The 70,782-nt window shown below is 41.3% G+C and overlaps 4 protein-coding genes across 4 annotated transcripts; 1 reads left to right on the forward strand and 3 right to left on the reverse strand.

Moving 5' to 3' along the window:
• Positions 1 to 335: 335 nt before the first annotated feature.
• Positions 336 to 44,228, reverse strand: SLC1A7 (solute carrier family 1 member 7). Its single transcript, XM_042873824.1, has 11 exons — positions 44,088 to 44,228; positions 42,997 to 43,076; positions 29,121 to 29,336; positions 19,307 to 19,349; positions 17,942 to 18,161; positions 16,464 to 16,563; positions 15,418 to 15,651; positions 9,693 to 9,887; positions 6,460 to 6,594; positions 2,454 to 2,553; positions 336 to 572 (listed from the first exon to the last, which is right to left on the reverse strand). Exons 1-11 carry the CDS (start codon positions 44,226 to 44,228, stop codon positions 336 to 338), a joined length of 1,701 nt encoding a protein of 566 aa, XP_042729758.1.
• Positions 44,229 to 45,674: 1,446 nt separating this feature from the next.
• CPT2 (carnitine palmitoyltransferase 2) lies at positions 45,675 to 52,582 on the forward strand. The gene is made up of 5 exons (XM_042873422.1): positions 45,675 to 45,813; positions 46,526 to 46,606; positions 46,722 to 46,828; positions 49,236 to 50,540; positions 51,600 to 52,582. The coding sequence occupies exons 1-5, from the start codon at positions 45,680 to 45,682 to the stop codon at positions 51,929 to 51,931; spliced, it is 1,959 nt and encodes a 652-aa protein (XP_042729356.1). The 5' UTR covers positions 45,675 to 45,679; the 3' UTR covers positions 51,932 to 52,582.
• A 1,477-nt stretch (positions 52,583 to 54,059) lies between these two features.
• Positions 54,060 to 62,641, reverse strand: CZIB (CXXC motif containing zinc binding protein). Its single transcript, XM_042873423.1, has 8 exons — positions 62,539 to 62,641; positions 62,376 to 62,459; positions 61,940 to 61,996; positions 61,159 to 61,240; positions 60,130 to 60,161; positions 59,592 to 59,669; positions 55,134 to 55,199; positions 54,060 to 54,302 (listed from the first exon to the last, which is right to left on the reverse strand). The coding sequence occupies exons 1-8, from the start codon at positions 62,542 to 62,544 to the stop codon at positions 54,225 to 54,227; spliced, it is 483 nt and encodes a 160-aa protein (XP_042729357.1). The 5' UTR covers positions 62,545 to 62,641; the 3' UTR covers positions 54,060 to 54,224.
• Positions 62,642 to 63,938: 1,297 nt separating this feature from the next.
• On the reverse strand, positions 63,939 to 65,634 carry MAGOH (mago homolog, exon junction complex subunit). Its single transcript, XM_042873718.1, has 5 exons — positions 65,491 to 65,634; positions 65,350 to 65,408; positions 65,175 to 65,285; positions 64,810 to 64,892; positions 63,939 to 64,213 (listed from the first exon to the last, which is right to left on the reverse strand). Exons 1-5 carry the CDS (start codon positions 65,576 to 65,578, stop codon positions 64,114 to 64,116), a joined length of 441 nt encoding a protein of 146 aa, XP_042729652.1. The 5' UTR covers positions 65,579 to 65,634; the 3' UTR covers positions 63,939 to 64,113.
• Between the last annotated feature and the right edge of the window lie 5,148 nt (positions 65,635 to 70,782).

Below are 70,782 nucleotides of genomic sequence, written 5' to 3' on the forward strand. Positions count from 1 at the left end.
TGGTTAGAAAACCAGAAAGGGACAAATAAAAAAAAAATAAAAAAACCGAAGCCAAAGGAGTGTCAAATACTATATTGGAGTCAAATGAGTGCAGAATAAAACAGCAGCCATCCGTTGGTTAGTTTTTCAGTATTGAAATCTTCCACCTAAGGAAGCCCATGTCTCTTGCAAGCTGTGTGCCTTTCCTGACGTTCACAGCTGGTCCCCTCGCTCCAGTACAAGCAGAGTGGCGAGAATTCCACATTTTTCTGTTCAAGGCAGAGTCCCTCTCCCAGCTGTGAGGTAGAGATTGGGTATCAGGTCACTGGGGTATGAGATACCACTGTGTGTAGCAGTTACACATTTGTTTCTAGTTCATTTATTTCAATAGTGCAGTGGTCTTTACTGTTGGATTTCTTAGTGTGGTTCTCCACTGGGCTTTCTTCTTGCTCCACTTGTACAGGTATGTGCTGCTCCAACTCTTTCACTGTTTCTGGTCCACGAGGTTCATTCATGGTCTTCACACAGCCGTTTCTCTGGTAAGCCACAATCGGGTGGATGTTAAGAGGTTTAGTCTCACAGATCAATGGCACCTATGTGAAAAGCAGTAAGATTTGGAATACAGCCACTCTTTGCTGTATGCAAAAGGAAGGGAATTTTTACTTTGGAAGCTTCTAGTCTGTTTTGCATTCACCAGCATTACCTGGGGCCTCCAGACTTTCAGGACCTGTTTCCTATATACACTAAAGTGTCTTTCCACCATCTGGATAAAGTTAAGGAGTCTCTAAGTATGGAAAAATACAAATTCTACTACAGCCCTAATTTAGCTTATACCCACAGTAACACCTTTTTGCATCGATGAGCAATATAAATAGTGTAAATGAAGACTAAAATTTCAGGTTTGAGAGATATGGGCTCAGTAAGCTGAGCTTTGAGCAGTGGTTGCTCATGAGTGCAATTATAGAAAACAGGAAATCATTTGACGTGGCTTTCTGCCTTTCTTCTGACCCAGTGCACCAATACCTGTCGTTTCAGTTTGTCCTATTTCAAAAAACATCACGAGAATTGCATTGAGTGATTCAGATGTTAAATATTTAAGAGTCCTTTAAATCAAACCAGAAGTTCTGATGGGGAAAACAAGACATAAATACTGGAAAAGACGTGGGCTTGCAGCTGACAAAATTTGGCCTTTGGGTATACTTTACTAAGTCCACAAATTACTCTGCCAAAACTTATGGCAGACTAACAGTATATTTTAATACAATTACGGAGTGAGATGCAAAGAAAAATCTCATCACAGATGACTAAATAATCCCCTAGGAGGGATTTTATATTCTTGAAACATCTCTTCTTGAGTTCCAACAGAGTTCTAAATACAGCAGTGAAATGTCAGGCCTGCATTATGCACTCCTGGCTCTGTGCCTCATGACACACCTTACCATTAAGTTGTTGTGTGTTCACTTTTTTGTAATGAGCTGCACGTGTAGCCCAAGTATTCAGGCCTAATCCTGTCATCAGCAATTACTGCAGGTGCTAAGCACCTCTGAGGACAAGACCTTTACAAAACTTGAAAGAGCTGGAATTTTAAACGCATGTTCCAGGAAGGCCTGAGAGTGGGATTTATCAGAAAGACTGTCTGGACAATAGCAGAAATAATGCTGTCAATAAAACTTTGCTATTAGTACTGCCGTTTTTAAGTTCTGTAGGTGAGTAGAATACCCCAGATGACACACACAGGTGAAACATGCCTTGTGAATAGCAGTCACTGCAAAGAACCTTTCCTATATAACCTGTCCTGGCCCTGCAAAAGAAAGCTTGCAAAGGTCTGCCATGAGCTGGAATGGTTGGGGATTGGCACCTCCCAGCACGGTGGGCTCAGGGATTTAGAAATCTCCTTTGCTGAGAACTGCAAGGAAGATTATGAGAAGGCATTCCAGGCATAAGAAAAGACTGAGTGATGCGTGCCAAGAAAGAAGGGAAAAAAAGCATGGGAGTGGAGGGAGGCAGGGACAGATGTGGTGGACAGGCTCAGGAAGGTAGATGTGGTGGCTGCTTTTGTTGTGAGCTTAATGTTTGTGCATATATAGCCCTATGCACATACCCAAGGGTTTGTCACCCCTTTCTGTTGCTGGTCCCACCTTCAGAAGCAGCACACCCTGTCAGGGCTTGAGATACTGAGCACAGAGCTCAGCTCCAGCATCGCATGTGTGTGCAGGACAGCACAGCTGCTCCTTCCTGCTCTGAGCCCCAGTGCTCCAGATACAGCCTGCCAAGAGTTGAACTTGAGTGGCTTTTTGCATGAACCCATGAAGAAAAACTCCTCCACTCTATCTGTCTAAGCAGCCTATTGCCCAATTCTGCCCTCTGTCTGAAACACCTTTGCATTTTGTTTGCAAACAAATGTGGGAAGCTGAGAGCTGGCAGGCTCTTTGCCGCACGCAGCCCAGCACACACTGTCACACCCTGGCTCTTACCTCATCACCGTCCTTGATGAACTCCTTCCGGCAGATGTGGGCCATAATCCCTGCAGCCAGGGCATCTCCCAGGACGTTGATCATTGTTCTAAACCGGTCTCTGGTAAATGACAAAGTTAGGGTAAGTCGTTGGCTCTTTGGGCACATGCCCATGCCTTCATCACTGCAGTATTTATAGCCAAAAGTCAGTTTGGCTGTTTTTACAAGACAGCAAGTTCAGAAGCTAAGCTATTTAGCTGCTCCATTGGGTTTTCCAATCTTTTCTGAGCTTTGTGCACTATGCCTCCACATGCTCTCTGACCAGCACCTTGAGAACTCACTGAGAACTGCAGCCACAGTCTGATGCAGCGGTTCCACAAAAACAAGGTCACATATCCCACTAGTTTTATGGTTGTGTTGCTCTCTTTTTTTGTGTTATAAAAAAAAAGAGATGGCAGCAGAAGGGCAGTCTGACAAAATAGCATCTGACATGGGAGCGTGTATGAAGCTAAGGGTGGAACTGAATTCCTCCATGGGGAAAATATGGCACTCACTGACATTCACTGACAATTGCTCAGTGTTGATGGAGACCAAACCGTGGCTGTGAGCACGGTGAGGCAGTGAGTGGTGTGGTTCAGCAGTGGTGACAATGGGTCACATTTACTGGTGCGGATTTTTACAGGCACAGCATGCAGCCTCATGTTCATCGGTGGTGAAAATGTAAAGCTAATGGTAATGACTATGTTGAAAAGTAGTGTTTTGTAGCTGAGAATTTACTCTATCAAGTAGTGTTATTATACTCTTTGTATCTGTCATAGTTTTCATGGAAATCAATAGCAGGCATTACTTTTGGGAGAACCCACATATATGCTGCCAAAGGCAACTCCTCTTCAGTCAGTGCTGCCCAGGCAAGCCAAAAGGTTGGACACCTATGTGCTATTGCTTCCCTTTGCATGCAACTGATTCAGCACTGGAAAGTCTTAGCACAGCAGATCAAGACTTCTGCTTTTTTATGTTGAGCTCCAGTGATATGGCCTCATTTGGAGGCTGCTGATGCAAATGTCTTCATTCAGTACAAGTAAAGGGCAGCCAGTCCAAACAGTACCTTGTACTAGGTATCAAGATCCCAGTCCTGCATTCTTAAGCAATCTTCTCAGCAAGAAGATAATTGTATAAATAGGAATTACAGAACACAATTAAAAGCTACTCAGAAGATTGCTAAATAACTAAACGCACAATCTATGCAGGGAGTGACCACTTACTAACTTAAATCCTGTTCATTTCTGAAAAAAAGCCACAGTTGCCATGGCACCTCTGGCTCCTAAGGATTCTTCATTTTCAGTTACCTTTTTTTCCAATTTCAATTTTCCATTTTTTATGTTTGACAGTATTGTGTATACATACAGTTTCACTGTTTTCCATTTGTTTATGGAATCAGTTCTTCCCTGTTTTACATCTTTCACCCACCAACATCTCAAAAATATTGACTGTAAATACACAAGAGTAAATGGTTGCCATAGACAAGTGCTTCGTTTGAAACTGCTTGGAATCTATTAGTTAAAACTGGTGAGATTTCAAATAGATGATATAGTTTTTAAGGCTGAAATATATCACAGTTTTCCAAGAAAAACATTCACATCTGAAAGCTGTGTCAAATTGGTAACTTAATTTATAAACGTGGGTTATAAAATGGAGGCTCAGAAATCTCCAGATGTTTGGCTTATTAAAGGTAGTGACAGTCCAACATCAACAATGCCCAGATTTCTGATCCTGTAACTTAATATACAAAAAAATGGAAACTGTGTGCTGATGTTTTTTTCTCCATATATTTTAGGCATGTAATCTATGCATGCAAATGTTTGTGCAGTTGCTTGCCTAACTAGAAGAAAGAGTTCTTGCATGAAATGTTATTTGCCTGTGCTGTTATCCAAATCATACATGCAATTGCAGGTAATTTCATCAGATTTCAGCACCTACACCTAGATGTGTTTGTTGAATTTAGGATCCAGTGCTGAAGTTGTTTGCTGACTCCATTTTTCTGCTACCTGTTGTTCTGAGTTTGGGTTTTGCCTTGAGGAAAGTTCCCACAGCCATGTTTAGTTAAGCAGGGAAAACTGTTACAGCACGAAGTGGGAGATGTTCCTGTTACATGTAGGCTTCCTCTTGGTTGACCATCAGATTTGGATTCGTGGAAGGCTGTTCTGAAATGTTAATTTTGCACTGTGCAAAGAGCTGTGATGGAGAAGAAGTTGTATGAGCAGAGCTCCAAATTTTATACTCTCTACTGGTCTCTGATTAGGATCTGCTGTGAAGACAGAATTTTTTTGAGGAAACAGAGCACCATACTGAAACTCTTAAGAAAATTGATTGCCTGGCACATTGTTGGACCAATCCTGCTCCATGTTCCTGTCTGCACACAGATGTCTGCACCACACGTAAGTAAAATCGCATCACACACCACTGAAATTTCTCTGCTAAGAGGCCAACCTGCTGCTCACAGCATTTCTTTCAGTGCAAAGACTTGCAACAAGTGTTGCAGTGATATCTGAGCTTTAGAGGATATTATAATTAAAGATGCAGAACTTTCATCTTGCATTCAATAAATAAGCTGAGAAACATTTTAATTTTCTTACTTTGTCTCCAGGCACCAGCAAAAGGTATGTAGTTCACACACATGTTATATCTACCTAAATGAATTGTAATACCTTCAATGCACTGTGATGGGTATTTCAGTCTTGTGAGATCACCTAATCAGCCTTCTTCAAGCATTCTTCATACTCTAGTGCTTCCAAAGCTAATACTGACAATATTCATCGCGTCAACCCTGTTGACATTTTGCACCTGCAGACTCTTGAAACCAAGTGCTGAAATACTGAAATATACTTTGCATATGAAAGTTCATCCACAAAAGACAGAAAATTGAGTCTGTTCCTTGTTCACTTTTTAATAGCCTCTGGAACTGTAGCCTGAGTGAGTTTTTTGTTGTTTTGAGATGCTTTGTAAAACAAAAAGCAGAATTCCTATATACACTGGAAGACTTACAGGAAAAACAATGAAGTGCTGATGTTGCAAAAGCTGGGTGAAAAACTAAGCAATATAAAGGGAAAAGGGTTTTGTGATACAGCTTAAAATACTTTGTGAGTTCTGTTGTCTGCTTCTAAACTATGGAGCTTCAATGACTAGTGGTAGAAAGGCTGCTTTATAACACCTGAACAGCCATTCCCACATTTAGGTGCTCCCAGCAGATGCTGTTTTTCCTTCACATGAGAATATTCCTGATATTTGTAAAATAAAGCCTGTCATAGAATATGCAAACAACACAATTCTCATGATTCCTATTAGCAATAGTAGTATTCAATTATGATGGACAGGAAAGTAAGCAATTCCTTCTCACAGTTCTTTGTAGAAGAATTCAGTGACTTGAAGTTGAACAAAATGGGCACCATAGCAGAATGGACTTGAGATACATTTTTACACAGAACTCTGACATACTTCAACTTCACTGCATTAAGATTGGTAATGGAGATATATTTCACACAAATGAATTTTTTTTAGAAAAGGATTGTTTCTTTGTAAATACATTTGCTAGTGATGTAATTATTTGAAATGCCAACTAGCTAGGGACCAGTATTTTGCCAATCAATCATCTTCCTAGACTATTCAAAATATGTTTTTTTGTTTATGGACATTGACATAACAAGGTGAGAGTCCAAATAAATCATCTATTATGAATTTTTAAGTTGCTTCTTCTCATGGGTAACAGGAATCCCTTCTAGTCTGAATACATCAAGTTTCAGCTTCCGTTTCTGCTGCAAAATCCCCAGTGATTAGGGATCCAGCAAAGTAACTTCTGCACTGAAACCAGCCCTGCCAAAACACACTTCCTAGGAGTGTTGGCTCCTCATCCTTGTCCAAAATATGTACTTCCCATGCCTTTTAGGTATACTCATATTAATACCTTTGGAGAACATTTGGCTTTTTAGCAGTGTTGCCACACAGGAAGCCTCAGATGCTTAATGTTACTTACAGCGCCCAGTCAACAGCAATGATCAGTGTGATGTCATCCGTTGGGAGTCCGACCGAGGTCAGGACAATGACCATTGTCACCAGGCCAGCCTGGGGGATACCAGCAGCTCCTATGCTGGCAGCTGTCGCTGTGATGCTTTAACAAAGAGAAAAAGGAGTAAGCTTTACCAGCGATGGATTGCTCTGCAAGAAGCAAAACCATGTTTCTACAGGAGCTTTCATAATCCAGTCATTATTATGCAAGTCACATGCTGGTGTTTGGTGTACAGAAGCCAGCTCAAAGAGCAAGGACAAGACAAACCTATTTAGCACTGCCCAGTGCTAAATTCTCCCCCTTTAGCTTTGCAGCCCTTCCTTTGGTAAGGAAGTTCTGTGTTCTCCCTTAGCCTCACAAGTGAGGAGAAAAGAGGCTGCCGGGCTGTGGCCTCTGAGTGATGTCAGCTCTGGTGGGTCATGTCACCACGAGCCTGACAGTGCTGCTCCCCATGGTTTCAGCCTCAGCAGCAGAGCTCTCTGCAGACTTCTCTGAGTCATCACTCATGGCTCCCGTGCCAGGCAAATCCTGTGCTGGCAGCAGTGAAGGCCTTTTACGTCAGTCCATCACACAGAAGCAAGGCCAAGGGTAAAGAGTCTGGGCCAAGGGTGAAGCTTGCATAGCACGTGGCTTTGTGTACTTGGATCTAAATGTGAAACAAGCACAAATGTGACTGTACCTCTTCAGTTTCAGGAAAGTATTTTTACTTGACCTTCACACCATTTTCTCATCCAGCCAAGCAGAAATGAATGGGAGACCAGAGCAAGAGTGGACCTGGCGGTTCTAACGTTTTCTTCATAACGCTATCTTTAGGGGGTAGATTTCATTCCTTTTTCCAGGAACAAAAGTGACTGTATATATATTCATTCCCTCCTATATGGCACTTCCAAGAACCAGGCCATCCAGCAGAGAGACAAAAAATGAATTTTGACTATTGTAAATGGATGACATAAAGTATATATGGTGATAACGCACTGCATTCATTGATCCAGAATTTCAGAACTTTTGGCAAGCACCTAAGTCTTGTCAGCCTTCTTTCTTGGAAAATGAGCATAGCAGTATTCACACGTATGGAAACTGAGACAGAGAGATATCCAGTATCTTGCTCACAGCCATACAGTGTACCAGTGTACCATAGGTATTTGTAACTAGAGCCCTTCCCTGAAATAAATACATGTGTGTGGGTGTGATGGGGGAAGAGAAAGATTTAAAACTGAATTTAAAAAAGTTAGCATCTTAACAGCATTTTAATAGGCATAGTATAGATAGGAAGGAAGGTACTGAAGCTCAGTAGCTGTATAAGAGATAAGTATAATGAATATGAATAATGTAAAGTGCTCTAAACTTGCTTGCTGTTTTAGAACTGCTTTAGAACTGCTTCTGCCCCCCAGGTTAGTTCAGGAAATAATGTCTTGTGCTAGGGAGCAAAAATAAGAATGTTTATGCAACACTGTACAGGCAAGCTCATCTGCTTCTCCACTATATTTTGACCTTAATGTAGATGTTTCTTCCACTAATTGGCTCAGCAGACAGGAATATGATCTTTATTCTCTTTTTCTGCCAGGTTTGTATAACCACACTGACATAAACTGCCAACCTGGATTTTATAAACTGTGAGCAGAATAGGCTGATTATTTTTCTAACTTTTAAAAAAATTATCCTGGCATCCAGTATTTGAATTTCAACTCTCCACCTCCTAGAATATCTGGATTTAGGGAAAGTTTTGCCCATAGTTAAAACTGGGCTTCGGATATTCTTTAGGTACTGAATCCACTGTCAATTCCTATTTTCCCTTCTTTTGTAATCCAGCTTTTTTTTTTTTTCTTTTCCTTTTTGGGGGGGATTTTTCTAATCTTAAGTTGCATTTTCCTTTTACTATCTCCACATTTTTTTGGTTGTTACACACTAGCACTTAATTTAGGCAGTGAAAATAAAAAGATAAAAGAGGGTTCTGCTAAGCAAGAGTTAGAACTTACCTTCTTGCCATTTACCATCACCCTCCTTCCTCCTTCCTAATTTTTAAAATCACCATTCTCTGCTTCAAGGTTCAGGTAATGTCTGCCCATAGTCTGAGCCATATTTTGGGACCACATTCTAAAAACATCCCCAAATTCAAAATCACAAAAGACTAATTGTTAGTACAGGAGCATTTCAATAATTTTTAGTGAGGGGGAGAGAAAGCACAAAGCAAGAGCTCACATGGGCACAATGTATTTCTTCTGCTAACTGTAAGCAGATCTTGCCAGAAGTCCATCAGCAAGCTCCAGCTGTCATCTGGGGCTAGTTTCAGGACTTCTTCCTTTTTGTCATGAAGCTTTTCAAGTCCAGCAGAGGATGGACAAGGCCCAGCAGAGAAAATAAGGCAGTGATGAGGTCACTGGGTGGGTAAGTAAGCCGATCTCAAACGTGTTGCACAAGGCTCTGACTATGAAGAGTGTTTTTCTAATCATCTGTTCCCTGCTGGAAACCTACAGGTTTCAGTCCCTGAGGCATTCTTTGGAAGTCACTGGAGTTATTATGGCAATAATTGTTCAGCTGGATCTCTTCTTTTGGATCCATTACTGACCTTTCAAGGACAGCAGTATGCAGCTATAGCACACTCCACCACTGACCGCATGGTTGTTCATGAAGGCTTCTGCTCTGACAAGCAGCAGAGAAGACATCTAAAAAATATCTGAGTGCTGTGATGTTTTGATGAAAACCTGCCCTGATAGCAGCATCCTTCTTCCTTCCCTGGCCTCTCTCCCAAGTCTTGACAGAGTTTCCTAACACCCATTATTCCCTGTATCTGATACAGGGCTTTTAGCTTCTTTTTTTTAACACCTTCTTCTTCTGCAAAGATACCAACTAAAGTGAAAACTATTCTGAAGTTTAAAATAATATTTTCAACACCAATAATAATAATAAAATGTGCCAATTTCAGTAAATGATGGGTGTGCCTAAAGGTAAAAACTAGATAAATATTCTCAAACCTGCTATTTGCTGATGTCAGTGTGCTTCTTTTAAATGGTACCAGTACAATTTCCCTGTCTACACTCCTGATCTCCATGTTACTTAAAAATAACTGTCCTATGAGAAATAAGTGCTTGAAAAATTGCGAACATGAGTTTTATCCTGAACATTTCTAGACACAAAAATCATAGGAACATCACACTCAACTAGACAAGCAAATCTGGGTGTGTGGAATTTGAGGTTTATACCTTATAGTAATAATTTGCCCAAAATCCAGCTCATAGTTGTTTACTTGTGCAATGAAGATGGCAGCCACTGCTTCGTAGAGTGCAGTCCCATCCATGTTGATGGTGGCTCCCACAGGCAGCACGAACCTTGCAATCCTCCTGTCTACGTGGTTGTTCTCCAGCAAGCACTTGAATGTGATAGGCAGCGTGGCTGAACTGCAACACAGTGACAGAAATACACTAAAATTATTATTCTTTCTGAGGAACAGAATGAATTGCAGAAAACCTTCTCCAGAAAGGGTAAATTCTGCACTGAGTACTGCTTTGTATTCCTTGGTCTGCACATGTGACTCACTTGCCCTGTAACTCATTTGCTTGAGTACTGGGGGGTGAATGCAGTTGCACATACACATGCTAGTTATCTGCTAATTCTTCAAAAAATTAAAATGTAATTCTCTTTTTCCCTCTTTCAGAAGAAAAGGGACAGAAATCCTGCAGAAGTAGCGTTGTACACTCAAATGCAAGATAGAGGAAACACCCCCACAGCTTAGTATTGAAATCTTTGGAAACTAATGTGCATTGTTTTTTAAAGAAGTTTCCTTCTAGGCCTTCTGAAATAGAAAGCCAATTTTGAGCAGCAAGAGTAGCCATAAGCTAAGGAAAGTACACACTAAGAAAGGCTCTTATCTCATGGCAAGGAAATGCTACGTAAATACTTTAAAGTTACTTCTTAAAAGAGAAAAATAATCTGGGGGCAAATTTTCTGCCCTCTTGTGACCTACTTGCCCTTGGCAGTGAAACAACGGTGTCTTCCCACTAATATGCCCAGTCTGAGTTGCTAAGTCACTGTGTTAAGAGCCTCACATCAGCAATTTACCTCTGCTGTCTTACAGTGGCCATTATCTGTTCTTCATGGAAAAAATAACAACACACATTTGATGGACAAATTTTTTCTCAGTCATTACATTTGACATACGAAGTCACGAGAGGTTCTGAAAGCCTTAGTATCGTAACTCCAGAGTTTCAGGAATGCATTAGCAAAATGTTTCCATGAGTAGGAGTTGTCATTTTGTATTTGTGCAAGCTGTTGTTTGAGGAAAAGCACAGTTAGTGTTTGGAAAGGAAAAGTAGCTTCCTGCAATAGAGAAATGTAGAAGGACCAAGAAAGGTCTATGACAGGATGCTTTCAATACAATCTTTCTGTTTTCCCTAGCCTTATCATGCCTGACTGCTGAATGATTTAATCATTGTGGTCCTTTTCAACCCAGGCTATTCTGTGATTCTACGATTTGCTGCCGTCACTGCCATGAATATCTAGGCAAAAGAAATTCATTAGATGTGTAAGTAAACAGAAAGGACAAGGAATTGAAAAAATCTGTTTACCCCAGGGAACAGGGTTATGTTCAACTTTTTCATACTGGCAGCCCCAATACTTAATCAATATTTACTTTGAAAATCAAACAGAGCAAAGCATAACACCTCAAACTACGCACTAGATGTCATTTCTCTCTTGGGCATGCATCTGCTTTTTTTTTTTTACACATTCATTTGTGAGTGGCTGAATTTCTCTATGTGTAGTTTATCATAAACTATTTATAAAATAAGCAGTAATGCAGAACAGAAAATCCTGGTGTCCTAGCACAGACAGCTATTCCATACAGTCTCACCCAAATTCAGATCTCAGAGGTAGCAGTGTCTGTCCTAACTGTTGCTACTGAAAGAATTCCCACATTTAAGGGTTTGGCTCTGGTTAATCATAAGTAGTAGCAAAGAAAAAACAAAAAGCTTTCTACTGTCATTTTTGAGTTACAGTCATACATGATTTCAATGGCTGAAGTAAGAATAAAAACATTTAATAGATATATATTAATTTGTCTATCCAGTTAAGTGAAGTGAAGTTTGTGTTCTTGAAAGCAATTTATCCAGTAGTAAACAGAGGGCAGAGCTATGAAGGCCTGACATGTAACATTTATTTGGAGGAAAAAATACTCTAAAGCACTGATCTTAACCTGCTAAGTCTTTTGAAACTTTCCTAAAGCTTTCAGCTCAGAGAGCTATCTTCTCCCCATGTTAACTCTAACAATTAAAAATACATTTTTAGAGTCTTATCTCAATTTTGTTTTGGATAAAATGCTGCAGCTGCAGGGACTGAACATAAGCTAATGCTGGATCAGGCCGAGCTCTTAGTGGTGTGAGGCACAAAGACAGCTAGTCACTGTGCAAGAACAGCTGTTCAGCCTGCTCTGTTTATCTTATCATTCAAATGCATTTTGATATTTGCTCCAAAAAATCAACAAACTGATCTCATCTCCCCCTTTTGCTAAATCTGCCTTTAATTTACACTGTGCAATAGCCAAGATCTGAGTGTTTCATAAGCAGCAAAACCCTTGAACGAGGCATGTTTTATTGCTTGTCTTCAGAGAAGATGAAAATTGCTTCTTTTGATGGGATGTACCACTGAGAAGATGCTGATTTAATTCATTAATGGTATGGAAAGATGACCTAGAAAAATAAAACTCCATCATACCATTGGAATGAGGAAAGCTAAAAAACAGGAGGAATTCTTGTCAGTGGGCCAAATACTGCTTTTTTAATGCAGAGGTGACAAGATAGGGTTAATGTGGGGGGAAGAAAGCAGCAAAATTCATGGCTATGCAGAAACTTTCACTGAGGGGAAAATGGGTTGAAATAATGTGCAGATCCAATGAAATCATTGCCATGAGATGACTGTTAAGTGGTTCTCAGGTTCCCTTGTGTTACATTCTTGGGTTTTGCACATGGTACTGTTTTTCCCTCTGCAGTTTGACTTTTAGCCTAGAAAGAAAGCTTTCCACAGGTGCAGACTAACTGGAATGAGTATCAGAACACTGATTTGTGGTTTTCTTTCTAACTTTAGATGTAGACATGAGCTGACAGAGAAACATCTGCAAGAAACCCATCAGTATACTTAAAACCAGCTCTTTGTTCTCCTCTTAGATGATCTGAAAATCCAATACCCACATGATGAGTGTTACATAATGCCCCCGTGGCAAGTATTATTTAACTGAATACAGATGTGTTGACTATTGGGAGAAGCAGCTCTCCTGTCCAGACCCAATTACTTGTGCATTTGTGCATGTTCTTTTGGCAAAAGCTCAGTTATGTGCAGTATCCATTCCTTTCAGTGTAACGAAGGTGAAAAGTTCAGCCATCTTTAGACAAGACAATGCTATTTGAGAAGCAAAACATTAAAACCCACGTTGGGCCTATATGGATTTACAGAACACACACTGGTAAGAAGAGGAAAACATTATATTAATCAAAAGTGTCTGAGCCTCAAACCTGGAATTTCAGAGTCATTCCTTGGGGCTCACTTTAACTTTGGTGGTAGCTTCTGCCAGTAAAGATAGTAAATCCCTTCTGGTAGCAAGTCCTGTTGGTGGCTGCTGACAGCCTGAGCTTCTGGCTGCTGCCAGAGCTTTTCCCATACTTTGAAGCTCTGTCTGGTGCCTGCTGAGTACTTCACACTGGCTTTTCTGGGGACTTCCCCTGGAGCCAAACTCTGCCCATGAGGAGCTGAGCTCCTAAATGGATATGGGGGGTTCTAAGTGTTGAACGCTGCCTAAATGTTAAGCTTTGATGATCACTGTGATATGGAAGTCTTTTAGAAGGGCCAGCTTATATTTGCTAGAGGGCATGCATGTTCTTTCCTTATACATGCAAACAATCAAGACAAAAAATAACTGATCTATAAATCACCAAACCAATTACGACTTTCTCCTAGTTGTGATATAGCTCTGGCACTCATGGAACAAAGGAATCAAAACCCTGCAAAGCTTTGTAGATTCAGTTGTGCATTTTGATTACTGTATCACATCTGACTTTTTGTTTTATCACTATTAGCATTGGAACTTTTCCAGCTTTGAAATATACCGTAACTAACCCGGACCTGAACATATTATAGACTGCAAAGAAAGCACTCTGTGTATGTCAAGGGACTTGACACTCAAAGCAAGAGGCACAACGTGGAGATGAGGTCCAATGAAGAAACAGTGACCTGCTTTGATAGGAGACAGCTATTTAAAAGAGCACAAGACCTAAAAGACCAGTAAGGGATTAGTTAATTGGTTATAAAATCAAATTGCAATGATGGTGCAAAATAAGGAAAATTAAGAAAAGGAATCCAGTTTTAACTAAACCATACTTGATAATGGAATGAAAAAGTGAGCTGACTAAACTAGGGAAAAAAAAAAAGAAACTCTTCTATAGCTGATAAAGGAGGAACAAAGTTTCTTCTTTTTGTTCTCAAAAAACAAAAAAATTCAGATTAGGTTTTTAAGGAAAACATATTTTTTCCTAGAAAAAATATCTCTATTTCCTTATTCCTTTCTAGAAAAAGAGAATTAATGAAATAGCACAAAGAAAAAGCCCGGGTTGCCAACAACAGAGCACCTTCAGAAACAGAACTCCAAGAATTCCTAGCAGAGTAGGGCAGATAGTCAAGTGTGTCAAATATGAGAGTAAGGAACCTTTTCCAACAATAATATCTTTGAATGTAAAACTAACATCTTACTTGAACATGGAGATGGATGTGACAACATCACAAACTTCAAGCTCTAATAAAACAGCCTGCCTTAATTATATAAGCCCAATTAGAGTTTAAAACACCACCCAGCACATAATTTATTCTTGACTTCGTGTTTCTCAGTATGCTTCTCTTTATAGGCCAGTTTGGAGCAAACTATTAAACATGAAAACACCCTGTAAAGTGACACATGCTGGAAAGCCAATACATTACAACTGTGCTGAAATAATCACTCCCTCCTCTCCTTTCTTTTAATGCCTATACATTCCTTCTGCTCTGCTTACTCTTGCCTTAATATAAGTATATTCACGAGAGAAACAACCATCTGCATATGTGCTTCCTCCCCCACATTACCTTATTGGACCTCATTGGAACTATAAGGAAATAACGAGCCCAGTGGAGTAGGGATGGATGTTTTAGCCTTTTTTCTCAAGTCTGGCACAGGTCTGGCACTACTTCAGTTTTCTCTTTTGCACTTCCCTTGAGTACCTTGTACTGCTACTAATAAAAGCCACTTGTACCATATATTGATAGGTACAGCTGCTCTTATTATTTCAGAGTAGCAAGCCTCTAGCCACAGATGTGACAATGCTGTATTTTTGTTATATCAGCTATATGGAAACATGATTTGTTTTGTCCTTCATGTCTTATGCTCCATGACAGTCAATTCCAGGCCTTTCAAGGACCCTTTAAACACAAGTTGGTGCTCTTTTTCTTAACCAGTTCATGAGCTGTTTCCCATTTCACTGTTCAGCTATGGTTAAAGTCCATTGTACGCTTTCCCTAAAAGGAATGTAAAAAATACTGTTCCTCGAGAACAGGTGAATATCTTTACACTGCTGGACATTAGCTTGCAACCACAGTCTTTTCTTAATGTACCCAAACCTAAAGATCAAGAAGAGTAGAAAGTGTAAAGTGTTTCCATACGACTGAACTAGGAGGTTCTCTACCAATTCTAAAAATGTATTCTGGACAAACTGTGTCCCTCAATATATTTTAATTTTGTAGAAACACACAATTTGTTTTTATAGAAAAACACCCTTATTAGTGTTTCTAGTCCTTTAAGAAAAATCATTTTTGTCCAATATTTTTTCAGGTGAGGGAAAATAATGTAACAAACGCCACTGTCAAATGGCTTCCACTCATATAAACACGTAAACACACACTGAAACTAGATAATACCTGGAGGAGGTGGCCAGAGCAATAAGCAAGGCTTGAAGAATCCCTCTGATAAAGACAATAGGATTCTTCTTGGTGATAAAGAAGTACATCATTGGCAGAATGAACAGGCCGTGCACAACCAGACCGCACACTACAGTGATGGCGTAAAACCCCAGTTTCTTCCCAATGGCTGAAGGGTCATCCATTTCTAAGATTTTACCAGCAATTAGAAACACGATTCCAAATGGAAAGTACCTGAGAAAAAGAAATACAGTCATTAGCAGGAGATAATTCACTTCCACCAAACAGCTTGAGGGAGAAAACTCCTGTATCCCACTTTCAGTGTAGTAAAAGCGCCCACCCATAAGTGACACAGCTGGACTCAGTTGTGTCAGACCAGATGTGCTTAGGCCCTGTCCCACACCTGAGGAGCAGGCTCAAAGCACTATTCCTACTGTTCCTTTAGCTGGGGTAATATTGCTGGTCAGGAATGAACTTAAAATATTTGGGTTCAGAAAAAGGCTCTGACTTTGTAGCTTAAGGTAGGTCATTTACTTGGCAGCTAGGGAATGAGTACCAGGCTCTGCTGGGCTGTTCATACTGATGGAACAGTTGAAAACTGTTAAGTAGATGCTTATGCAGAGAATTATCAATATGCATTAGACATGCTCTTGGACTGCCTGGGCAGAAGACTACCTAGTTTTTGAACTGTGGTGTTCATTGCAGAGACTGCTGAGCTAGCAGGAAGTACATTGGCTGCAGTACAGATCCTGAGGGACCATTAGCTTAACCAAGCTGAAACCAGGTGAGAATTTCTGTGGAGCTGTGCTATAAGGTATGGGAACACTAGCCTGAGGTGCTCCTGCACGTGGGCTGGATGTATTATAATCCACCCAGCTACACTGTGCTGAGTGATATATGGGGTGCCTCTGTTAAAGTGACAGGGCATTCCCACAAAACTAAGGGTTGTTCACTCTCATTTATTTCCCTTAAAATAGGTTTATGCCTTTTCTGTCAACATTTTTTCTACACTTTCTAAAACAAAGCTTACTAAATCTGTTACTTACCAAACAGCAACTGCCACTATCTTCATGACAGATTCATTTAAACATTGACAAAAGCTGACCAAAGGAACACCACTGTTTCCCATTCTTCCCAACATTATACCTGCAAACGTAGACATTTGTGTTTAAATTCTCCTGTGTCTTCATGCATACCCCCAGAGCTTTCCCTCCCTGTCATAACTCAAGGTAAACTAAATGGGACATAGCTGGCTGAATATAGATCTTTGTGCGGCAGGAATAGACAATATATCTGAAAATCTCACCTGACACAGACACAGAGCACTGGGGAGCCAAGGCACAACCTCTTTCTTTGGCTCCCTACAGGGCTCTGTCATCCACCTGACATGTTTGAGGTCTCAGTGTCTCAGGTTTGTTTGTAGCTACTACAGCCAGGGCTGACCCAGCAGCTGGGGCTGTCATGTACGTGGCAGTAGAGGCAGTACATTCTGTGCATCAGCCAGGAGGAAGCCAGCTCTCAGCTTCCATCTCTCAATTCCTGGGCCAGCAAGAGCAAGTAACAGTAATACATTCAGCTCTGTGAAGACAATGAGTGGTTTTCTAAGAAGTCCTTGATTCTAATAAGAACGTGTAATTAATTCATTCGTGTCCAATGATTCTTGGCTGGAATATTGGTTGCTGTGACACTGTACTTTGGGAACTGTAAGATACCAAACTGATGGACAGCCAATTTCCAGCAGTATTGCATATGGAAAACCACATACTGGAGAAATTAAAAAGAGAGACAGATCTGCTAATTCTGGAGTTGATTTTTGACCCTTTGCACTTTATGAACTGTAATGTAATAAATTGTCAAAGATGTTTTATGGAACAACCATAGCTGACCACGGTAAGTTCAAAGAAGAAATTAGATAGGAGATAAAGAAAACTGTATCAACTTTTTCCTGTAACAATCATCACAACATAACCTTTGTCATCGTTAAGTAGGGCATACTAAGGGAGTGGTTAAAGTCCCTCTTCATAATTCACAAAGATAACATATCATACGTGGCAACAGTGTTTCTTCAGTAAGTGAAACTAAATAAATCAGCTAGAGAGAAGCTCTTCCAGTTCACTGAGATAAGCTACGAGATGGTATTTAAGCACTGGACAATGAAAAAATTAAAATAATGAAGTTTCAATAAAAGACAGGATCCAGAATTTAAAGCTGATTAAACAATATTCCTCTGAAACTCACCCATCATATCTCTGAGGCTTATTATCTGAACTGTGCTCTTAATAGGGAAGAGATAGTTATATTTTACACTAATAATGTAATAAAATGTGATAAAGAATAGTTACGAATGACAGGGAAGACTCCAAGGCAAAAATCAATTTATTGCTTGCTAAGGAGAACTTTAGTTCTCTTTGTACCTTGTCTGGTAGTAAGTTTTTCTTGTTGAGGAAACCCAACAGCCCAACCTTTATCTTTTTCTCTTAAATGGATACTTGGATTATTGCAAAACAACATGTCTGAAACCTACCCATTGTTGCAGAGAATATGACAATCCCTAGCACATTCATGCCATCACTGGTGCCTGGTTCTGATTTGTAAATCACTTCAGGTGGAGGAGTGATGTCCAAGGCAAAATTCTGGACATTGGATCCATTCTCATCTTGAACTCCATATATTATAATGCGATGAGTTGTGCTTTCAGATGATGCTTTGTTGGCTTTAATGATGGGAATACTCTTTGTGCGATACTGAAAGAAAACAAAGGGGGTTTTTTACTATAATATCCCGGCAGAAATTAATGGTTAAAAAGAGACTTTGTAAGTTCTGTTAATTAAGGCTGTCTGTTGAGGGGAACAGCATGAAAACAATAACAGCTCCTGACCCTATGTGTAGAAAATGTTGGATTTTTGGAAAAACAAAAATCAGAATTTCCTAAAATCAGAGCCTTGTGCAGCAAACACATGATCTGATACAGTTGCTTTAGACATTCCCTTGTATTTCCTTTCCTGCAGGACATAATTGGGAATTACTTTCCAGGTGCTCAGTTGCCCTTCTCTTTGCTTCATGGAGTTCCCATTAAATATTCCCACAGATGAAACAAATATAGCCGTGCCTCTTGCTTACTTACAACTTTTAGATAAGATTTTCTGGCCAAATTCCAAATTTAGCAATTAAATTCTTCCTAAATACATGATTTTGTTGCTTTAGTTGGATACTGTATTCTGTTCTTCCTTTATGCAGTGGTACAGTGCCCTCTGAGAGCAGAGCAAAGAATAGAATGAAAATGGGGTCCACATATAGATCCCCCAGCACAGCCAGGATTTGTGCTGGCTGCAGTCTGGAAACAGCAGAGCTGTATTATTAGCAAGGCGAGGTCTCTTAACTCATCCTCTATCTGAGAAATGGCTACTGTATGGCCAACACAGCACAGCACTAATCTGAAGCGCTTGCTGCACATTTTGCTACTCAGGCTTGATCCTCAAAAGAGTTTGAGGTTTGTAAAACAGCAAGTTACATGATATCTCAAAACAAAGCTTAGAATCCCATGCTATAGCAAAAATGTAAAAACCTGAAGGTTTCTCTTGATAAAGAAATGGCAAAAAAATGTATCCATGGCCTAACCCACAACACAACTTTGCTCCAGATGGGATCTCCAGGTTGGATCTTTACTGGACTATTAAAATAATTCTGACCTACCAGTTGTAGTCAGGCTGCAAGACTGCTGAGGCTAGTGGAAATGAACTCATTAATTCTTAAATGTTCAAGGTACTTGTAGTATCTGAAGTAATACACAGTATCTACATCTGGATTCTGTTTTAGGAAGACATATCATGTGCATCTTTCTATGATGCTGGCTCACCTTTTCAGTGGTAAAAGAACAATAGCCACTTACCTGCTTGAATGTGGCTTCAACAAGGTTGGCTGGAAACATGTTCCTAGAAATGAACAAATAAAATCAATTCTATGGAACTGAAGGCAATTTCTGTTTACTGGGTCTCAGGTCTATGAGATATTGGTTATTTACCCTTCACAAGGGATGAACGCTGCAGGAGGCTGCTGTACAGATGTGACTGACTCAGCAAGGCACAGCAGGGGGACAGTTTGTCAGAATTCATGTTTCTAAATACTGGAGTGAAACCCAGGAGCTCTAGTTCTAGTTTCTGGCTCCTCCACTATCTCCGTGTTGTAACTGACAATATAAATGGTATAACTCCCTTCCCCATCTAACTGGGGAGAAGAATATGTCTTTATTCTGGATTCTGTCGTGCTTATTTAGATAATGAGCTATTCAAGAGAGAATCAAAGTTCACGGATGGACTCCTGAGATCCCTGGGTGCTGTAATCGACTTTGGGACTTCAGGCACTGCTGTGAGAAGACCTACAAGCAGTAGTATGTCCTGATACATTTTCATCACTAAACTTCTAAGCAGTGTAGCTTTTGCAGAGGTTTGGTCACAAACAGTTTGCATTTCAAAACAGATTATCTGATTCCTGATTAAAAGAACTGGGACTAGAGCTGCATAGTCTCTGCTAACTTTTAGTTTTGTCCTAAGGCTCCAGAACAAAAGACTGACATGAGGCAAACAGTTTCACCCGTGCTGAAGCTGAACTATAGCCCAAAATAATGATCATACACTCAGATCTGCAGTGAAACTGAAATATTTTTAATTCCAAGGTGGACTCTTGTTATTTTTTCTGACTTTATCTCAGACCATAACATTTCACCCAATAATACCTGGAGTTAATTTATAACTTCTGTTTGAACTAGGTTATTGCCTTGTAGAAAGTTATTTAATCCTAATTTGAAATGGAGAGCGCACCCTCTAGAGGCTTCAAAGAGGAATAAATTTTTTTTCCAGCAAAAAAACTGAAAAATCATATATTCCCATGTAGCATTTGGGAATCAATATTTGTATAATTACTCTCAATAGTCCTAACAGAACTGCTTTATTTTCAACAGCACCAAGTGTGTGAACCTCAAGCCAAAAGACAGTGGCACACTGTGACCCAAATCTATGTTTTCACATAAACTTATGCAAAGAGAATAATTCCTGATTTCTTCTCAGTTTTCTAACCAACTCAAGCTTCAAGACAACTCTTAAGCATATGTGAAAAGGCTACTGTTATTCTAAGGAGAATTGCTAACTGTGTATATAGTTAAATGCATGCCAGACTGAGACATTTTCCAGATCTGTTTTCCTCTCTGCACCAGCAGCAGATGCGTGCAGCACTGGCTTAGAAGAAAACACATTTATTACTGTTTTAAAGACATGATAATGTCATGTGATGCTTACACCTCGAATTATGAGGCAAAGTCTGTTTCAGTACCATCAGACAGAGCAATTACTACAAACAGAATTAATCTTTTCAGAGTAAAACAGAGGAAGAAGAATTTCAATTACAGGTCAGCAGCATTCTCTAATGATTGAAGCAGAAGACTGAAAATCAGTTGTAGTGTTGGCTCTCTGTGAGAGCAGACAAGCTGAATGAAGGCAACCTTTGCCATCTTGGTAAGGCTGTTGCCTTAGGGCACAGTGATTAATATCAGGTGAGCTCACAATGATGCACAGCACTTCTGGCCCTTTCTCATGCCAGTGGAGGTGAAGCAGCTCAGATGACCTTCCCTTGCCACCTGAAGTGGGATGCTGTGGGATCACAGCATCTCTAAGCTGGGTTGTACACTGGCAATGTCTCCTTACATTTTACCTGTCCTGCTTAAAAGCCCCAGGCATGATGATGGCTGCGTCATGCAGGGACATGAGATTAGAAAGCTCTCCCCACATAATCAACTTGTCCTAAGGTTCAGTTAGCAAGACTTAGTTAAATTAATGCAATTCCCTTGCACACACTATTGTTTAATTAGAATTATTTAGCTTAAGGCACTCATTGTGCAGTGATGTGGTTAGTGACAAGCAGTGCTCGCTATGCTACTGCAAGTCTGACTGCTTTCACTTCTGTAACAGCAGTGCAAAGCACTGAGTTCTCTCTGCAAACTTTCCATAAAAGCTGATCATTCTCTGGTTCAAGTGTCAAATCTTTAGCCAAAACAAGACACAGACAACAGCCAGATGTGCATCGCCTTCCTATCAGATGCAGACACAGCCGTTGCCTGAGCCCCAGGACCTTGGCTGAGGCAGGGGACTAGCTGAAAGACAGCTGGATGGAGCTGGACCTGGGAGAGATGGAGAGGAGGTTTATGGGAGAGGGAGAAGTTTGTTACTGCCCCAGTATGCCTCATAAGGGAATTCTGCTTCAACACTGTTAGAGTTCATTAATATTAAATGGCACGTTTTTCTGATTTGTGATGATGGGATATAAGGTGCTATGGGATTGCAAAGTGATAACGTAATTATTGTGACATAACCTGCTGTAACCTACTGTGTGAATGTGGATTATTCTGAGGAATGGAATCACACTGAGCAGTCCTGCTTAGGTCTTACATGTCATGTACAAGACAGAGCACTACAAAGAAATATGCATTTAATTGCTGATGATTTCCACTGTCTATCTCTGCTTTATAGTCTTAATTAGAAGAATTAAGAACAAACTGAGACTGCTCGAGAAAGGAAATATCATGCAGTTAGTAGCTAGATTAACTGTTAGACAAATTCGTGGAGGATTAAAGCATTTTATTTCTTTATCATTCTTTATCCTGCAGGAATTACAACTACCCACATAATTCTGGATCCTGGAATGCTCCCAATAATTTTTAATATATTATGCACTGTGATCCAGTCTTTGAGACACAATTTATCTAGAGAATGGTTGACCTGAATGTGTTTGCCAGAACTTCAGCTTATTTTTTATTCTAAGCTGGTTTACTTGGATTGAAAAAATCCAGTATTAGCCAAAATTTAGTTTTGTTAATTAAAAACACTGAAGGGAGCAATCTGTGGAAGAAAACTCTAATGCACAAAAACAAATAATAAGAAAGTATGAAACATCCACAGATACTCAGGAGATGAGAGGGAGCTTATGGATTCAGACAGGCCTCTTGGGAAACATCTGACAAAGCCTTGCTGTAGAGATACACCTTGCTGCAGGTTGATGTTTGTCCTCCTATCTTCCAGGCATCCAACTTGAAATCAGACCAGCCCTGCCACATCTCTACTACCTTCACCAGGATGAAGTTATACCCATGTGGATCTGGTATCAGGATCATAGAGTGAAGCTGTCCATCTACTCAGAACAGGTACTGTCATATGCTGCATTAAAGACACAGTCAGTACTTAAGAAGTAATAATTGTTGCTGCCACCACCTATAAATGCTCTGGTGTTTATTCAATTAAGACAGTTAAGCAGATAAAATATTTCTAGCTTTCCAGTTCCATTTTCTGATTGCTTATAAAATACAGAACACAAAATAAGACTATGGGAAACAAAGTGGTTTAGGATTCATTTCTCTAGCACAACTGATTGTTTCTAACCTCAGGGACACAATTTGGCATTCTTGGCAAAAATAATTTCACACAATAATAGAGAATTATATATAGTGAATAAAAGTGAGGGGTGTGGAACATGTGTACATTTGGGTCTAAGACAAGGATATGACTGTAAAACAGAAACTGAGCAATATGGCTTTTGGTTATGCAAAAAAATTAAGTGCTAAATACTATCTGTCCTGAGGAAGAACAGAGGACACATTTCCCAGAGCATCTTCTGCTTCAGGAATTCTACCAGACAGAGCAGATGAGTTTAACACAGGTTGAAGGACTGAACATATATGAAGCATATGAACAATATGAACCTTCTACAGACCAGACTTACTACTGAACCACAGATGACATAGCTGGCCTGTGTTTGCTGTGCTATCAGCATATACAGACAAGTGAACTACTAAACACTTCTTAGTGCATCCTGCTGTGATGTACAGGCTGGTCTATTCTACTAGCAAATTTTGGAATCCTTCCCTTGTTTTTGTATGAGATGAGGATTCAGGCATAAGGATATACCAACAGTTAGAAATGTGTATGTATGACTAAAGCAACAGGTGTTCTGCAATTATATAGCCATGGAATGTAAAGAAAATCCTGCAGACTTGTAGCGGATGGGTCTAATGAGCTGCTCTGAGGGTGCAGCTTGTAATATGTGTAAAACTGTTTAGCACCTTGACTAATGGCATAATGGGAAGCCTTCTTCCCTCCTCCATTGTCTCCCAGCAATTAATCTAGCCATTAACATTACTCACTCATTTTTGCTCCCTTAACTTTCTGCTCTTTTAGGAAGCTAAATTGTTTTAGAAAATCTTTTTTCAGCTCAAGCAATGCTTTGGTAGTGCCCCCAGAACGAGTGCCCTCCTGCTGTCTTCAAAACGTTGCTGACTGCAAGAAGGATGGTAGTGAGACAAATATCAGCACTGCTAGACTATTTTCTTGCTCATGCCTTTATCCAAGCTGTCCATGAAACACAAGTATACAACTATTGGAATAGACAGTTTGATGGCTCCTGGATAACTTCTATTACAAGTAAAAGGCCAAATTCTGGTTATAATTATACTACTGAATGTCTGAAATACTCATTTGGAGTCCTGACCACATCATCTGTTGATTCAAAGCGCTCGGTTTTTGCAGATCTTTTTAAAGAAGTTAGGCCAGCAGCCACAGGTACAGCAGATGTTTCCTTGATTCAGAACACCCATTCCCTCTGGGGCACTCTGTGCTCTGCAGCAGCAATCTGGTTTTGCTCTCAGACTTTGATGTTATCAGTACCTAATCCCTGCCACACCAGACAGTCTTTGGCTGCAGTCTCCCACGCTGCAGAATTAAAGCCACCTGACTGGGTGCTTTTGCAACATATGTGTCCTGGTAATATTTTACTGGCCTATATTTGTGTTGGGCATAAAGCAGCTTTGGACACTGCTCTCTGTACTGTATTTCTCACATTTGAACTAATGTAGCTCTGCAAGAACATTGTTTTAAGAGCGGGTTTTTGGTAGTATTCAGTACAGCAAAGGTATGGAGACATTAAAAATGGAGTCTGAGTAGCCTGATGAGAGGACTACAAAGTTTCCGGTATTCATAGCAGAAGACTGAACAGCACTGTGGTTCCTGTGTATCCTATGTTTTTCCTATAATCTGAAGTCAGGTGTCTCTTCTTTCTCAGTGACGTTCCCTTAACCTCAAAGATCCCTTTGTGTTTACTCTCCTGTGTGTGACTTCCGCCATCAGCTGTGTAGACTCCTGACTACTGTTACTGTACCACATGAGCCACAAATCCTGTCCTCAGTTGTATAGGAATACATCTGAAATAGCTTCCTGCTGGTGTCAGTGGGCTTCATCAGGGTTTGCACACCTAAAATCAAGGGCAAAATTTATTGCAGCAAGTCTGAACAAGAGACCTATCTCAGGGTCCATGGAAAGTTGCAGACTGCACATAAATAATCATCTCATTTGGATGGAATGGAAGAAAATAGAATGGTTCAGTTGGAAAATGCCTACAAAGACCATTGAGTCCAGCTGCCTGACCGCTTCACGGCTAACCAAAAGTTGAAGCACGTTATGAAGGGCATTATCCAAATGCCTCTTGCACACTGTGCCAACAACCACCTTGCTGGGAAGCCTGTCCTTAGTATCAATCTCACTACCTTGGCTAAAAGCACTGAGCATGCCTTTGCAAAATAAAAGCCTTGAAGTACTATTATTATGATAAAAAGATGCTAGCGGAATGCAAAAATCACTAATCAGAACTCAGGCATTGTGTCGTGTTTGTCTTTTTGCATATCAAGGCCGAACTAATATGGAATCAGTTTGTCAAACACTTAGACATTTTACACGTCCTGAGGTGACGCCGCTGCACGGCATTTCAGTTCCAGTAAGGGATCAGGAGGGTGAACCCCCTTCTCTTGCTTCTTCTGAAAAATAAAGTTCTGCACAGCTCTAACAGTGCTACCATTTTCTGAAAAGCTCATTCTTTGGGGTGAAAGCACAAATACACCACATCTTTAGGAATCTTGAAAAGGTGAAGTCATATAAAATGCAGCATGACAGGCCCAGCGCATTTGCACTGTGGTTTCAGGAAAGCAAATTTATCTAATAGAAAGTGTTCCTTCATTTCAGAAGATGTCCGGGCCAATTTTCAGGAGGATGAGTAATTTATTCCTTTTTGGTGCTGAAACTTTCCTAATGCAGTTTTAACTCATGGCTCCCATGTGTTGTCTGCTTCAAAGTCCCTCTTCCCAGCATCATTTTCATCATGGAATTATCTTTTTTCCATGTTGCTTTCCGTTTATGACAAATAGGTACCATACATTTAGGGACTTCAGAGCACTTCAGGCTTCTGAGCAGCTTGAACTTCTTAAAAACTAACTAGAAGAGAACATCTGCTCACACACAGTGGTGAACAGTGCTGGCATCAGGCTTCTTCTGTGAGATAAAAGAAATCTGGAAAACTGAAATGATTAAAAAATGCTAGTTTGCCACAGGAGACAGACGAATATTTCTACCATAGGTACACAGTGGCTTTTGGTAAAAGATACTGGAATGTAGGTCAAAGCTATTAAAAAAAAAGTTATTTAATAGTTTAAACTCTGAGTCTTTTAAGGCACTCTTAAATTACTGCCTGCATATACAATTCAGTCTTCTGCTGTAAACTTCTTTAAGTGTGATTCTTGGTTTTGCAGCCTGGACTTCTTTCTAACTACAGCAGATATCAAACTTCTCCTGCCCTGTTTTGAAGACATGGAATTTCTATACAAAATAAAATAGGCTTGAGAAGAGAGAAAGGAAATTATTTTAACAGTGCTTGGGATTCCCATGAAAATATAAATCCTCTACTTTGCTTATATTCTCTTCTAACTATTAATGGCATATTAAAAAAAACCAACACAAACAACAACAAAAAAACCAACTACACAACCCAACAGCACAAATCACAACAAAGAAAAACCACTTTCAGTTCAAGTGAGCAAGTCTAACTCAGTCTCCAGGTATCTGTTTCAAAGTCTATTAAACTGGATGCAGTCCTGAATAACCAGTGGTAAGACCTGCTCTGATTTATCCTTCCAGTAAATAGTGTATGAACTCGTGTTAAGGCATGATTTGATCCTGTCTGTATTCACTGAGTTGTTTTGTTTGGAGCTTTTGAGCTCAACTGGCTCACAGTATTGTTTTGTGGTGCCCATTTGCACACATGGTAAGCTGTGTATAAAACAGGAAGGTGAACCTCCAGTTTGGCTTGGATTTGTTTCCACAAGTGGATGTTTGTAGTGTTTAATCATTTGTCTTTATCTCATCAGCCAAAATTTGATTCCATTGATGACAACTGCAAACAGCATGATTTAAGTGGCAATGAAATTCACCCACATAAATTTAAGGTATATGAGAATGACAACTGAGCGTGGTGGAAATAGTAACTGCCATTGTAAATAGTGCAGTCCTGTGTAACAGATCTTGTTTTACAAACATTCGCCCCCAAGCTCTATGCATTTTTCTCTTCTATTTGTAAGGTGGACGTAAGTTCTCGAACAAAACACACAAAATATTTTCAATTGGACATTATTCTTGTAAGTGCAGCCCTTTTTCTGTCCCTTTAAACACTTTCTCCTTCATTTCCTAACTGAAAAAAGGCCACTAAATATTCACTTTTTCTTATATTTGGAAAAAAAGTATAGAGTTAATTTCAATAATTCACATGGAAGAAAGAAAGGCAAAAGTCTGTGTTGATTCACTGCTATTATTTCCATTGAGATGCCCCAAAAACCACATTCCTAGAACATGACACTGGTAGCTCTCATAGAAGCTGGGAATATTTCCCCTGGGAAATACTCTATTTTCTGAACGATCCTCAGTGAGGTATTTTTCCCATATATCTCAGTTCTCCAGCTGTAGGAAAGGAAGATGCCTCTTCCCTACCTCACAGAAGCAATCACATACATTAAAATTCATAAGGCACCAGGTGTTTTGAAGCTTTAAAGAGAACAAGATGATGATCCTTAGCCTAAGGATTTGTATTTTTAAATATGGATGAAAATAGGATTTCATGAGCTCGTACCAGAAATCTTGACTATAATTAAGGCAGATTTGTATATCTGTCTCAGCTCAGTAGTACAGTGGCAGCTAGAGAGAACTAGAGAGAGAACTTTAGAAGGGAGTTCTTTTAGACAATTCTTTAGAACTGCACCTCCTGCAAAGCTTCAGACTGAAAATGACCATCTGATTTCTTTGTGCTCAGCCTAGATCCTTGCACAGTGCCAAAGAAGAGGGGCAAGCTGTGGAACGGGAGACTCCTGCACAGGCATGAAAGCAAACTAGCTGGTTGAAGGGTATCTTCCAGAGACGGAAAATGGGTTTGATTTAAAGCTAGATCAGAGTAAAACAATAACTCAGATACTTAAGTCCACAACAGCACTGAAGATTTTCAGTGCAAAGGCTAAAACTGTGTATATTATGCTGCATTCAGTGGCCTTTCTGTCTAAGCTGAACTCAGGAGAATGTCAGCAGGGGCAGATTCACATCCACAGATCACATCCCCCATCTCTGGGAGTTCACTTTTGAATGGAACCTTTTCAAATACTTCTGTTGAGACTTAAAATGGCTGACTTGTGGGTACATTTTCTGAGGCAGTAAATTCAATATGTCAATCAGATTACATATGTCCTGGATGATGTGAGGTTTGGAGCCGTTTCAGAATCATGTGGTAGTGTCCTCATTGTGTCACATACACTGGAGGTTTTGTTACTGTTTTTTAACATAACAAATACGTGGGGGAAGCATCACCTGCAAAATAATACTGTATACATGCTACATTATGCTATCACCAGATTGCTCCATATACCATCAGTACTCTAGAAATGTGAACATTGGTTAATGTTATAGGTGTTTAGAATGATGATGAGGCTCTGCAGTAGTTCTTTGCCTTATTTCTGATTAAAACCATTCCTAAAAGCAGAATCCTCACCCAAAAATTCCAGAAATTCAATTTCTAGCAACATCCTTCCTCTGTTTCCAGCAACATCCTTCCTCTCTGCCAAAAACTCCAAACCTGACAATGTCATATATAACATCACAAGAAATAATAATACATGTCATCATTTCAAAGTGGCTTCATATCTGAAATAAGTGAGGGCGAATATGTGTATCACCATGCCAAGATTCATGCTCTCCACTTGTACACTTAGCATTCTTTTTTTTTTGAAGAATACCAGATGCTTCCTGTGCAAACTTCTGTGCACATGTGCAACTGATACATTGAGAGGAAATGAATGAATTGAGAAGATAAGCCAATCTGGGCCTGAAAAGATGGTCTCCAGCTGTGAATGGAAGTGATTTATCGCTGAGCTGAAGGATCAGCTTTTCCAGCTCAAACCAGCAGATACATCATTACATTTAATCCAGACTTCCACACAGATATTTAGGAGTCTTGCAATTGACTTCAGCAGAGCCAGGATTTCACCCGTAATGTTTATCTAGGCTGAAAGCCCACTCCCCACAGTTGTGTTATTATTTATTTATTTAGTGAATGTGGTTATTTCTGTAGTGGAAGAATAAAAACCATCAGTATAGACTCAGGGTAGAAAGAGAGTGCAGCTGTGGATGGTTTTTAGCACAGCAAAAAGGGAGTGAGCGGCTCATAGTCCTGTCATAGTTGATGTCTGTGCAAAACTGTGAAGACTTCAAGGTTTAAGACCTTGTCCTCAGGCCACAGCTCGTCCTCAGGCATTTATGTACAAAACATTGTCTCCAGAAACCAGGAAGAATGAATGTAGTTACCGGATTAAGTCCAGCAGTGCATCTGCAGAGCTCATGATGGGCTTTCCACCCTCCTCAGTGCTCTCCTTCTGTGCGGCCCCACCAGGATGAATGATGGAGACCATAATTATTCCCACAATCACAGCCACAAATGTTGTCCACAGGTAATAAGTGACAGTTATGATACCCAATCGACTGGAAGTCTTGGCATCCAGGGCTGCTAGCCCAGACATTAAGCTGTGAAAAGAAAACACAAAATACATGGCACCTAATGCATAACATCAATGCAACAGAAAGCCTAATTTCCTATTATTCCATTTGCATCTTACGAGATCGCCTTCATATCAGTGCTTTTGGAAGCTTGCAGTAATACAAAGCTGTAGCCTGCGCATCTTAAAAGATGTTTCCTTTGTGCCATATGAGATCCTGGTTTCCTGAAGGAACTTGCAAGCTCAGGCTGCACACATGGCAACCAAATCCTACTGACTGCTCCCTGAAGCTTGAGGGACAGTTTTACACAACCTTTTGTTTGATGGCCCAGTTCACAGGAGTCACAGCAATAATCAGTCAGGCAAACTTAGGCATGAAAGCCTACACATAACTTCACAGAACTGTAGAATAACTGATTGGAAGGGACCTGTGAAAGAAATCTGATCAGCCCTTTCATTCCTTCCCATGTGAAGAAAGACCGTAACTTCAAAGTTAAAAATACTTAGGGGCAAGTTTGACATACGGTGCATTTTTCACCTAAAAGAACAACAAAAACCCTTTTCCTTTTTTCTAAACCCATACACACCACAATAGATTTTTGCTTCAGTAGGGGTCGTGCTGGGGAACAGACAGGCTCTGTAACTGCACTGTAAGCAGACGAGACCCCTTTGTGAGCCAGTAAAGCATCTCAAGAAAATGCTGTGGTGATCTCAACCTCTTATTTCCCCTTTGGCTCTTCCCACAACTGCCAGAAGATGGTCAGAGGCCTCACAAAGCTTGTCTCTGCCATGCTATGTAACTATCTGCCATGTAGTTTCACCCTCACTAACCCTCTTTTACAGGCAAATTAAGGCTCTGCTTGATGCCTGAACTTGCCCTTGCTGCTCTAGCATAGACCCTGCTACTGCTTCCCAGTAATCAGAGACTGAGATGTGAGTTTCCAATCACACCTGTGTTGCCTGGGGCTTTAAATTAAGATTTAGCTTTGAATAATCTGATGTAAACTCTTCTAAACATGCATCTCTGGAAAACTAAAGTTGTAATAAAATATTACATTTACTATTTGATGTGACCCCGCTGCCTAGATTTATCATAAAGGCAGAACAGATTATCAAGCTTTTCCTGATAAATAGTGATGTACTAAGCTGCACCTCCTTGAATGAGACCTTCTTGACCTCACTCTACTCATTGAGGTTGTCTAGAGCCAATACTAAAGTGCAGCTTAACCTTTATAGTACATTTAATGAAATCAAATGGATGGGGTTTAGTGCTCAGGTTCCTGCTCTCCACTAGATTAATTAAGAAAATGCATTGCTTTTCTGCATCACCACTCTCTCATGTAGGACAGTTTTTGTTAATGCTACAGGAGCAAGGCAAAATGCTGCCTGCACTGTGATACGATCATTTAGAAAATGACCATCTTGATCTCTCTCACTTTTGTAGCCATTTTCTTCCTTCTCTTTGAACATTTTGATAAAAATTCCACCTTTCTTTTTGCCTGTGAAGCTCTGTTTACAAACACAACACTACATACTAAAAATGAAAAACAGTAGCAGCAATGATACTTCCTTGGAAGACTCGATATTCTAAAGCACTGATTTAAATGTTGTACGTGTCTCAGAATAAACTAGCTGGATGTTTTCCACAGTAATTATTTTAAGTGTTCATCATAGGTATATTATGCGGGGAAACTGACACAAGTGGTACGAAAGCCTTGACCAAGCAGATCTGCAACTATTGCGTAGGATGCCACGTAGAGAGGGGAGAAGGAGTACAGGTTTTTTTTTCTGGTGCTGTCCTGAAGCCATTATCTCTGTGGGAAAGACAGTCCTTGATGTCACCTGTGTTGTGTTTGCTCTGCAGAGCAGTGGGAGATAACTCTGCTGCACACGGTGCTTGAACCATCATGACTATTCACCTGGGAAGCGTGTCCAGGAGAACTGAAGGCAAAACCTCCTAATTAAGCACTTCAGTGGGTCATGTGCATTTGGGGGTGCCACCTCAGCCTCGGCCATTTTACAGTTAGATCTGGGGAATGATGTGCAGCTAGAATCTAATCAGACATTGGCTCGTAGGTGGCAAATCCTGAGGGGGCTAATAATGAGATTGCTCTGTCTTGGGGATATTCATTAACAAGATCATCATCTGTAATGAGATTATCCTGTCACCAGATAAAGTCATGCTTGCTTCATGCTGTGATGAGAAAGTTCTCAAAAGTAATTAACTATGGAGATGCAACAGAATCACAGAATCACAGAACTGTAGGGGTTGGAAGGGACCTCCAGAGATCATCGAGTCCAACCCCCCTGCCAAAGCAGGTTCCCTACAGCAGGTCGCACAGGTCGGCATCCAGGCAGGTCTTGAACATCTCCAGAGAAGGAGACTCCACCACCTCCCTGGGCAGCCTGTTCCAGTGCTCCGTCACCTCACTGTAAAGAAGTTCTTGCGCATGTTTGTGCGGAACTTCCTATGCTCCAGTTTCTGGCCATTTCCCCTTGTCCTGTCTCCACTCACCACTGAAAAGAGTCCGGCCTCGCCATTCTGCCCCCCACACCTTAGATATTTATAGACCTGGATCAGGTCCCCTCTCAGTCTCCTTTTCTCAAGGCTGAACAGACCCAGTTCACTCAGCCTTTCCTCATAGGGGAGATGCTCCAGGCCCTTCACCATCTTCGTGGCCCTCCGCTGGACTCTTTCCAAGAGATCCCTGTCTTTTTTGTACTGGGGAGCCCAGAACTGGACGCAGTACTCCAGATGAGGCCTTACCAGGGCAGAGTAGAGGGGGAGGATCACCTCCTTTGACCTGCTGGCCACGCTCTTTTTAATGCACCCCAGTAAGCCATTGGCCTTTTTGGCCACAAGGGCACACTGCTGGCTCATGGCCAACCTGTCGTCCACCAGGACACCCAGGTCCCTTTCCGCAGAGCTCCCCTCCAGCAGCTCATCCCCCAACCTGTACTGGTGCATGGAATTATTCCTCCCCAGATGCAAGACTCTACACTTGCTTTTGTTAAACCTCATCCGGTTTTTTTCTGCCCAGCTCTCCAGCCTATCCAGGTCTTGCTGAATGGCAACACAGCCTTCAGGCGTGTCAGCCAATCCTCCCAACTTCGTATCATCAGCAAACTTGCTGAGGGTGGCCATTATCCCCTCATCAAGGTCATTGATGAAGATGTTGAACAAGACCGGACCCAGCACAGACCCCTGAGGAACACCGCTGCTTACAGGCCTCCAACCGGACTCTGCACCACCAATGACGACCCTCTGTGCTCTGCCAGTCAGCCAGTTCTCAACCCACCTCACTGTCCACTCATCTATCCCACACTTCCTCAGCTTTGTTATAAGGATGTCGTGGGGGACAGTATCAAATGCCTTGCTGAAATCAAGGTAGACTACATCCACTGCTCTCCCCCTATCCACCCAGCCAGAGACAACATCATAGAAGGCTACCAGGTTGGTCAAGCACGACCTCCCCCTTGTGAACCCGTGCTGACTACTCCTGATAACCTCCTCTTCTTCCAGTTGTCTGGAGATGACATCCAGTACAAGCTGTTCCATCAACAGGAGAAACTGTGGTGTGATGAAGCATGAATCAAAGTCTGGGTTCAAATAAAGCTGCGTGTTATTCATGGCCTGCAAAGTTCAGTTTGAAGAAGGAACCAGTGGAAGCAGTTTTAGGAAGGCTGTGGAGCATCAGTGAACATTTTAAGCAATTGCTCAGACTAATTTTCAGGAAGAAATGTCTGTAAACAGTCAGAGACTGTAGTCACTCATTAAGCTTTTCATTTGACTTCATACATTTGATGTCAGAAGTAACAGAACAGAAGGCACCAAGATTAGCAGACATCACAGTTATTGTATGGAATAAGGAATTCGGAAGGAGTAGCTTCCTACGATCACTGGTCATGTTCAGGTTTTACCTTTAAAACTAACGTTCATTAGACACTCTTGGCTATATTGCTACCCTTGCCAACAGCAGCCCAAGCATCTTCTATGACTGAACAAAGATGTTTCTGTGCCCTTCAGAACCAGCCTCTTAAGAAACACAAACGAGTGAAAACCAGGATACTTTAAATTCTTATAAATCCTGAGAATCTGATTAGGCTTGGAATAGCAGGGCAGATTTTTGATTTATAGGTTAAAATCGCCTGACTTCCCATGTATTTAAGTAACTTCTACAAATATGCTTCATGCATAGCTTCCATAATATGATTGCCATGTAGACAAGAAAGGAATAACACAATGAAAACCAACCTGCAGCTTTTCTGAATAATTACGACATTTCTCACTCATTTAATCAGTCTGGCCAAAAAACGAAACAAGAAAAAAAGCTCTTACAATTTCATATTTAGGGACCATTTCTTAGTTTGTATTGAAAAAAATACAATGTCAAGTTTAAGGCCTCCAAAATACATTTGAATTAGTTTTGGGTGAAATATTAAACCTCGTAGAGCAGGGTGTAAGTGAAATCTGATTTCTATGATTTAAAAGGTTTTTTTGCACCTTGCTTTGAAACATCTGGTACTGGATGTAATAACAGGCATCAAAACAAACGAAACAGCCCCACAACCTCTTTATTTCCTGCGCAGGTTGTTCCAGCTACATGTGAAAATGATCCTTCTGTGTTGTTCTTTTTTCTGCTGACTAGAAGAGTCTGCTGTTTTATTCTATGATCTTGTTTGTCCAGCAGATCCTGGATGAAGTTGTGTATGCTCAGAGATTATGCACAATTTAGAACAATAACCTCCAAATTTGTTCTATGTCCTATATATCTGTGTACATATCTGCCCTATGGTCCTTGGATTTCTGTGGCTTTCAAGCCTCTTCAAAGTTGTGTTTAATAACCTTCAGATCTCTTTGTGATATAAAACTGATGCTTCATGGTATTTGCAGGAAGAGATTCTTCCTTAAATTTTATACTTCTTTTCTTAACAAGTAAAAAATGTCCAGCTTGTTTTGTTTATTTATTTACTTATTTATTTATTTAACTAAGACTTGGGCAATTCTAAATCTACTCTGCTTTGTTTTCAGTAAATAAGTTGTTTCCATTCAGCCAAATCTGTCTCATCTCCTCTCCCAACTACTTTCATTTTTATTGGAGAAAGAGTCAGGAAGGCAATGAATAAGATGGTAGCAGTTTGTTCAGAAGCTGGATGTTGAAAACCATTAAAAAAATTTATTTACTTGCAGCATTTTAGTGGGGTTGATATTTAAGGCTTAATTATTTCTTTAAGACTTCAATTGTTTAATTGTTTGCTGTTAGTAAAAAAGCTCAAATAAACAACAAAATAGGTACGTTATTTTCTCTAGAATGGCTTGATTAAATTTTGTTTATTTGGGGGGAAAAGTCTCCATATGATTTATGAAATGTTACAATAAATCATGTCTTTATTGGATCTTTGTTGAGGGAGAACAGTGAGGAGGATCAGTGGAAGATCCAGTGTAACTTAGATGAAGCTCTTAGAGGGAAACTCGAAGGGAAAAGGAAGATGTCTGTATCTCCAGAAATTATTCTAAATGTGACTAAATAAAAACACGAGGTCAGTTACTATATTGTTTTAAACATTGGTAACAGTACAAGCAAATGGAACTATTAAATACTATGTTTCATGTCTGCTTGGAGAGAAATCTGTGTAAAATGCCAAAAATTATTCTAGCAGGCTTTAAATAATGAGGAAGGGAATTCTTTCAATATCTTGGAAATCTAATTAGCCCCTGCAAACAATTAGCTGAACTCTTGTGAGCATCTCTAGGCTTTTTCTGGTCGTCACTGATAAGCATCAGAGTATTTATGAAGTATTTTATTTACGTACAAAAACAGAACTTTCTATTCTCTCTGCCATTCTCTTCTTTTTTTATCTGTTGCCTTCTGATAAAAAGCAATTTTTTTACTTCCATCAAGACCAAAACCTGTCCCCAGAAATGGGAAATACAAGGAGCTGCAGTAAAGACTCCATTCTGCTTGTTTATTTTGTCTTCCTCGCCACCAGAAGCCATCTGGATGTTGCTTTGAAATAGATGGATTATGGATGAAGTTATCAGAAAGGATTAGTGTGATTAGAAAGACATTAATCCTGTCAAGAAGTAATGGTCAAGTATTAAACACAAGCAGTTGGTCCTACAATCATGTTTGTTTTCATTCATCCCATTCCCACTCTCCCATTCTCATTTTGTAATTGCATGCCATAGAAAAGACCTGGCTAAGCAAATTCTGCCAGTGAGGCTGGGAAGCTCCTCTAACAGCTACATTAGAGGGGATTATATTACAGTCAAGCATCATGAAAGTGAAGTGCAGGCTCCACTAATGCTGCTCCATTGGGCAGGCAGGCTGTCTTGTAGCTTTTTGTCAAGGTCAGTGCCTTTAACTTTCAACATGGTAATAATCTCCATTTCCACAGCTCAAGCCATTTACTCATCTTAAAATGCTTCACTAATATAAAAATCTATCATACAGGAAGGCACTATTTATCTTCTACAGACAAGGAAACAGCAAAATTAAGGCACTTATCTAAAGACAAATAATTTGTAGTGGAAATTGGCAGCCTGAAGCTATCTCTGTACTGTCATGGACCATCCACACTTCCCTCATTGGTGACCGGGCTGTTTCATTTCCATGGAGGTACCATTTATAGAGAAACATCTTGCAACAATGAAAATAAGACACTTCACAGTAATGAGAGAAAGAAATAAGGAACCTTCTCTGATTCTTCCTACAGTTTGATGCTTGATTGTGCTCTTAGTCTCCAGTAAAGTTGAAATGATTTTAGCAGCAGGGATCAGAATGACTTTTTCTTTCCAGGATATTCTTCCCTTTTTCTAACATGATGGAATACCAACAGAGCTAGGTGCTGCTATGACTGTGACAGACATGTCTGCTGCTGACAACATACACCACAGAGACAGTGGTACTGGTGGGAAGACCGAAGCCATTTCTGCTTTACCTGCATGGTCTTCTTTTACTTAAAGTGACATCAGTTTTTTATCTCCAGATGTCATATCACACTGCACAGGAAAAGACTCCTCCTGTTCAGACATGCACAAACACACTAGTTGGCACATCTGTCAGTCTCTACCTGTATACATGTCACACAAGAATCACAGAATCACACTATAGCAGAATCGTAGGAGTTGTAAGGGACCTTTGGGACCTAAAGCATGTTCCCCAAGCAGGAAAATGTCCAGGCATGTTTTGACACTGGTAGCTATTTTGCTAAAGACAGTGGCATCTCAAAGGTGTCAAGCATGATAGAAAATCTTGCTCTCTGTCTTCAAAAAGCAAATAAAGATGTCAGAAAATCAAGCTGTCTGCAATATGCTATTTGCAGTAACTATGTTTAATTATACTGCTAGGCTTCAAGAAAAGAAACTGAAACTAATAAATCTACATTTCTAGCTAATCATGACATCCATTTTTTTTGAGCAGGAAATCAAATAATGCACTGTACTTTATTAGTGTGCTACAGGGAATCTGTTCTTACAAACTAATGCAGAACAGGCAGGACTTTGCTCAGCACACAATGAACATCAATGTCCAATGGCTGTTCTGCCACTACTTCCTCTCCAGTAATCCAACACGTGAAGCCAAAGTGACAATCTGTGAATGCTAGAAGGAACCAAGAGCAACTTTTGATCACTCACTGACGAAGAAGACCTGAGACATTATATTACAGCACACGCAGAATTCAGGCCGGCAGGTTGACTTTAGCTGTTCTGATAAAACATTTCCTAAATTCAGAAGTTGGGATGCAAATAAAAATAAATTATCTGTTAAGTATGGATGTGAAGCTTCCATCTAGGGAAAGAGCCAAGAAACTCAATGATACTTGATTTTCTGGTCAGACAGTTCTTTCAACTATTTTTAGATTAAGAAAACACCAGAAGGATTTGGAATACAAATTCCGATTATAAAAAAGTCAGATTTATTCAACTGTTTATTGTTCACACATGGCTCCATCCTAAGGAAACAGAAGGATTTCAGCCAGCTCCTCAAACTTCACATGCCACTGCCATTTCTTTGCAAGACATAAACTACTTCATACTAAGAAGACTGCAGAAGAATTCTGGTCACAAACTATTTGAATCCCATTTGTAAAATCTATCAGTGCTCTCCACACTCATTCACTTTGTGACTCCAGATGTCTGCTGCACATCGTTACATCCCTACTGATACTGCCTAAATAATTTGTATGGAACTGGTCCAACTTTGTCATTATGACATGAAAAACTCTGCCGTATGTCATTTTTCACTGAAAACAGTTTATGCCAGTTAAAAAAAAACCAGCAGAAGACCACCATCCCTGGGTGTGTTTAAAAACCGTTTGGATGTGGTGCTCAGGGACGTGATTTAGTGGAGGGTTGTTAGAGTTAGGGGGGCATGGTTAGGTGGCGGTTGGACTTGATCTTTAAGGTCTTTTCCAACCTTAGTGATTCTATGATTCAACGATTCTATTGGATCTGACTACTAAATATGATATCTCTAAACACATGTAGCTACAAGAAAACGTTAGTTTGTAATGTACTGTAACCTCTGAAAATATCTGAGGCATGGAGAGAGGATTCACAAGGTCTCCTAAGAAGGTAGAATCAAATTTTCCTCTACAAGCTCATGCTTAAACCTTACAGCATCATCTGGAGAACTTTTGGGGTGACCTGTGATCAGTTCTGCAGTGCAATAGAGATATGGGTAATTTAAAGCAGTTACTGGTGTTTGGTGAGCTTCCTCTCTGATCAATTCTCACCTATGAGTAGAACTTCCCGTTCACTTTCATTCAAGTACAGTTCTGCTTTTCATTTGAAAACTTTACACATTTATTTCCTTAAGTTCTCTCCTTAAAACTCTCGTCTCTAGATTAATTCTCTCCACAGTAAAACTGCAGATAACATATCCTAGGAAAGGGTTAACACCTTATTCTCACCAGGGTGAAATTTATGAGTGTTGTTATTTCTATTACAGTGATACACACAACAGGTGATTCAGAAATGGGATGATATACATGCTTTATGTTACCATTCAAGTATTCTCAGATTCTCCCACACTAACCCAACAGAATGTTCCTTCTCTTCTGCTGGGTAGTCCTGTTCCTGAGTGCCAGTATTTTTCTATTGCACTTCATTAAGCCCCAGAGCCCAGCTTGGCCACTGCCTAAACATAGCAACAGTGACTGATATTTAGCAAAGAATGATTAGAGGCAATAGTTTAACTCATACACAGCAGAGAAGACCCAAACCAGAATGGACCAGAAGTTCATATTGTCTATCCTTTCCTGTTCAATTTTCAGTTCCAAGAAAGGATTAAAAGAAATAGCACTGACCATACTATCATTCATACCAAACCAGTACTTTTGTGTGAATGAATTTTAGCTAGCTTTTTGGTTTAAATTTAATGATAGATTAAAAAAAAAAAAAGAAATAATTTCATCACCTTGTAGAGATTTGTATCTCCCTTATGAATGGACATAATGTTGGCTACATCAGTCACAGATTCATATTCATGGTAGAAATTTCAGATTGCAAAATTCAGTTCCGGCCTCTGAGTGACCAGGTCAAATTTTTCATCCCTAGCAAACTGTAAACTTAAGTAGTAAAACAGACAAATTCCAGTCTGTGGTGTATTATCAGTTTCATGCACAGCACAATTTTCCCAAGCCCCCGGCCTGTCTCACAGCATCACTAAACCCTAAACTCTCAGAGAATATTCTGTTGCAAGAAGTTATTTAGGGTACATCTACCCAGGCAACTGCAGACAGACGTGGACATGCTCTGTTTTCAGCCTGAGCTGCCAAGACTGGTCCGGAAGCCATGGAGCCACAACAGCTCTTCACACACAGGCCTGGGAGCAAAGCCACGCTGATGCGGCTCTGTGGCTTCCGGCTCAGAGCTGGTGCAGGTCTGCTTGGCTCATGGGCCGAGTGAGCTCACATCTGCCTGCACCCAGCGTGTCTCCACATCTTACAAAGTCCATCCACACAGTTGTCAGCTCCTCAAGTATAGCTAACAGGTTCTGGTATGGAGCAGTAGAGCTGAACAAGAACAGAATTCCATAAATCAGTAAGAGCAATATTTTTCATTAGTGGGATGTTAAAATGCCAGTGGTTTCCCCTAATCAAATAACTGAAAAAAAAATCATGCATATATATATATCTACACATATATATATGGGTAAAAGGATACTATGATGGAGTAATTTCCTAACTAAATGACCCACTCAGGAATCTGAGCAGAAGGATAAGGGATTACCAGAACTGATGGCATTATGGACAGGAATCCCCTCAAAGACAGACAGTTCTATATTTAGCATATCATATTTAATTCAACCAACAAAACCCCAAAAGTATCAAACATTTATTACTACCCCTAAATGAACCTTTAAAATAAATGTAATTTTTATTAGCATACATCTGCTTGAATTAGGAACAGTACACTTAAAGGACAGAGGACTTTTTCTAAAAAAATCCAGGTCAAATTAGTTATTTAGGTGTGACTATAAAGGGAACAATCTTTCCTTAATCAATTCTGCACAAAAGAAAGGATCAAATCTCTGCTACACAATGTTTCTTAATTATAAAAAAAAATGGTTATTGTTAAATAAATTTAAAATCTAATAATTATTCTGAGATCAGCACAAGATGATTAAGTTCCTGTAAAGCCTGTGAAACTATACATCTGGATATAGGGAAAAAAATAATCTGTTCACTTCTAGTGTTATCTGGACATACTACCCACAGGCTGCAAGCCTTGGTCTTCCTAAGCCTGCCTTCTCCAGACCCTGGGCACAAGGGCAGAGATGCTCAGCAGAGAGTGGCACCACGTGAGTTATTGCACTGTGATGGTCAGAGTGCCAGACCTGCACACAGCCAGCCCCTGTGCCGGCCACTGCTGGCACTGGGAGTGTTTGCTTTAGCAAACTGAAGAGCTTTTTGTTAACTATATTGAGCAAGAGATTTTCTGGTAGGTAACACTCCTAGGAAAAGCCTCAAAGGCCTCCAGATGTGCTACTACTGCACTGGAACGGCTGCAAACACTCCACTAACAGCTCGTGGTTCCTGGCTCTTCCAGACAGAGCCATCTCCTGGCTGAAGTGAGGAAATTCATTATCTGGAGACAAGGCTGGTTAACAAACGAGCTCATCAGCAGATCATAGCTAAAGACCCATGCTTTTCTAGACATATCAGAGCACTCTGGGCAGGATGCGCTGAGATCCACCTCTGTCACTGCTGTGAATGTGTCTGTTTGAAAACCTGAGATATTTGCTGAAACCTTTTGGATATACAAGAGAAAACACACTATTTGCACTGCAGTAATCAGCAGAAGAGAATCGAGGCCTCTATCCCAAAAAGAATCAGAGAACTTCGGGTCTGCAGATGATCTTTCAGCTTTGTTCAGTCTAAGACAGCGTTATGTGTTCAACCATGAATTCATGCTTGGCTTCTACTCTCTCTCAGCTCTCTTGTTTTTCCCATTTCCAGTATTAAAAATAGAATCCTGTGTTTGTTTATACCTGTAAGAAACACTGTGCATCTGCTAACTGCAGGGTCTAAAATCCAATGCTGTAGCAAATATTCCTAGGGCAGATATAAACTCTGTCAAACTATTTATCTTTCTTTATGTTGTTTGTGCAGCTATTGCTATGCAGCTACCTGTTCTCACCACAGCAAATTCTGTACATCACGAGCTTACAGGGATGAGCAGGGCTAAAACTCTGAGCAAAGGATGGGAACAAGCAAAATACACTTCTTTTAGAGCATTGTATGATGCTATAAAGCTTGTTATGTAACCAGATAACTGAAATAATATCAACTGCCATCCTTAATGAAGGCCCACATCAAGCCAACCCCAAAAACTCACGTGGGGCTCAAACTGGCTGGCTAGTTTTACTGGCAGTTGCTTTTCAAGACTTATGTGTATCCAGAAAAACAAAAAGTAAAACCACAGGTGACAGGAAACATCAGAAGGAGCCACAAGAGCACTTCCAGGTGCTGTGACGTAAGTGCATAAGCTAAGGAACAACACAGTGAAGAAACAATCTCCTGATGTTTGACTGATTTCTTCTGCAGGAACGAACTTTTAAAATAAATACAGTTCAGAGATTCCTGAGTATCTCTCCTTTCTCAGAGAAACTGCATGCAAAGTTCCCATTTTAACTATCAGGTCACAAGGACAGCACAATTTTTCAGCCACTTCTATATGAACTGGATTTGAGCTAGTGACCAGTAAGTGCGAGATTTTCTAGTCTTGTCAATCTTCTGAACCACACACGTGGTTCAGGACTGCATAAAACAAACAAACAAAATGGATGTACAAGAATGTAACTACATCTGGACTGTTCTTTGTTTGCAGAACCGCCTGAAATTTCAGAAAGGGCTAGTTTGTTATAGAGGGAGTGAGACTCATGCTGTCCTACAAGAAAAGCTAATCCCTTTTAAGTTCTCTTCTTTAAGTGATTTCTCTCCCTTCCTTAAAAAACTGAATTCATCAATTCTGAGTACGGCTCAGAGATTCCCTGCTGACAGATCCATAGGTAACCTATAGCAACTGCAGCCTGTGTCAGACAGCTCTTTTGCACCGCGCTGCTTCTCCTCCCAGCACATCAAAACACACAAGCGAATCTAAAGAACAAAACATTTTAGGGAAGGCATGCAACTCTACTCTCTTCTATCCTTAGCACATCACTTCCTCATTGATGTTTTCCTAGGAAAACTCTCCTTCCATCTCTCCAAAAAAATCTTTTATCATGCATTGATGTTTTCTAGCAGTGTGGGACAGAACCAGTTATGAGTCTATGGTCATCTTGTCTGTGTTAGACATGCAAGGACACGAATTGGCTTCATTCTGTGAAAAACCATGAGAAGTGAGATGCAAAGGTGGCATTTAAGAATAAAATTAGTGCTGGATTTGTGTTTTAACTCTCAGTGATCTAAGTCTAGGAACACATCTTTCTCTTAAAATGAAAGATGAGTTTTTGACATATCTATTAGGTTCCAGAAGCTGAGGCTTCAAGGAAAGGCACCAAATATTACAAGATCTGTTAAGGTAAAGTTAGCTTTGCTACTCTTCATGTCTCCTCTCAGCACTGTGTACATGAGAGGGCTTTTGTCCATCTTACTGGTTTGGTTGTTACTGTAATCAGCTGGAAGACATAAATTTAAAGGGGAGAAAAGCTTTCCACAGGCAGCCAGTTGAGCATCCTGAGCATTGGGATCTAGATCATTACTCTGGCACCAGCAAGGTGGCACCATTCAAGCTTCCACCTTTAATGTATTAAGAAACCACTTTCACTTCTACCTGAAGCCAGGCATACATCAGTAACTCACTGGACATATGTTTTTTCTCCCAGTATTTCTCACTCTGCAGCAAATTTCTCAAAGCACTGCAAAAGATTATAAACTAAATATGCTTTTTCATCTTCTTTGTGTGGTGCAGTATTTCAATTGTTGAAATTTAAGGTAGACTTTTTGGTATGGTGGGGTAAATGTTTTCCAAACACTTAACTTCTATTTCTATAGTACCTGTATGAAGTATTAGAGAAATGTTCCTACTGATTAAAAAAGATGGTCATAGCTCTACTTTAAATCTTAATGTGCAGCAGTTCCTGGCTCTCCAACATTTATTCAGTTAAAAAACAGTGTTGATTGCATGCACTATTTAGGAAACTTCAGTGGCTATGGGAACAAGCATTGTCTTCACTTACCTTGAGACAACCAGGGGGAGAATCAACATTTTCAGCATCCTCATCAGTAACTCACCGGGAAACTGGAAATAACTGATTTCCTGGAAATACACAGAGAGATGCTCACTGTTTTGAGACAGCCTGCCCTTGTGAGTCCTGCTACAGCTGTTGGTCAAGGGGTATAAGCAGGTAAAATCTGCAGCTCTAGTAGGTAAGGTGGCAAAGACTGTACGCTTTAAAAGACTATTTTAAAATTAATTAAATTACATACTGTGTCTTAATTCAACAAAAACACACACAGCATTTTTCCTTTGTAAAGTAAGACAAAAATGAAATATGCTGCCTCCCTACTGTGAATAGGTTGCCCTGAATAATCCTTTTATTCTGCATTTTGTGTGTTTTGCTAGCTGTGTATGAAGCTACTGACTGGACACAAAAAGTGTTCAGACTGCAGTTAGGGCAGCAGAACAGAGAACTGTTTTAAGGTATTGTGTTTACTAAGTGCCATCATTTTTAATTGAGATTTCCACTGTGTACTCAAAGCATTCAGCAGTGCCTGTTGTCCTGTTTACTGACAGATGGATACAGCAGTAAGAAACAAGTAGCTGCAAAGAGCTTAGCTGAAGTACACTGGAGGAGAAATCCCCAAGGGAATTTAATATCATGGTTGGTTAAAAATGGGAGATCTCATATTTATTAATATAAAATACCATCAGTGTAGCACAAACATCTGTACCTCCGTACACCTGACGGTGAAAATTATTGCCAGCGTTTTCTTTAGATGTACACATTCCAAACTAACATAAAATCCAACAAACATACTGTTTTTAACGTGCATGTAGCTTATTATTATCACGCTGTTACAGTGGGGCTATACTGGATTTATTAGTGTCTTAAAGACCAGAACCTCTGCCATATACATAGTCTGAGAATTGTGAGAGCCCCAAGGAGCAGTATGTAGATTAACAAACAAATCAAATTACACTAATTGAACAAGCACACAGACATGTTTTTTATCTTGAAAAATCCATCCTGAAGTTCCACAAGTTGACGTGCCTTTTGTTATGTAAGTATTTTCCCTGCAGTGATGCACTCTGCGGTGCCACACGTACCTGCTGGGAGAGCCGCCTTGTCCTGAGGAAGAACCCAAGGAGACAGCCAATGGTGACCGACAACACCGAGAGGATGAGCAAACCGTTCCTTTTACAAACATCCTTGATCCGAGCGAGGATCGCATCCAAAGCCACCGCCATGGTGTCCTCCGTGCTCCTTGGAGAGGAATCAGCATCCCATGGAGAGAGAATCCACTCGCTCCTCTTGCTGGAGAGGAACAGACCTCGCTCTGTATAGATCAGATCAAAGCACTTCCAGTTCTGCTTAGCTGACCTGCAAGGTCACCCCTCTGCCAATCGCCACCAAGCAAGCAGCTGGCATTATTGTTCCAAATTAATACCGACAATCCTATTATCGACTACATCATTAAGAGCCTGCAAGAAGATTAGGGGGCTCTGGAAAATTAGAACGGAATGCAGTAGTATTTCTAAAACAAGACTGCTTCAAAACAAAGTGACATGCTCAGAGCATTCTCTGGTCTTCCCAGTTTGGGGTCTGTCCGTCCACCCTACAAAGGAGCAGTGAAGTCATGCTCACCAACACAGAGAAGGAACGTTACCGCGCTGTTTTTCTGTGCACGGCAGAGTGGGTGACATTTTAAACAGGACTATCACAACAGGGCAAGCCAGGTAAAACTAGACTTCATTAATTAAAGCAGGCTTGGATTTTTTTGTTTTCCTGACGAAAACAAGAATGAAGGTACAGCGTAAGAACCACGAATCGATCAGAAACCAGAAGTATGCTGAAACACGGACGGGAAAGCTGCTGGCATTTGGCATCTGTTATCCTGCAAGCAAAAAGATTTCACTTTTTGTTCCACCACTCTGTTGATTAGAGTAGGGCCAATTTACTTTCAGAGGATTATCAGAGTAAGCCATGGGGATTGCTTTCCTTTCCTTCACCGTGTCTGCACTCAGTACCAATGCTGTTTTTATGAGCAAAAATACAGAGCCATGACTGCTCACCGCACTGCACTCACTGAAATGCTATGCAGAGCCCAAGACACTGATTGTTCAGTATTTTTATGGAAAATACTCCACAGAACACATTTGAGTATTTGCAATGCTTTGTTTTACACTGCAAGGCAGTGTGTGTAGGTACGTGCTCACGTGTGAGCAATGGGGTGAGCCAACAGTGAGCTCAAGGGTCAGCAAAGCGTCCTCCTGGAAGCACGAATAGGACGCGGTATGGTCTGCAAGGCATATGGACACACACACACCAAACACAAAAAATATACGATTGTGCGTGGTGAATAGGAGTGCTGACAAAGCAACACAGTCATGTAAAATTTTATTAATGCTTATGCAAGAAAGTACTGAACTCATACTGCCGTCTGAGCGCGGACACAAGGCACACAGGTTTGCTGCCGTTCCGGAATGCACACAAACAGGGGAACTGCAACCCCGAGCAGCAACCCCGAGCGCGGCAGCCGGCACCCTTCGCCCTTTAGGCGGCCCTCCGAGCCCCTCACTGCCCGGCCGCGGCTACACTCCGCGGAGTCCCCTGCGCTGGGCGGGCGCTCCTCAGTCCCGGCCCGGGCGGCGGCAGCGGGAGGAGCGGGGCGGCGCCGCACGGCGAGTGATCGGGCAACATGGCGGCGAGGCAGCTGGCGGCTGGGCGGGACGCGTTGTGCCATTGGCGTCGGGCGTACAGCAGCGCGGGCGCTGCCGAGTTTCTGCACCGCAGCATCGTGCCCACCATGCACTACCAGAAGAGCCTGCCCAGGTACCGCGGGCCGCTGCCCCTGGTGGACCGGCGGCCCCGCGGGCGCCTAAGGGACGCAGGGCCTTGTAAGGAGCGTCCTCGGGCAGCGGGGGACGCGGGCTGAGGTCGGGAGCGGCCGGAGGGGCTGTGAGCAGAGGGCAGCCGTCTTTCCTCGTGGTGCTGCTCAGCTGCGGTCCCGCTGGGCTCGCTGGCTGTTTGTGGGTACTCATCTGTTTCGTGTTCGGGCAGAGAGGAAGCTTTTAGCGATACTGGTGGGAAACGTGCAAGAGAATGGTGATGCGGGAGCCCAGGGACGGCAGGTGGCTGCCAAGGTGCGTGGGCCTGTGTGGAGCCGGGGCCGGACCAGATGGGCCTTACGGGTCCCTTCCGACTCGGGATATCCTGTGATTCGGTGGTTCTGTGAAATTAAACCTCTCTGCTGTGTGGCTGCTGCTCCTTGCAGCTGTTTGTGTCGGTGTGTTGCCTGCAAGGTCTTAAGAGCCTTCACTGCAATAACAGCAGTCGCGTTTTGTTTCTCATGACGGCATTATGCTGTGATGACATATTTATCTATTCCCTTTCTCCTCCTTTCATTAAGAAACTTCTAAGTCATTGAGATAATAAGGGATATAAGGAAGGATAGAGAAGCGGGGAGAGAAATTGCGACCGCGCTATAAGAAGCTGAAACCTCATCAGTACCATTGCTCAAGTGTCTTTGTTCCCCTTCCTTCAGACTGCCTGTTCCCAAACTAGAAGATACAATTAGGAGATATCTGAACGCCCAGAAACCTCTTTTAAATGATGACCAGTTCAGGTACGGACAAATAAAATAGTCATAATGCAGAACCGTTTGTTGCTTTAAAGTTGAATGTTACATATCGAAAATATGAATTGTGAAAGCATTTCAAATCTTTTACTGATTGCTGTAGGAAAACTGAAGAACTTGCTCATCAGTTCGAAAAGGGAATTGGAAGAGAGCTGCATGAGCAACTAGTTGCTCAAGACAACCAGAACAAGCATACTAGTTACATCACAGGTATGTTGGCCAAGAGAGCTTCTGGAGAGCTGTGAAGGTGGTGAAGGGTGTAAAAGGCAAGCTGTATGAGGGGTCCCTTGGTTTGTTCAGAGCAGAGGGGGCTGAGAGGAGGCGTCATGGTGGCTGCAGCTATTCACAGGGAGAGGAGGGACAGCAATTGAGCGCTGCTGTCTGATGGCAGCGATGGGGGCTGAGGGAACAGCGGGGAGTTACCTCAGGTAAGGATCAGGTAGGGGTGAGGGAAAGGTTCTGCCCCGGAGGGTGGTGGGTACAGTCCTTAACTGCTGGTGCTTAGGGTGCATTGGGACACGCTCTCATAGGGTTTGGTTTTTGAGTGATTGTGTGTGCACCAGGGTTTGGACTTGGTGATCTTTGGTGAACCTTTCCAAGTCAGGTCATTCTGTGTTTCTGGGATTCTGATTGGATGCAGAAGGAGTCTTTAGGTCATCATACTTCATAATAGGCAGCTCATAATGCTACAAATAAAATGGGTTAAAACTTAAGCTCTCTGTTGCATAAGCTCGGAATAGCATGCTGTGAATATTGCCTGTAACAGTATTTGTGCAAATTCTGAGTATCTGGTAAAATGAAGAAGGCCCTTCATGTAACTTGAATGTACCAAAATTCTGCAGGATGGTGGAATGTTGCTAAACAAGAATTGCAGTCCTAAGGACATTTTTTTTCCCTTTTTGAATAGGAAATATTCAAGTAGTTGAGTGAGAATGCTCACTGCAGTTGAAAAGGGAGGGAAAGAAGTGGTGCTATTGGAGTGAAAAACAATGGGAGGAAGAGATCAACCACAGGCATAGTCTGTATTACAAGTTAATTACACGGGCAGCTCTATTAAGGGAATGAAAGTGATGATTTTCAAGTAATTCCAAGTTACTTAGCAAGAAAACAGAACTGTGAGGGAGGTTGGAAAGTGGTCGGTACTTTGGACTTGAAACAGTGCCCTCCAAAAAAAACCAAACTAACCAAACAAAAAAACCCAACCACTAGGAACACATGTTTTTATAAAGAGGAGAAGAAACTGAGAGATGCAGAAAGTGAAAGGTGAGAATAAAGGAGTACAAATTGAGAGGGAGGTATACATAGCTTTTAGGTTGTTCATCCTAATTGTTGTTACACTGACTTCCAATGCAGAAGCAAATGCATAAGCTTGTGAAAGTTTTGAATGGATGGGTAGCAACAAAGGTGGAAATACTCAAATACCTGTGGAATTGGGAGTTTGCATGTTGTCCTGTCTGTCTACCAAGATTACTCATTAGGGTGTTGGCTTTGCAAGTTGCACAGCAACCACAAATTATGTAGGGAATAACAGAGTATTACATACAAGCTGCTGTTCAGTTTATTAGCTCATGCTATCCATTCCCTTTGTAGAGCAGGTGGAGTTTTAACTGCTGCTGACTCTCGTGTTTGTCAAGACTAACCAACATGCTTCTGCTTTGTGTCAGTGAAATACAGAGCTTTTATCTTCCTTTTATTTAGTTATAATTCCTTTTTTAGGCCTCATAAGAGATACTTTCAAAACCAAGCAGAACATATGTATAGTTGCCCCCATTTTCATCTTTCAAGACCAAGGTTAAAAGGCGATGTGACAGTGAGGAATGTGGTTACTAATCAGTGAGGACCAGGAATTGTAATTGTGACTTAGATCCTTGAGTTAGCCCATTGCCCTTCTTACAGCCCATCAGCTGTCTTTGGTGGCCGCGTGCTTCCTTTGTCTGCTTCCTGACAGCGTGTAGTACCAAACCTTACTGAGTTCAAAGTTGTTAATAATAGAGCCTACTTAAAATAAACAAATGAACAAACAAAACCAACACCCTTCCTGCCTTAACTGCTGGATTTTGTTTCTCAGAGACATGTGTGTAGGCATGACCACGTCTTAGAGCTAGACCGTGGTTATGGCAAGGACAGAACGTTTCTTTCACATTTGTGCTTCTTGATATGTCAACAGGCCACACAATGAAGTGAGACTGTCTAAAAGACCTGGGGTAGCAAATGTAATTCTTCCTGAAGTCTGTTCTCAGCCTGGAAGAATTACCTTGAGGTTCTCTCTAACCTCATCATTTTGCCAGTTCTGTTCAGTGTTGATAGTGTCAGTGGATAGAAAGAGGAAAAAGTTACGATTTGTTAGAGACATACAGAAAACAAGGAAATTTTCCTTCATTGTAAACAACAACAATCTTTGTACAAACAGCTCCAAATTCAGTGTTTTTACTAGTAACCATGGTTGGACATTGGGAGAATCCTTGGACAAATTATTGCTTATGTTCTTCCTGTTCATATGTGCTGCAGTAAGTATTTATTTATGATCACTGGGGCAGGATATTGACTTTCTGAACATCTGTTTGATTCAGAATGCTGCTTTTATGTTCTGACCTGTTTCTCAACTCTCTGTTTTCAGGTCCCTGGTTTGATATGTACCTAAAAGCACGTGAACCTGTCGTTTTGAATTTTAACGCATTTATGTCTTTTAATCCTGATCCAAAATCTGAATATAACGATCAACTCATACGAGCTACAAACATGACTGTTTCTGCTGTACGTTTTATGAAGACCTTCAGGGCTGGTTATCTGGAACCAGAAGTTTTTCACCTCAATCCCGAAAAAAGTGACACTCAGCTCTTTAAGAAAATTATCCGATTTGTGCCTTCTTCACTTTCTTGGTTTGGTGCTTATATGGTCAATGCATATCCTCTTGATATGTCTCAGTATTTCAGGCTCTTCAATTCCACACGGCTGCCTAAACTCAACAGAGATGAGCTTTATACAGATGAAAAGGCAAAACATTTACTGGTACTGAGAAAGGGGAATTTTTATGTGTTTGATGTTATTGATAGAGATGGAAATATGCTGAAACCTTCAGAAATACAAGCACACTTCAAATACATCCTTAGTGATAACAGTCCAGCCTCGGCCTTTCCTCTTGGCTACCTCTCCAGTGAGAACAGAGATACGTGGGCATTGCTGAGAAAGCAGCTACTGGATAATGGCAATGAGGAAGCTCTTCAAAAAGTAGACTCTGCTGTGTTTTGTCTCAGTTTAGATGATTTTCCCATTAAAGACTTTGTGCACTTGTCCCATACAATGTTGCACGGAGATGCTGCTAACCGCTGGTATGACAAATCCTTCAATCTTATCATAGCTAAAGATGGCACTGCAGGAGTTAATTTTGAACATTCCTGGGGCGATGGTGTGGCTGTACTCAGATTCCAGAATGAAGTCTTTAAAGACAGTACCGAAGTACCAGCTGTGAGCCCTCAGTCCCAGCCTGCTTCAGTAGACTCTTCCACAGCAGTACAGAAACTTGACTTTAAACTGAACGATGCCTTAAAAGCAGGAATTACCAAAGCAAAGCAGAATTTTGATGCCAGTGTGGAAGGACTGTCTCTTAATATGATTCAGTTCCGCGAAGGGGGCAAGGAACTGCTGAAGCAGAAGAAGGTAAGCCCAGATGCGGTGGCTCAGCTTGCCTTCCAGATGGCTTTCCTTCGGCAGTACAATCAGACTGTTGCTACGTATGAATCTTGTAGTACTGCAGCTTTCAAACATGGACGCACAGAGACCATACGTCCTGCCTCTGTCCATACAAAGAAATGTTCAGAGGCTTTTGTCAGGGAACCGTCCAAGCATAGCACAGAAGAGCTTCAGGAGTTGATTGTGGAATGCTCAAAGTACCATGGCTGTTTGACAAAAGAAGCTGCTATGGGTAAGTTGCATTATACCAAACACTCTGCTTTTTGAACTGTTTGTTAAGGTTGCTGTAAAAATCTACTTTGCACCAGAGAAGCTGTGGATGCTCCATCCCTGGAGGTGTTCAAGGCCAGGCTGGATGGAGCCCTGGGCAGCCTGATCTAGTATTAGATATGGAGGTTGGTGGCCCTGCCTGTGGCAGGGGGTTGGAGCTTGATGATCCTTGGAGTGCCTTCCAACCCGGGTCAGTCTATGATTCTGTGAATTTTGATGGAGGCCTTATATTCATGCAGACTTAACAAAAACTAGCAGAAGGCTGCAGCTTAAAGTGTGTTCTTTGAGATGCATTTCTTAATGGGGAGAGAATGCCTTTGTGCTCCTAGTTCACTGTTAATGTGCCCAAAAGTTTTTATACTTCAGTTTTTGTCCACAGAGCAGTTGGGTGACTTGAAGCACTGATAAATATTTAACTGCACACTGTATTCCCCAGAGCAACTAAGAACTTCAGCTTTATGACTGAAGAGTTGCTGTCTTATGCCTGTAGGGGTATTAAGACTGTAACAGCTTCCAAATCAAACTGATTCCTCAGCTGTGCTACTCCTGGTATTTTTCTTTTGAATTGACCTTTCCAGAAGTATAACTTGCTTCATTAAACTCAATAAGACTATTGAACATTAGCCAACAGAGTCTAAAATTTGCCTTTTTCTATTGATGCAAAATCCTCTTCCTTTTTAGATTAATAAATTTGGGAAATCCTTTATCTCTTTTTTAAATCACCTGCAAATGCTCAGATAACTAAATAAATAATGTGATGCATTATTAAAGTTGTCTGTTAACACTGCAGTTTGGTTTACTATCGTGATTCCTGGTTGAGGCTAGCAGTGCAACAGCAAGCCTTTGTTCTAATAAGTGCATTAGAAGTGCAAAATGTCTGGGTTATGACAAGTACTTCTTGCTAATACTGACGAAACTCTGAGCTCTACAGACCTTTTGTGGCTTAGGAGCAGTGTGAGGTTGAAATAAGTGAGTTTACTTCCCACAGAAATCTCTAATACTTGTTATTTTATTTCAACAGGTCAGGGATTTGACCGACATCTGTTTGGGTTGCGCTATTTGGCCTTATCCAAAGGCACTGCACTGCCTGATTTCTATCAAGACCAAGCCTATGCTCGGCTTAATTACAACATCATTTCTACAAGCACATTGGTTAGTCCAGCTGTGCAATTAGGAGGATTTGGCCCAGTGGTGCCTGATGGCTTTGGAGTAGGATATCAAGTACATGATGATTGGATAGGTTGCAATGTTTCCTCTTACCCAACTAGGAATGGTAAAGAATTCCTTCAGTGTATATACAAGTCACTAGAAGATATTTTTAATGTTTTAAAAGGCAAGAAGGTTGGTAGTTAGTTAATAAAAGAGCTGGAACACTTTACAGTTGTGGTAGAAAATGCAGACTTTTTCTAATTGGCAGTACATACCAACCAGCATTCAACATGACAAACAACTAAGCTCAGTTGGCTTCATTTATCTTCATTGAACTTGAACACTGTGTAGATTGAATTTGATTTTTGAATGTAAAAAAAAATCAAGCACAGACCTTGAGTACGCATTTCAGGAAATAAAAACATTCAGAGTGTTGGAATGAAGTAGTGGAGCCATCTGTCCAAACAGATCAACGTGTTCTTAAAACACATCTAGAATAAAAAAGCACTGGTAACAAATTTATGAACTCAAACGTTGAGTTTGTTGTGAGTTTCAGGTAGACAACAGCACCTTTAAACTGTTGGATTTTAAAAGAATACAAGCAATTGCGTTAAATCTGTGTGATTACATTTGCACTTTCAGTAAGCTTGCTTCCAGTGATCACACTTACTTTTCTCTTTAAACTTGAATAAATATCAGAACTCGTTGTACCTCAACAGTTTGAAGCCTTTCCAATATAACAACTTTTTGAGAAATGAAAAATGAAGTGAGAGGCTTTAACTAACCTGCAATCACTCACTGTGTTATTAAACTGACTAGACAAAACTGTGATGTAATAAAGCTATCTACTAGTAACGATAAAGTTCTTTTATTACCACGTCAAAATTATACAGTCTGAGTAGTCCATTTCCCAATAGCTTGTACTTCTTGTAAGGGTTAAAAAGAATACTTCTGGCAGTGTTGTCTCTCACCATCCATACGTGAAATCTGTCCAATAATCTGCTGCTTTTGTTTCGCTGTGTACATTTATGCCTTAAAAAAGAAATACCCCTGAACTTGAGCAAGTCTTCACAGAAATCTCTAAAGGATTGCAAGAGAGCTTAAGCATAGACATGACTATAACTTAATCACACTGTGAATCAAGATCAAACCAGTACTGACAAGTTCTTCCTGCTGTTCCTGACTCGGACTCCGGCAGCTAAAGTGGCTGGGAGCAAAAGGGACCTTCTAGCCAAGGAGCTCAAAGTTGTTTGGAGTCAAATGCAGATGCCTTTTGCTGAAATTCCACCTTTTGCAGAAAATTCATCATGGTACAGATGACTTGAACTCCTCAGTCTTTAAACCTCCATAACTTCCATATTGTTTTTATTCTGGTCAGATGAATCATCCTTGCAGCATGCTACTTTCAGCAAGATATACGGGTAGAACTTGAAGTCTGAGTGTGTTGGTAGGATGTGATGTGAGTTTTAAAGCTCAGAAACCTATTCACCTTCACCCTTCTTCTGTGTATCTCAGCTTTCAGATTTGCTTGGTGTCTTTATTTAGTGCAGGAAGTGTAAGCAACACCATAGTGTGTACTGCAAGCACAGGGAAGGGGAGACACGCTTAAAATACATAACCCCAAAGGCTTATGAACTTTTCCTTGTCAGGGCTCTTTCCTCTGCAGCCTGTGATGTACTGTTGTAGCTTTCAATTGAAAAGCATTTAAAGCTTGGTTTAACACTTACCAGGATTATCCTTTCAGTTTGAACAAAGAAGGGAAGGTTTTGGCGGATGAAGAAACTTAACATACTCAGAGCAAAAGTCTTTGAATGAAGTTAACAAGAGAAAGTATTGATTTTTTAAACATGGCCAAAATGTGCAAGACTGTGAGAGTGCTTGCCAAGAAATAGGAAGTGTCTGCAGCTAGAAATTGCTTTAGCTGGTAACGTATTCAGAAGGGTAACTTTATTTTCAGAAGGAGTAACAGATGTAAGTGCCAACAGCAGTTAAGCTTAGTATTTTCTGGAAAGTCACTTCTGTGTCTTTCATAGCTTTCTGTCACTTCAGGATGTACATCTTTGCTTCAGCAGTTAGCACGCTCTCCTGACCAACGCTCCTAGCCATCTCCTAGGTGTAGTGGGTGAAAAGAGCTTATTTGCTAGAGAATGGAATGTGGGTATTTCTTGGAGATTAATTAAACCTAATTAAAACTTCAAGGCAATGAGTCATCTAAATGTTAAGCAGCAGTCCATCTCAAACGTATGTATTCCCAAAAAACACATTAAGAAAACATCTGAATTCAGCTAGGCATATATATAACTTTAAATGTGTACTAAGACCATCTCAAAGCTCTCTGTGAAGAATCATTTATTAGCTGTTCCACAGACAGTAAATACAATTTACTTAGGTTTCTATTTGTGAAGTTCAGACATGTGAACAATAACGCCATGAAGCTCTCTGATGTTTTCAGCTCCCTCATCAATAAGCATGCCAAGGTTTGTCAGCAGTGTGAACATCAGCATTTAACAAATTTATGGGTAACTTCATAGATTCCAACAGATTCCTTTGTTTTTTCATCATAGTCATTCCAATCCTGTGGGAATTAAGATTTCATAGCATTAGCCACAGACGATAGATGACAATAGTGTCTAAATCACAGACTGGAATTAACTGAAGCTAAGCCTCACTCACAGTTTGGGTCTTACTGATTGTGTGGTGCTTCCAACATAAATCTAAGCTGTATTCTAATTTTCTAGAGAAGTGAGAGCACTGACCTGAAATGGACTGACCTAAATGGACTTTAGTGTCAGTGTTCTTACATCTTAACAAACTGTAAAGAAAATAAAAAAGCAGTCCACAGCCTGCAGTGGACAAAACAGCAGCCATGGCAGATGAAAGGATTATCTATCATTTACAATGCCCTAGTCATGTGGTTCAGCAGACAAGCAGATCCCTGCCAAGTAGGATACAGGGGAACAGATTTGACCTTGAGATTCTTGCTCACAGCCAAGGAAGATTTGCAATGCTGGAGTCATTATCCTGTGCTTTGAAGGAGAGTCTTTATCTTACTTTTTAATATCTCTGTGCAGAGGAAAAAGTACAGATATCCTGAGGAAATTAGTTCACCACTCTGAATAACAGCAGCCCTTTAGTACTGTGGGTCTTTGCTCTTTGAAATTTCTGAATGATTTATATGTTGCATTTCTCTGTCATCTCCCAAGATACAAAATGCATGCTGATAAAATGAAACTGTTAGTAGTGCTGGTTATTTACAGTTGTAGTTTCTCTGTCCAGTTATGACTTTCTCATGCCTACATGAAAATGCAAAACTAGCCTTTCATGTGCAAGATACATACTTCATGCTAGTGTCATAGCGAACAGAAGCTAGATAATTAAAATTACTAATGAAACTAAGACAACATACCTTTTCTAACAAGTTTATGTCATTGAAAGGTGTGCCAGACTCTGCACCTTCAGCAGCAAATCCTGCCTGCAAACACATTTGCATTAAGTTTTTAAGAATAAGCTGTACAAAGAAAATGTTAAGTATGAAACTGAAATGTTTAATGAAATTAACATTGCACATTTTTATTGTATTTTACCTAAATTAGGTAGGAAAAACAGCCAGTCTGTTTCCTGGACAAGGGTCATGTATGGGGATTGCTAGGTCATGGCCTGAACCAGTGATGGACTACCAGGTGAGAAGGTGTGGTAACCCAGGGCACACAGGTGCAAGTAATGCACCTGGGCAACAAGAAGGAGTAGAATGTGGGTCCACTCCTCCTCACTCTTGTTTAAGGGTTAGCTGAGGAAGCAGGATGTCTATTTGGAGATCACCTCCTCTAGAGCATTCAGCAACCTTCAGAAAGGGTAAGTGACTTGTCCCTCTGTTGTCTGTGTATTGATCAACACCTGTGTGAGCATGTTTGTATTCTGGTAGATGGCAGTATCATTGCCTTCTGCTCTGCAGGTCAGCATGATGCTGTGACCCTTCCCACCACCACTTGTGAAATGGGAAGTCTTGACACAAACAAACATAGTGTAAAACAAAACAATATTGCTCTTTTATGTTTCTTACCAGAAAAGTACTTTCAGTAGTTTTAGATAAACTTTAAAAAGTGAAGTTGAGTTCTATCAGCATCCAACTACTAATAGCTTTAATTTGTATTTAGAAATTATACAGGCACTATATATAAAATAGCTACACAATAAACTCACTGTGAGAAAACACAGAAAAAGTATGGAAAAGAGTCAGTTGTTCTGGTTTACAAATGATCCCAATCCAAGCTGCTCCAGAGAAGGAAGTAGCCTATACTGGATTTAGGTATAGAAGCAACTAGCAAGCCTTGAGCGCAAGGAGGATCAGTTAGCTAACTGAACAGATAATAGCATCCAAACAGTAGAGTTCATCACTATTGCTACTGTTTTTAAAGAAGTGAAGGAAAAGATAGGAATAGCTGTAGGAAAGAAAGTACATATCAGAGGGATGTAGCACAAGAACAAGATGCTCTTTCTGATTTTTCTGTTAAAACATCAGTTATATTAGGGCTTACAGTTTTCAAGCTGTAAAATAAGCTTTATTAGTTTTAAAGGAAACTTAAAATTATCTCAGCCATCTCAATAGTATACAGGGGAGTTTCTTGTAGTGCTACTGCTAAATGTAGAATTTTACTGAGAAACATCTAGGAAGGAAAGGTGGTTTCTTGGTCCTCTGCTAGGGATCTGCACCAGCATTTTTGATAGAAATCTCTTCTGGTACCAAACAGACACTTCACTGTGGGGGAATGTGTGAAGTAAACCACATGATCGTAAAATACTTTAGGATTTAGTGGAAGGTTAAGTGTTGGGAGTTAAACAGACCACAGTGTGGCAGACATGACAACAGGAGAGTTATCTGCAAGGCACAGTGTAAATATGCCCTGTACAAAATTGTCAGAAGCCCAATTCAAAGGAATTGCAACAGCTGAGGAGGCAGATCGCCATGATGGGTGAAAAATGCAGAGCTGAAGTATAGAACAAAGAGCAGAAAAAGAGATTCCCCAGCACTCCAAGGGACAACAAGCTATGTTACTGAATTTCAAGCTTCTATACCAGACACGTTCTTAGAGCTTTGGCGTCAAAGCACAGACTCATTTAATCTGTTAAAGGAAGCTGGGAACTGCAGTGCCTCGTCTGCCCTCTGCTGACAGGCAAAGGACCAACAGTTAAAGCAAAAACAGCATATTGACACACATCTGCTACCAGTGTAAGTATTAATGTTGGCACAAAGCAAAGAAGCTGAAGGTTTAAAAGAAATTCTGTAAAGAATCCTCCATACTGAACTGACCTCAGGGATGGTTGGTTTGTACCTATTTAAAAAAAAATTGTACAGTAATCTATAGCCAGTCCCTAAGACTGCAGGGCAGACAGGTTGGCTTGGATCATATAAAATACATAGAACTGTAAGGAGCCACAGAAGTATATGTTGTGTTTATTCATTTGGGCATCAGGAAATTCACTGAAGAATCTGCTGAGGGACTCAAGTGTATTCTCCAGTTAAGTGCACAAGCTACACTTAGGGAATATTATATGAAAAGCTTATGAAAGCTGTGAAGTCTTTGTTCTGCAGATAAAAGTGACAGGTAGGATGCTGATACGTAAACATCTCCTGCATCTCAGAGGTTTCCCATAGATTTTACTTGAAGTTCAAGTAGGGGATCAGGCCTAGCCAGCATGGGTTCATGAAGGGCAGGTCCTGTTTGACCAACCTGATCTCCTTCTATGATCTAGTGACCCATCTGGTGGATGAAGGAAAGGCTGTTGATGTGGTCTACCTAGACTTCAGCAAAGCCTTTGACACTGTCTCCCACAGCATTCTCCTGCAGAAGCTGGCAGCCAGAGGCTTGGATGGGTACACTCTTGGCTGGGTAAGGAGCTGGCTGGAGGGCCGGGCACAGAGAGTGGTGGTGAATGGAGTCAAATCCAGCTGGCGACCAGTCGTGAGTGGTGTTCCGCAGGGGTCGGTGCTGGGGCCTGTCCTCTTCAATATCTTTATTGATGACCTGGATGAGGGCATCGAGTGCACCCTCAGTAAATTCGCAGATGACACCAAATTGGCTGGAAGTGTGGATCTGCCTGGGGGTAGCGAGGCCCTACAGAGGGATCTGGACAGGCTGGAGAGCTGGGCTGGAGCCAATGGGATGAGTTTCAACAAGGCCAAATGCCGGGTCCTGCACTTCGGCCACAACAACCCCAGGCGACGCTACAGGCTTGGGGCGGTGTGGCTGGAGGACTGCGTAGAGGAAATGGACCTGGGGGTATTGATTGATGCTCGGCTGAACATGAGCCGACAGTGTGCCCAGGTGGCCAAGAAGGCCAATGGCATCCTGGCTTGCATCAGAAACAGTGTTGCAAGCAGGAGCAGAGAGGTGATTGTTCCCCTATATTCAGCGCTCGTGAGGCCGCACCTCAAGTACTGTGTCCAGTTTTGGGCCCCTCACTGCAAGAAAGATATTGAGGCCCTGGAACGTGTTCAAAGGAGGGCAACAAAGCTGGTGAGGGGTCTGGAACACAGGCCATATGAGGAGAGGCTGAAGGAGCTGGGAATGTTCAGCCTGGAGAAGAGGAGGCTCAGGGGAGACCTCATTGCTCTCTATAACTTCCTGAAGGGAGGTTGTAGTGAACTGGGGGTCGGCCTCTTCTCTCGTGTCATTAGTGATAGGACCAGGGGGAATGGCTTCAAGCTACGGCAGGGGAGATTCAGGCTGGACATGAGGAAGTATTACTTTTCAGAAAGGGTGGTCAGGCACTGGAATGGATGCCCAGGGAGGTGGTGGAGTCACCGAGCCTGGGGGTGTTCAAGGAAAGGCTGGATGTTGTGTTGAGGGACATGGTTTAGTAGGAGCTATTGGGAATAGGTGAACAGTTGGACTGGGTGATCTTTTAGGTCTTTTCCAACCTTAGTGATTCTATGATTCTATGATTCTATGAAGTTCCTAGTTCTGTCTGGCATCAAAGCCTTCAAACAGGAATAAGCGAAGATCCCTTCTGTTGCTTAGAAAGATGGATTTGAATTAAAAATGAAGATCTCCTCCTGCAGCACAATGCTGTGGTGTCTTCATTTATACCTAATTCCTTGTAGGATCAGCTTTTTTCATCTGTTTGTTAGCATAGTGTCACAGTCTGAGGGGAGGATAAGACAGGTTTATATTTGTCAGTCTATTTACACCTAATCTGGTTAAATATAGTAAGGAGTTAGACTGCATACAGCATGAGCATGCACAAGCAAATGAATTGTTAGGAACCGGCTTGGCAGTGAAGAAATCCTTTGACTCTGAACCCTGAAGTGTGCTTTGCAACAGCCTTTAACTGCCTTCCTCGGTTTTGGTCTGAGCAAGTTTCCAAAGGAAGATTACCAATACGTTTCCTACAGCTTTGATGTCATATTGCAAGATTTATGGAGAGGTCATATATTGATGACTGTTCATATCTGGAACGTTGGTTATTTTTGTTGTAATGTATCAATAACCAAAGTGGAGCTCCCCTGACTGTGGCTACCTGCATGCTCCTGCAGTTCCCCTCTGAAAGACTCCCGTTTGCAATAACCTGAGCAATGAAGACATTTCAGATCAGTTCAGATGAGTGATGCTCAGCCACGTGTAAGGCATTATGAGTAACCCAGGGGTATTTTATGCTACTGGAACACAAGTACAAAGAATTCCAGAAGTGCTGTGCTGTTTGTGATTTCCTGAAGTTGAATAAAGTACTGTGGAGAAGATGGAAAATCAGGGAGGTCCAGGACATTCCAGGAAGAGCAGCAACATTTCAAAAACTATATTTTAATTGCTCTAGAGTCTGGAAGTGCTCTTAAAAACTGATAAACAGATCCCAAGTATGAACTCACCTGTGGCTGAAAGTCAACTGGTTCCAAACCTCGGCATTCAAACTCCACTATTGTCTTGAATTTCTCACTGTCTTCAGCCTATAATTGAGTCAGAATACTGTTAGTTTTCAGCTAATAAAACAGTGACAGATATTACTCTGGGAATGAACTGCTTTATAGGCAGTACTATCAACTCTGATGTCCCAAGTGACAGCAAAATCCTAGGGCTAGTTTAATGGGTTGTAATTAGCTGAATGTCTTGCTCTGCCACAAGGAAGCCTTCAAAAGGAAACAATCACCTGTGATTTCAGTAATACAGTTTCATGTTTTGCTTGTGAAATGTATCACAGATCATTCTATATTTGAGACTGAGCTCTGTTAATGCAAATTTTATTCTCCATTAGACTGTTCAGAAGTCTATAAGAGACAATTTTTTTTTTATCACGTGAACATATGTAGTTTATGTATTCTTGAAAGGGGAATGTGATGATACAGCAAGAACTGGGAATACTATTAATATCTACTCATATTTCACTTGCATAAAAGAAAACAAACTTACATTATATGGTTTGATTGTCTGACTTAAAATATCTAAAAAACAAAAAACAACAGATGTGTAAAAGTGAGTGGCAGCACATCTTCAGAACATAGCACAAACCAAGTCCCAGCTGTTTCTCCCTTCCGAAAAGAAATCCTTAAGAATAAAAGAAACAAAGTAAGCGAGCAATTCCTGCAGTTGTTCTTCAAAAGATAGAATTATTCTTGCTCCTCTGGAGAAGTTTACGCTATACCATTTTGTTATCTTGCTAATAAAATTTAAAAAAAATTTAAAATTCAAATGATACTTTTGTAAAATGACTTAAAGGATGAGAGCTCTGTTCATGCAGAAACCTGAACTAACCAGGAGGCCTGAGAAACCATCAGCTGCAAGGAACATTGTTGTACAGTTGTTTTTGTGTGTGTGTGTGTGTGTGTGTGTGTGAGCATCTCCAGCTCTACCCCCAAAGCTGCCTTTGTGGAAATCCTTTGATTCCTTTGCAAAGAGCAACAAAGAACCTGCAAGTAACTTTCATAACCATGCATTTAGTTTATTACTGTTTTATGTATTTAACGGGAGTTATAACTCTCAGCCTAGTTCATCCTACGCTTTTCTAATGTTTGTTTTCTTATATGTCTTTATAAAGCAGCAGTTACATCCCAATAGAGAGAAAAGCCCAATTAGAGAAAGATAGAATACAGTGGAAAAACCAGATGTGACATCCTGAGCTAGCCAAGTAGCTGCATCTCTTTAAATCAGACTATTTGCTCGAATCTCAAAAAGAAAAAATGATCCAGCCATGCTGTGAAGTTGGCCATGTTGTTCCTACTGTCCAACATTGTGGACTTAAGTTCTTTTTTTATGTTGTTGATGACCAACTGACCTCTCAATTTCCTTCATAAGCATGACAGTATCAGCTGGCTACTCAAATATCAGTGTACTTGGGGGGGGGGGGGGTTGGAAATGTTTCAAACAAAAATTGGGACTGAAAAATAGATGTAGGAGAAAAGTATAACGTGGATGATGCGTCTTGGGTTTCTAAACACATACCAATGGAGTTCTCTCTGGAGCACAACTTGCATTTCTGCACCATAGTGGCACTTCCTCTGCCTCCTTTCAGGGGAGCACTGTCCTACAGACCATAACAATGGAGATATTTTTAATTCCATTCTAGCTGAGTCACTGGAAGCCCCTGCAAAGGTACAGCTTTTGTGTGTGCTTCTTTGTTTTACAAGAAGTCTCCAACTTTTGCTTTTTAAAAGCATTGAGAAGGCTTTTAGAAACTAGAGATGTGTAATTCAGAAAGCTGTAATTCTCCAGTAACTGTTCTAGATTTAAAACACTGAATAATGATATAGTTATGTCCTTAATAACTCAAAATGCATTCAGTGGAGATGATAATGCCTTTCTAATAACAAAGCCTTCTTTTATCCCTGACAAATTTACTCTGCTTCTTCAGTTTCCAAATGCTCATCCAGCATGCTGAACTCCCCCCAAATTGCCTAACTTCCAACAACGTTCCTTAAGCAAAGCTTATCCCAACATCACTTCAAAATTTGTTTTCAACTGATGTTTTTACAGAAAGGTGGCTTTTCAAAGCAGGTGTCAATATTTTATCACCGAGTCACCATTCCAATGGCTTATTTCAATTAAGTCTCCATATATATTTTGAATACAAAATACAAGAGCTTTTCCTGACTGCATGTGGCTGCTATCACCAGGAGCTATTTCATCTGATGTGCATCTGTCGCACGCTGATGTTCCTGTTCACTGCATGTACAAGGCAGGCTTGTTTTCTTTGTTTGATGCAGGTTACCACGGGGAAACTCACCATCAACCGGAGGTACTGCCATTTTTCAGAGACCTCACCACAGTTCCCGCATTTCAGCTGAAAAATAACATAAATCAGAGAATTTAGGTGCATTGGGCGGCACACGTATTGCGAGATGCAGCCACTAAGCAGAAGATGGGAAGAACGCAGCTCGTCACTTACTGCAGCCGTGCGCTGGGGATGTCAGCTCAGCACCTGCCTCAGCAGTGCAGGCTCTACCCTTCACACAGACCGCCCCGGTAGCTAAGCAGCGCACGGTGCCACGCGTGCGTTGGGAACCCATGAGCGGCTCCTGTAGCAGCCCGCCTGCACCGCGTGGGGAAAAGCGCAGCAGCTCTGCAGCTCGCCGTGCTCAAGGGGGCAGATGTGACTCTTATAGCACCGTGCCCGGCAGTTTCAGGCTAAAAGCGGCGATCCCTGCTCCCGCAGCCCGCACCTTGAGGTACCAGCGGAAGTCCTCCCCCTCGGCCCGCAGCCGGGTGATGTTCTCCAGGGTAGCTCGCAGCTGCAGCCCGATCCTCTGCAAGGCAAGAGGCAGCGACAGCCCGTCAGCTCGGCTCGGGTCGGCCCGGCACGGCCCGGCCGCGGCCCCGACCTACCCCCATGGCACCCTCCTGGCCGTGCGCTTTTGCCCTCAGTTACGATGGCGGTCGCCGCTTTCTGCCGACTTGAAGCCGAGCTGCCCACAGCCAAGATGGCGCCCGGCGGCGCGACCTGACACCGCCCTGAGCGGGAGCGGGGCCGAATGGGAAGGCTGGGGGGCAGGAATGGCGAGCGCTGCGGGGACGAGGCAGGGGCGGTGCGGGAAGGCAGAGGGTTGCCCAGAAAAGATCATGGCCAGAGAAGGGAAAGCCTGAGGGAGGGCTTGGGCAGAGGACTTGAAGATGAACTTCAGTAATTAGCACGCCGACACATAACCTGCTCTTTTGTATTTCTTAGGAAACAGCATTTTTGGTTACATTGAGCAGAATGGAGGACTCTTTATTGCTTCCTATTCAAATAACACGGATTTCAGCTTCAGAGGATTCACCCAGATGCTTTGTAGTACCGTCAGCCACAGAGCTGATGTTGTGCCTCAGGTAAGGCACATAACAGCCCTTGTAAACTGGAGTTGCTTTTCTTGAGCTCCATATAATATGCAGAAAAGTCTCTTAATGCACATTAAAACTTGGCTAAAGTTAAGTTAAACCTGCCACACTACAAGAAAATTGCTGGTTAATCCGGATCTGGTTCTGATAAGATTCCCATTGCAGCAGAAAAATCACTTGAAAGAAGCACAGTTTTAGTTAGTGCACCTTACATATTGCAGAAGTCTTAAGCAAGTTTCACCACGGCTTAAAAGTTCTGTATCTTACATTGATTTTCTTTCACTTCCAGGCTTAACTGGGGAGTTAAAAGCAAGACAGCGCACTTCCACTCATTGTGAGGTGGGCACCAGCACACATCAGGCTGCCAGTTCAAGTTCACATTAGTGAGGAAAGCTATCCATCCACTTCTGTAGTGCTTACAAAACTTACCACTTTGAGACACGTGCTTGGTCCTCCTCTATGCCTCTTAAGCAATGGTGTGCTAGTCTAGAAAAAGGTATGCTAGTCTAGAACTTAACATGTTCCACATTTCTAAGTTTCAGTTCTTCCAAGAGAAGCTGCATGGGAGGAGCATCTGAAGATCCTGGATGGCCCCTGCACAGTCTGTTGTCTACTTCTGCTCTAAAGGCAAGTGGGTACAGCAGGAGGTTGTTACATCTTGTGTCTTTGCTATAACCATGCCTCATGTGCTGAGCCAGGGTTTGAGTTGTTTTGATCGGGCCTTCCTAAGGCAACAATTAGTAACAAAAGTTTATCTTGGCAGCTGACAGAAGTATATTTTCACAGAGCCATGCGAGGCTTAATTCTACTGCATAGAGAAGTGAAATATACCTTTGTGATACAACTGAAATGACATTTCCTAAATGTACCATGATAAAAGAAGTGTTAGGAAGTCAGTTTATCACCAGAAATTTTAAATTAAAAATATTGATGTCAACAGTTTATTAAGACAGTCACTTACAGTTTGTAAAAAAAATTCTAACATACATAAAAGCTTCGGGCCTGAAGAAGCAAGGATTTGAAAAAGCATACCCCCCTCTCCCCCCAATGTACAGACACTGCAGTACAAACTTCAGTTTGTTTGATTTAGATTGGCTTAATCTTGAAGTGTAGTCCAATAAGACTGAAGACTAGACACTTGAGGTCCTGGACCAGGTAGTAGAACACTCTCAAACCTTCTGGATCCCTGCAGTGCATAATAGAAGGAACAAAGGAAAAAGAAGACTTAAGTTGTAAGAGCAGTTTTTAGAATTAACCTATACATAGGTCTATACACACACACACACACACACACAAAAAAAAAACTATAGCAGGATTTTTTAGGGGTTGTTGTTGACAGAACATTAATTTATTCTTCTATCGATTGATAAACCTTAAAAACATGGAATGCAGAATGTTCTAAGTCTTGACAGGATGTGCGTTTTTATCACTGCATAGTAGCATCGCTTTGCACTTACAAAACAAAATATGCAGCCTTTTCTGAAATACAGAAGTCCTGGTTCTGTTAGAAACATGGATGTACACAGGCCAGAGACAGTTTAGTTCAGACTGACTCTCTGAACGCATCTAACAGGTGTTCTTGTAGTAAGGTTAGCTGCTCAGTGAATTTGAAATCTGTCAAGCAATGACATGAGGTTAATTATGTCGCAACAGGGAGTACCAGTGCTTCCAGGAGCTGATCAGTAGTTTCAAACCACATAAAGTATGAGCACCTAATAATCAGTAGGTTCTAATATAGAAGGCTACATAAAGACAACAGCAACACAAAAGCAGAGTACATACTTGGATTGATTTACATCGATGAGCGAACCAATTTTTGACGTGGTAAAGGAGATGTGCTCGTCACCAATTACTATTTCAAGCTCCTGTGAAGCAAAAGATGATATGATGTCAGATTGCTGCACCGTGGCAGTAGAAAAATTCAAGCACCGGGGTGACGACTTTTATTTATTGCAGGGTATGAATGCACCGTGCCTGTGACTCACATTAACTCTCACAGCTAAACTGCCATTTAGGGTTTGAATTAGCTCTTAATTGAATTAGCTCTCCTTCCTACATGTGATGCTGGGTTAGAAGTCCAATCGCAGTTTTAATTAGCGCGCATAAGAACCGTAAGAGCCCTGAGGAAACAGCAACAGCACACCGACCTGGCGGCCCACCCTGTCCGGCGGGGGCCACAGCGCGTCGTCCTCTTTGGTGATCTCGCTGTCGTCGATGATCCGTTTCAGCTCCTCCATGACGCTCTTGTGCACGTAGGCCTGCAAGCGGCACCTCAGTATGACGGCGCCCGGCCGGCCCGCGCCCCCCGCCGCGCCCCCTCACCTCTTTGCGGATCATCACGTCGTTCTTGTAGTTGCTGTTGTTGGCGTAGCGCAGCTTTCCTGCGGGAGGACCAGCGTTAAGGCCGCCGGGCCCGGCTACACGCGGCGCCAGAGCTCCCGCCCCGCCCGCCGCCCTGCTCACCGTCGGGCCTGAACTCGAACTCGAGGAACTCGTGCCCGAACTTCCCCTTGTGCCCCACGTAGTACCGCAGGTAGAAGTCGCTCGCCATGGTCCCGTCGCGCCGCACCGCACCGGCATGCACCGCGACGGCGCGCGCCGAATGCGTTACGGAGGGCGGGGCGGAACGAGCCCAGCCCGCCGCGCCCTCTCCGCGCTCCAATTGGCTGCCGCCCGCGAGGCCGAGCGGCCGCGGTGACGCTTGCGCCCCCCTCCGGCGGGGAGGACTGCTGCAGCTCCGCACCTGAGGGCGGTGCCGGGCCGCCATATTGCCCGCGTCGGGATGGGGATACCCCGACATCACCGGGCACCCCGGCGGCACGAAGAGCTGCAGGTGAGGGGCTCTGGTGCCGCCCTCACGCCTTGCCCGACCTCTCCCGTAGCGTTCTGAAACCTCCAGAGCCGATGGCGTGGTGGTGAACTGCTGGGAGGAAGGAGATGGGCAGAGCTGTGGCTCAGTCAAAATTTTACAGGAATTTACAAAGGCTATCATGTGGAAGTTTATTTCCAGTGATTCCTTTTGAGATACGTAATGAGTTTGGCACAGGCTGAAGCTAACCCTGTGAATTGTCCTGTAGGTAGATCACACAGCACACATTGGTGCTACATAAGTGGTGACTTGCGTCCATACAGGTTTCAAGCTCTTCAGTTAGAAATTAGATAAGTGCTTTATTTTATTAGTGTACGTCTCTGATTTTGTTATATGGATCTGCTAAATTATTCAAGGGTTCCCCAGCTGGCAGAGAGCAAAGATATTTCCTTAACCTTTAGCCTTCCTGTAACCTTTCCTTAAGGGACGACTGTGTCCACAAGAGGTCTGTGTGTCTGAAATAGTCAAAGGATTTGGTCATTTTGCCATGCCCAGGTGATACAAGAAGCTATTTGTTTGTCCATCTTCAGGTTGCACGTGTTGTGTTCCAGTATATGAAATTGTTGCAGAAAATGAGCCCAAATAAAAGGTAAGTCTTTAATCCATTCTTTACCATAAGAGAAGTAGAAAGAAGATAAGATTGTTGCCTCGTACGTGGCTATCCTATTCCACTTAATCATTAAGTGCTAAGGAACACCCCTGTCCTCATGCCCTCTCTCAACTACAGCTTTCACCTTCCGTGTTCTGCTGGACGTCAGCTTTCACTGTTTCTGAACTTTTGTCAGGCAAAAGGGAGCAGATTAAATAGATTAGTCTTTAAAGAAAGGAGAGTTGCTATCAAAACTCACTTTGATTAAAAAACTGATAAGAAGCATGTTAGAAACCAGCAGACCAGGCTGCCTAGAGCCACATCCAGCCTGGCCTTGAATGCCTCCAGAGATGGGGCATCCACAGCCTCCTTGGGCAGCCTGTTCCAGAGCCTCACCACCCTCTGTGTGAAAAACTTCCTAATATCTAACCTAAACCTCCCCTGTCTCAGTTTAAAACCATTCCCCCTTGTCCTGTCACTATCCACCCTCGTAAACAGTTGTTCTCCCTTCTGTTTATATGCTCCTTTGAAATACTGGAAGGCCCCAATGAGGCCCCAGAGCCTTCTCTCCTCATGTGCTTCACAGGCATGGAGCAGTACTGGGCAGATGTTTGGGCCTATGACTTAAGGTTAAATCCGGATTTATGTCTTCCAAAAGAAAATAAATAGGTGAGATATCAGTGCCTGATTGAATGCTGTCATTGTCTTTTTCCCTATTTTTTTCTGCATGGGAATAGGCAATAAATGAAAAATGATCTGTGCATTTTTGTGTTTTTCCTGCTTTAGAAAGATATTTGTGTTAATTTCGTAAAGGCTTCTACACATTTTAATTTTGTGTCAAATTCTAACTGGCATTGTTTCTTTGCTGTATTTTTAAGGCAGAGTGAAATAAAAAAGTCCAAATGCATTCAGAATAACCTGTAAGTGGCTGGAGAAATTTGACTTTTGTGTATTGGTTCTGACTAGCCACACTGTTTTAGAAAGATAGTGCAACCAGTGCTCTTTGCTTGAAGATTGGCACATGGGTCAGAGTTTTGATGTGGGACTAAATTAGCTATTTTTGTGTCTAAAGAGTTGCATACAACTTAATATAGTAAGGGATGTAAAAGAAGAACAGAGGAGAAAATTGTTATAGAAGACAGCATGCTTGGATGGCAGATCTGAAGTGTAACAAGCTGCATGTTGTGTTTCTGTGTCAGGCACTGATTTCTCCCTGAAGACACCTGATTTCCTAGAGACAGCTTATCCAGTAAAAGGTGTGAGCACAGCACAGGGATGCACGTGGTACAAGAAGGACAATAAATTCCAGAAACCTGAAGGTAATGAGCATATTAACTAATGTGCAAAACAAGGCTTTCTCTGGGTTCCCATTAACACTGTACACTGTATGCTTTTTTGTTGTTTATTTTGTACATAAATTGCTTGTTATACCAAATAGCTTTTTCTAGCATGTGTCTGTGGAGAGAGATGTTGGTGCAGAATTACAGTGGTAGCATTTTATAGCTAGTTGTATCCCAGCCTTAACTGCTTTTGCTCCCTAGGTCAAATATCCACTCCTGTTACAACAGCAGAGTTGTGGATTGCTGGTCTGTGTGGTCTTGGGCTCAGCTTTCAGGGTGACTGTACAGATCACTGACAGTACCTACACAAGCTCCCTTGCTGAGGTTAAGAAAGGTGTGCACGTTTTTTCCTCTATGGCTGCATAAAACTCTGTACTGTATATTGGATTTTGGAAGAAGTAAAGAGCTTAAATGCTGGCCTAAGCACTTTGTATCCTGCAGTGGAATAAAAAAGGTCAGGCAATAACTCATGTTCAGAAGGAAGACTTCAGTACAATGGAATTGGTTTATTTAATGCTAATGAAAAGGTCACGTCTTTTGTTTTTCATTCTCACATAAATTGATTTTGTAAAGTTGAAGTGGGTTTTCTACAGCTTTTTTTCTATGGCTCTTCTATTCCAGTGTTTGAGAAAAGGTCATCTTCTTAGTGGACGCTTGGTATTATATGGTCTATTCAATCAGTATTATTTCTGTTGATGCTATTGTGGTAGTGTACTATTTTTTTCTTCTTGGATCTCCCTTCTTTTTTTCCTCTTAACTTTGCTCTTCCCAGTCAACCCAATTTCAGCTGGCTGTTTGTCACACAGTCTAGTAGTTCAGAGGTGTTTGAATCTGATTAATGCTCAATTTGAGTTGTAGAAACTCGAATGTCTTAGACTAGTCTGATGTGCCAAGCTTAGGTTAATGTGTTTTTTTCATGTTTTGGTCACTGTGTGAGAGCTCAAAGGGATTCCTACTCTAGTATCTGTCCTTATGGGAGTGAATTGCAGTATGTGTCTGTATGATGTGTCAGTAGAAGAGTGTGACTAAGTACTGGCATTCTTATTGTTGCTTTGACCTTTAATTTCTCAGCATAAAGCTGCTTTAAGAACTGAAAGCCCTTTAGCCCTTTTTTTTGGTAATGCTTTCAGGTAGAGATCCAAGTAAAAAAAAAGAGAAAAAGAGGTCATCTCCAGAGTTAAAGGATCTGGAAGGAAGGAACCAATTTGAGGATTGAGAATCTGGTAGTAGATAAAAAAACATGGAAAATGCCAGAGCCTCACAATTCTTCATTCTCTCCAGACATTCATATTTTCTCTGTATACACAAAATATCTTCTTTGGAATCATGGAGATTTTGCTGGACAAAGCAAAACTTTATTACTATTATAGCATAGTGGTATTCTGTAGGACACTAGTTCCTAAGGAGGATTGCTGCTGTTTTAGAGCATTTTTATTGATTTTGCCTTAGAGGGGTAATATTGTGGCCTATGAAGAAAATGGAAGCAAATAAAGACATTTTGCCAGTCTTGAACAATTTGAAAACTGAATAGGTATGAAATCTGTTTTCACCACGAGTGGAATTTTTGGTTCTTAATGCTAGATATCTACAATTCCAAGTTCTCTTTAGACTTGAAAGTAGTTCAGAGTATGCAGGTTGGTGGGGGGAAAAAACACAGAATCTCAGAATAGTCTAGAAGAAAAATGCTCATATACTTGAAGCTCCTCCTCTTTTTTCTTTCTTATGTAAAGAAGATTCTCTTTCTTATGTGATACGTTTCCACCTGATTTCTCCACAGGTGCAGTGATCTGCACAGAGGTAAGAATATCTCTCTGTCATCTGCCTTGCAAGCCAAGGCAGAACACTGCATCAGTGATGAAGTAGCATCAGTTAAAAGATCTAATACCTATTATAAACATGTTCCTCCTTTCATATAATTTTCCTGTTGCTCAGTAGCTATGTTCCCTAGAAGACAGGGAATGGAATGTTTTCTTCAGGAAAGAATAAATTCATACTGTAGGTGTTAGTGCAGCTGCCTCAGTAGGAAAGTAGCTTATAACCTTTATGGTAATGATGAATGGTGAATGTTGCCTAATCTTCTGCCTGTGACTTTATATTGACATCCCCTATATGCAGCATGCCTGCTAACCTTTGATTAAGATTTTCTGTTCTGTTTCTGAAGTTGATGTTGCTAAACTGGAGTATGAACTGATGGCTGGAGAGTATGGTTTGGTTGTTAGAGTGAATGGATACAATCATAAGCTACTTGGAAGTCCTAACATCACCCTCAGCAAAGCTCAACAAATCATACCTTGAGCACTGTTTTCTACATTAGTCAAAGGCCTAGAATGCTTAGGTTTACGTTGGAATTCATTAATTCATAGTTCTGTGTGGTTAATTTTAGGGCGCTGGTAGAAAAGAAGGCAGTCATCTTTGTTCTTCCTGTCTTGTCGTAACATGGTGGCTTAAGGAGCCTGTCTTTTCATCAGAAATTTACCATGCACTTCTTTGCATGCTGAACACAGAGAATGCCAGCTCAATAATTATATGTGAGTTCAATTCTCAAACTGCCAAAGATTTTTGCTTTATACTGAGTAACAGAACTAACGATCGGGTGCCAAAGCTGTCATGAATTCAAGAATTAAAATAGTTATCCTGCATGTATTTCTTCTTAGTTACTTGCATTTCTTCTGTCAGCAGCACCTGTGTGCATACTGTGAGGTTCAAATTTGTTCTTAGAAGATGAACAAATCTTCAGAGCAAGTGTCAGCTGTGTCAGTCCCCTCCCACAGCTCACGTCCAGCTGCTTTGTTTCTTTCTAATTGCCAGTGGTCTCACTCACACATCATGCTCTTTCTTTAGTAGTTCTTCTCAGTCTCTCTGGAAGGACGTGTTGTTTTTGATTGTTGTTCAGACTGCTTTTGTTAGTTTCTTAAAAAATAAAGCTGAGAAGGAGAGATACTCAATGCCTGCTGCTG

The sequence above is a fragment of the Lagopus leucura genome, unplaced genomic scaffold, assembly GCF_019238085.1.
Source record: "Lagopus leucura isolate 7727_CA_CO unplaced genomic scaffold, USGS_WTPT01 Super-Scaffold_100009, whole genome shotgun sequence".
Classification (NCBI taxonomy): Eukaryota; Metazoa; Chordata; class Aves; order Galliformes; family Phasianidae; genus Lagopus; species Lagopus leucura.

What these genes read in the sequence shown, in the direction of transcription:
- MAGOH (XM_042873718.1), bottom strand. Translation starts at nt 65,578, where the DNA reads ATGGCGAGCGACTTCTACCTGCGGTACTACGTGGGGCACAAGGGGAAG. An exon ending in ACGTGATGATCCGCAAAGAG is followed by an intron (nt 65,286 to 65,349) that starts GTGAGGGGGCGC and finishes TGCCGCTTGCAG; the next exon opens with GCCTACGTGCACAAGAGCGT. An exon ending in ATCGATGTAAATCAATCCAA is followed by an intron (nt 64,214 to 64,809) that starts GTATGTACTCTG and finishes TATGCACTGCAG; the next exon opens with GGATCCAGAAGGTTTGAGAG.
- CPT2 (XM_042873422.1), top strand. Translation starts at nt 45,680, where the DNA reads ATGGCGGCGAGGCAGCTGGCGGCTGGGCGGGACGCGTTGTGCCATTGG. An exon ending in TACCAGAAGAGCCTGCCCAG is followed by an intron (nt 45,814 to 46,525) that starts GTACCGCGGGCC and finishes CCCTTCCTTCAG; the next exon opens with ACTGCCTGTTCCCAAACTAG. An exon ending in GACAAAAGAAGCTGCTATGG is followed by an intron (nt 50,541 to 51,599) that starts GTAAGTTGCATT and finishes TTATTTCAACAG; the next exon opens with GTCAGGGATTTGACCGACAT.
- CZIB (XM_042873423.1), bottom strand. An exon ending in ACTTCCGCTGGTACCTCAAG is followed by an intron (nt 61,997 to 62,375) that starts GTGCGGGCTGCG and finishes GTTATTTTTCAG; the next exon opens with CTGAAATGCGGGAACTGTGG. An exon ending in CTCCAGAGAGAACTCCATTG is followed by an intron (nt 60,162 to 61,158) that starts GTATGTGTTTAG and finishes TTTGTTTTTTAG; the next exon opens with ATATTTTAAGTCAGACAATC.
- SLC1A7 (XM_042873824.1), bottom strand. Translation starts at nt 44,228, where the DNA reads ATGGCGGTGGCTTTGGATGCGATCCTCGCTCGGATCAAGGATGTTTGT. An exon ending in CAAGGCGGCTCTCCCAGCAG is followed by an intron (nt 43,077 to 44,087) that starts GTACGTGTGGCA and finishes GTGTATTTCCAG; the next exon opens with GAAATCAGTTATTTCCAGTT. An exon ending in TCATCAAGGACGGTGATGAG is followed by an intron (nt 573 to 2,453) that starts GTAAGAGCCAGG and finishes CTTTTCACATAG; the next exon opens with GTGCCATTGATCTGTGAGAC.